At 37.0% G+C, this 67994-nt stretch overlaps 1 protein-coding gene, 1 long non-coding RNA gene and 1 pseudogene across 2 annotated transcripts; 1 reads left to right on the top strand and 2 right to left on the bottom strand.

Annotated features, from left to right (window-relative positions):
• Nucleotides 1–9854: 9854 nt before the first annotated feature.
• Nucleotides 9855–10502, top strand: LOC144315211 (U1 small nuclear ribonucleoprotein C pseudogene; annotated as a pseudogene).
• A 9475-nt stretch (nt 10503–19977) lies between these two features.
• On the bottom strand, nt 19978–24214 carry LOC144315213 (uncharacterized). Its single transcript, XR_013380967.1, has 2 exons — nt 24115–24214; nt 19978–20080 (listed from the first exon to the last, which is right to left on the bottom strand). It is a non-coding gene; the product is annotated as an uncharacterized LOC144315213 (long non-coding RNA).
• Nucleotides 24215–48672: 24458 nt separating this feature from the next.
• TNFSF18 (TNF superfamily member 18) lies at nt 48673–60294 on the bottom strand. Its single transcript, XM_077899719.1, has 3 exons — nt 60105–60294; nt 54080–54110; nt 48673–51175 (listed from the first exon to the last, which is right to left on the bottom strand). The coding sequence occupies exons 1-3, from the start codon at nt 60261–60263 to the stop codon at nt 50829–50831; spliced, it is 537 nt and encodes a 178-aa protein (XP_077755845.1). The 5' UTR covers nt 60264–60294; the 3' UTR covers nt 48673–50828.
• Nucleotides 60295–67994: the final 7700 nt, after the last annotated feature.

The following is a 67994-nucleotide window of genomic DNA, read 5'->3' on the forward strand; positions in this document are numbered from 1 at the left end:
ATCAAATAATATTGATTAACGAAAATTAGGCTTCTAGAACACATTTTCCCCTCCACCTTCAAAGAAGGCTGGAAAATAAGGGTAGCATGGCTTTAACCCAGTGATGGAGAATTAAAAGGCAGAACAGATCCAGGGGGCTTGGAAGTAACTTGATAAAAAAAGAAAAAGTAAAGGAAAGAGAAAGGAAAAAAGACATCAGTCTTGTGAAACTTATTAAATTCTTCTCTACTTCTTTTAAGGACATAGGGTGACATCAGACCTTGGGATTATATAGTTCTAACTTTCAGGTTATAGAAATACGGGAGTAGAGCATTACCACAAGGAAATACAGACAAATCCAAAAAGTAGGACATTATATAAATCAACTTACATCATTTCATCCGAAAGTCAATTTCATAAAAACAAAACCACACTAAAATGGCGTGAGACTTTTCTAAGAGATTAAATTCTAGTCAAAGGAAATTTAGAGACAACTGGAGCAGTTTGAATATTGATGAGATAGAAGAGGATACTAAGGAATTACAGTTAATGTTTTAGTTAGGTGTGCTTATGTTGTTTATGTAGGAGAATGTTCTTACTTTTAGGAAATACCAGCAGAGTACATTAGGATAAAATGTTAAGATGAATTTACTTCCAGATGTATTCAGGAGAGACAGAAAGAGACAGAGGAAAATGAAAACAGATAAACAAGTTTTCCAAATGTAAACTATTGTATCTAACAGTGACTGAACTAATTTATCATTTCATTGATATATATATGAAAATTTGTCATAATTAAAATATGAGGCAAAAAGAAAAAAATAATAAAGGGAATTTCTTAATAAAAAAAAGAAGAAAGAAAGAAAGTTAAAAAAAAAAAGAAAGAAAGAAAGAAAAGGAAAGGAAAGGAAACCAAATAGCCCACAGCCTCAGACTAATCCACTGAACTTTAGAGCATAGTAACTCTGGTAGCCAAAGTTCAAACCTCTGGGGCTCCTTCTGGCACTAAGTCAGAATGACAGTTTTGTGGTAGGGACTACATTGAGAAAGTTCTGTGGAATTTCAAGGATATAAACTGTGAAGCCTGAATTACAAATATATATCTCTGATTCTGTAGGCTAAGGCTAACAAGGGAGACTTCAAGTATGTATGTGCTTTTTATACAAATTGCATGTCAGATATATTTATTATACAATATTTTCTGTTAGTTAAACTTGCTAATACAACTTTGTGAAAGAGTGTTTATCCTAAAGTTAAAACATTCCTAGGAGTCCTGAAAAATTAGGGAGGCAAGATAAAGCAGCCAGCAGTATTCATGAAAACACAATTACCTTGAAAAAGTTATAGAAATATGTTTGAAAGTGATTTAATCTGTGCTCCCAGAACCTAAGCAAAATTAAGTACACTTAATGGGAATTAAGCGGTGGGCCCTAATATTCTTTTTCTATGTTCTTTCATTTGTTTGTTGTTTTCCCCTAAGAAGGCTAATTGCCTTCTAAGGCAATTGGTTAATCACCCTCGTGATTTCTTATCCTGGAAATGAAGAGTTATGGATATGAACTTCCCATTGCTCCCTGTTGCATGCTAGAGGATGCTCCACCCTGGAATACTCCATTTGACTCTAGGATAGCTTTGCTAAAATGAATTTGGAAACTTCACTCTCACAGGAAGCCATCCAGACTCACTGTTCACTAGACATATCCTCCAGAACTGAGGCTTATTTGGTCTGCCCAGTTTAGTCAATGTTCCAGCTAGTTAGAGAACATACATTCCATCTGGAAAAAATTACCACGAACGCTTTCCTCACACCAAAAATACATGTGGTCCCTTATTAGCATTCTGTGTTGAGAAAATGTAAGATCAATACATACTTTTGAAATTTGAATGTTCAGGCAAGAGATTAATGCCCACACAAGCTAATCCAGGAATTAAATCAGGAAGTAAATTCTCTCCCTTGCAAGTTAACCCTCCTTTCATTTCAAACTTATTATCAGGGTCAAAGTGTTTGGGGTTCTGTATCATAGAAAAGTCAAATACATGAGCTTCTGATATCCAGGGATGTTTGTCTCTTAAGACTCTTCTGGCCCCAAATTTTGTATTTAGTTGACAGTATTGTTGCTGCATATTTCAAACAGCTTATTTATCCTTAGTCCCTAGAATAGGAGACAGACCCTATGAAAAAAACGTGTGTCCAGCACACGTACACAGGTTGTTACATTGGTTTTCAGTCTGGCCTTGCCATTTGTCTCTGACAGCCAGCTCCCTAATTTGAAATCTGAGAGCTGGCCAGACTTCTAAGAACTTCCCTGGGGCTCAAGGCAGGGAAAATAATATTCCTAATTTGCAAATGGCTTCATTTGATTGCACAGTGGCTAAGAATTACTGGCACCATAGGGGCTCTTCAGCTTTGCTACGATCAGAAAGAAAAAGATAAATAACCACGTCAAAGTCCCTGAAGGTTGGTCCTCCACATAAAACTCAAAGATGTTTTCATTGAGCTTTACCCAATCCCAATCCACTACCCTTGAGCAGCTCATTTTCATGGCTTTCTTAAATTCCTTTATTCTCCTTTCCTGCTTCCAAGGGGATAGACTGAGTTTTCTTCTACTACTTTAAATGCTGTATATTCTACTTCTTTCTTATAAAATCCAAACTTATGTTTATAACCCCTTTTTGGTTGCCTAATGATATCAATACTTTTATCTTGCCTTAAAAAAACACTTTACTATGTGTTGTCTCCATAGTCATGCATACATGTTTAAATTTGAGTTCTGGGTTAGATACTTCCCTTTCTGTTTTTATTTGGTTCTAGCTTTTTAAAAAAGGGAATAAACTTCACTAAGATATTTGGCCATTCTTATATTCTTATCTCTTATAGCAGCTCCTGGGTGTGTTTCTCTTATTTAGAACTTTCTCCAAGAGTATAGTCAATATAATATCTCTATGAGGCATACCTGAGGCTGTGTATGCCTAAGACTATTTACTTAAGCCATTTTTTTTAATGAAAATGTAACTAGATGCAAAATTCTTAGTTCAGAGGCCTTTTCCCTCAATATGTCAAAAATAGAATTTTGTTATCTCTTTGCATCCACTACTCTTGTTGAGAATTCTGACCACATCCTTAGGAAGGAATTCATGCTCTTTTCTTGACCATGATACATCCAAGGGCTCCTTGTCTCCTCAAATGGATTGGGCTGCCAGTATGATCCATGTTATTAGTTACTTAGCCAAAGCTTTGCTCTCACGCAAACCCCTCCACATATGTTAAATGCCTATTTTGGCAGCTAAATACTCTGGTGAGCCCTTAGTGTATGAAAGTTTAAGCTTGTCAAAATAAGCTCAAGTGAGAGAAATTGATGGGCAGAGTTTGCTAATATAATGTCAGAAAGCAGCAAATGGTTCACATCCAAATCACAGAGTCATAACATCTAAAACACTTGACTTCTATTTCAATTTTCTCCCTGAAGCCAATCTCAAGAAGCAGGCTGTAGTGATACATAAGAGACACAACTAAAAAAAGTTTTGTTTTCTTTCCTGTAAAATTATATGGACTTTGAATAAGGAATGTGGATGCTGTGACGCAAGTCAATGACTGCTGTCAACAACTTCAATAGTAGGAAGCCCTAGCAATATAATCAAAATACTCTTCATTCATTCATTTACTTTTTTATTCATTCTATATGCTCATTAAAAGCATTCTTGAGTCCTTGCTACATGTCAAGCTCTGTGTTGACCATGTATCAGGCATATGAATGAGCGATTGCCCATGTGGAGCTAACCAAATGGTGGAAGAAATAGGTATCAGTTCAAGAGTGTCCCAGACAAATGCAAGATCACACGTAAGAGGAGAGACGATTGAAGGAGCAATTATTGTGCTCTTCAAATATATTAAAGGAATGTGATATGGTCAGGTTGCCTTGTGGAAATGAGGACTATCTGAGATTTGAAGGATGACCAGGAACTAAAAACACAAAGATGAAGAGGGAAGAGTGTTTCAGGCAGAGGGAACAGCATGTGAAAAGAATGTGGCTGGCAGGTTGGCTGAGAGTCCAATGGAAGCCAAGGTGGCCAAAGCACAGAATTCACCAGGCAACATCATGTGATACAAAGATGGGGAAATGGGTTGGATTCACAATGTATGTGACTTCCTTTTTTTTTTTTTTTTTTAAGATTTTACTTATTTATTCATGAGACACAGAGGGGGGGGCGGGGGGGCAGGGACATAGGCAAAGGGAAAAGCAGGCACCATGCAGGAAGCCCAATGTGGGACTTGATCCCAGGACTCCAGGATCACTCCCTGAGCCAAAGTCAGACGCTCAACCACTGAGCCAGCCAGGCAGGCGTCCCTGTGTGTGACGTCCTAAGCCTTGTTGGGGATTTCCATCTTCAGCCTGGGAGCAAGGGAAAGCTTAGAAGTTTCTAAGCCTGGGTATGGAGGTGGTATGATCATGTTGCATGTGGAAAATTTTCCTTTGGCCAGAACGTGAGGGTGTATTACTGTGGGAAAGGATCATGAACTGTAGCAGCTGAATAACACTTCCAGGAATTGGAAATGTGTAATTGTGTGTCTAAGTAGAAGCAAAGCTTTCTCACATGTGTCCATTTAGCCTGCTTTGGAATATTACCTCCAATGTGCAAGAGTACAGAGACAATTTCCTTTCCCTACTTCTGTTATACAATTTTGGAAATTTGTAATTATACTGACTTCTAGAATAGATCAATCAATCCACTATTATGTATACAGAGATATGAGCAGGTCTTTTTAAACAGGTTTCCTGCGGTTGATCATCTGAAAACTGATGGCATTGTTTCTCGCGATTCCCTGATGCAGTGTAAACAGTTGCACAGTGCATCAGAATTATCTGGAGGACTAGTGGAAACACACTACTGGGCCCTACTCTCAGTTTATGATTCAGTTTCTAGGATGAGGGACCAATAATTTGCCTTTTCAATGAGATCTCAGGTGATGCTGATGATTCTAATCCAGGAATCACGTTTTGAGAACCACTGCCCCAGTGCATCAGACCCACCTATGGCTGCACATTAAAATCACCTGGGAAGTTTTAACAATAACAGCTTAGGGGTCCCTCAGACCAAATAAGTCAGAATATCCAAAATGATGGTGACATCTACACATTAGACTGAGAAACACTGATCTGATGCCTTAGATATTTAATATTAAGCCTGAAGTTGCATTACTTTGTCTCTCTTTTCCCTTTATTTCCAAACAACTCATTAAGGCCCAACCATAAAGAAATTAGGATCTTTTCAAGAGAAATAATTTTGAGATACATACTATTTACAGAATATTTATCTTTCTTTTCTGTATGTGCAACTGTTTACACATTTATTTACAAAATAAGATCATACTATTCATAGTATTTTTTAATATATATTTTAAAATATTTTTTTCATTTATTTGAGAGAGAGAGGGAGAAAGCATGAGCTGGGCTCAGGGCAAAGGGAGAGGGAGAAACAGACTTCCCACTGAGCAGGAAGCCCAACATGGGTCTTGATACCAGGACCCTGAGATCATGACCTGAGCTAAAGACAAATGCTTAACTGACAGAGCCACCTCATTGCCCCTTTAATATGTTTTTAAATATGTTTTTCCTGCTCATTAATATACCTGAACGGATGCTCACATTTTCATATTAATGAATATATTTTTAAAAACTTTTAATGCTGATGTATTATCTCATTGTGTGAAAAGCAGTTCTAATGATATCTTTAAAAATTCCTAGAATAAGAATTACTGGATAAATGAAATTCGTGTTTTAAGATTTTCAGTACATATTACCAAATTGTATACAAAATGTATACAAACTTGTACTCTCATATATGAGTCTCCACTTCCTCATACTTTAACCAACCTTTAAAATTATTATTAAATCCATTTTCTAATTCAATACTTGAAAAATTATATTACTAAAAAAATTTTAAGTTTATCTGAGTTTACCTTTAAAGGCCTACTAGTCAACATCCACTTTTTTCTCAATCAGCGTGGTTAATGAAAACCTATATGCTACATGTGAACATCACTTGGATCTTTAAATTACCACTTTTGTGCACATCTTGTGACAGTGGGGGGTATTGAAGCCCAGATAATCTTTTAGTTGTCTATATAATTTTCCTATCTTCTACCATCAGAATGAAAGTCTTGAAATGCCTGGTCCCCAAAAGATATTATCATCTAGATGTGTGTGTGTGTGTGTGTGTGTGTTTTCGGTTATGACTCATGTCTTTGGAGATGAATAGCACTAGCTTCAGTAACCTAGGTGCTGATGAAACCTATTACATAATTTCCTATAGTGTGGATTGCGGTCAGCAGGGCAGGATTTCTCCTCTATTCCCTGCTTCAACTTCTTCCCACAAAATGCAGAGCTTTCTCCCTACCATTCTAGATGCTCCCATAACCAGATTCCACCTCCTTTGAATTTGTACCTGCTATGGGGGGAAGGCGGAAAACACTTCCCTTCCTACATGGCCTTGGTATGCCCAAGAGAGAATACCTCTGTTGCTACATCACACCGTTAAGGACCATGTAAACAAGCTTCACGTAGCCCAGAGAGTGTTCTTTGGCAGATGTAGCTCTGGAAGTTGGCTTGGCTTCAAAAGAAAGAGGGCTTGGTCTATGCTGCATAATTAGTAATTTCTAAATCAATACAAAGGGAAAGCCTCTCACAGGGGCAAGCTGCATTGCAGCCTCAGAACAAGCTGAATGACTCATTTGGGTGTATGACATTACCTTGAACATTCTTGCGTGTGTTAACTTTATACCAGCTCAATTAAAAGCATTTAAATGATGGCATTTAAGCCAAAAACCATATATATAATATATATAAATATATAATATGTATATAATATATAATATATATAATATATATAAATATATAATATGTATATAATATATAATATATATAATATATATAAATATATAATATGTATATAATATATAATATATATAATATATATAAATATATAATATGTATATAATATATAATATATATAATATATATAAATATATAATATGTATATAATATATAATATATATAATATATATATATAATATTTTCATACATGAAGAAACTATCAGGTTGGAATAATCCAGAATTTGCATTGGCACAGCCCTTGTCTTCTATCTGAAATATGCCCTCTCAACTCAAATGGTGCTTCTTTTCATAAAATATAAGGGAGGAGATGGTCACAATTTCCCATTTCCATATGGAACCCATGTTTCAGCATCTTTGATTCTTAAGAAAATCACTCTATAATTACCACAAATCTATTTTGCTGTAGTTTATCTCCTGGCTGTCACACCACCATGATTAAAGAGTCAATCAAAATTACATGCAGACATCTAGAAAAGTGATCAACATCATAGGCACATACCCATACTCTAATCTACAGGAAAGCATCATGACTCATCGGCTCCTGTGGAAGAAATTTGGACTGGATAATCTTTCAATCCTTCCTACTTTTAAGGTCTTGTGTCTTTAGACCTTCATGTTAATGTTGTGGGAAGAAATGAAAAAGTTGTCCCTACTCCATTTTCCCAAATCTTCTAAAAACCCTTCTGTATTGATGTCTGTCTTACATACAATGAAGTGCACAGATCTTAACCATTCAGTGTTTAAGCATGACCCTGACCAAAATTAGAATATTACTAGTCCTCAAGAGATGCTCCTTTTTTTTTTTTTTAATTTTTTTTTATTTATGATAGTCACAGAGAGAGAGAGAGAGAGGCACAGAGACACAGGCAGAGGGAGAAGCAGGCTCCATGCACCGGGAGCCCGATGTGGGATTCGATCCCGGGTCTCCAGGATCGTGCCCTGGGCCAAAGGCAGGTGCCAAACCGCTGCGCCACCCAGGGATCCCGAGATGCTCCTTTATATTCCTTTTTAGTCTCTATCTTCTCAAGGGCAATATCGATTTCGTACTCAAACACCATAGACTAATTTTGCTCATTTTCTAAGTGTTATATAATAATGGAATGATGAAGTATACATTCTTGTGTGTCTAGCTTTTTTCATGCAATATTATCTCTGTGAGATTAATCTATATTGTTAAGAGTAGCAGTAGTTAGTTGTTCTTCATTTCTAATATTCCATTGTACAAACATACAACAGCTTATTTGTCCATTCTATGGATGGATATTTGGGTGGTTTCCAATTTTTTTACTGTCATGAATAAAACAACTATGAATATTCTTATATATGTTTTATTGCACATAAGCATGCATTTCTATTGGGTATATACAGCCAGGAGGGGAATTGTTATGTCATAGGGTCATATAGCTCAGAAGATACATATTTTCCAAAGTAGATTTACTAATTTACATAGCCACCAAAAATGTAAATCTCTATACTCTCACCAACAGTGGGTGGTGTTGTCCTTTCAATTTAATCCAATCTGATGTGATATATCTCATTATGGGGTATATCTGCATTTTCTTGAAAACTAGTAGCTAAGGCTTTTACCTTTCTTTCTTTTTCTTTCTTTCTTTCTTTCTTTCTTTCTTTCTTTCTTTCTTTCTTTCTTTCTTTCTTTCTTTATCATAACGGCCTTTATCATATATTAAATTTCCTTATACATTTATTCTTTTTTTTGAAATTTGTATCCCATTAATCTCAGCCTATTCATGAATGAATGTAACACTATTTTAGTTTCTACTTTGTTCTATATGCCCCATGCTGTACTTTTCATCTCTATGACTTATTAGTTTCTATGTCTTAATCCTCTTCACCTATTTTGCCCATGCCCCCCCACCTCCTCTTAGGCAACCACCAGTTCTCTGTATTTAAGAATCTGTTTGTTTTTGTTTATTTTGTTTTTTAGATTCCACATATCATATGGTATTTGTCTTTCTCTATCTGACTTCGCATAATATGTTTTAGTCCATCCATGTTGTCACAAATGGAAAGATTTCATTCCTTTTTATGGATGAGTAATATTCCATTGTGTGTGTGTGTGTGTGTGTGTATATATATATATAACATGTATATATTTATATATATATAACATATATATATTTATATATATAAAACATATTTATATATATAAAACACATATTCATTCATTTATCAATGGACACTTGGATTATATCCTATATATGCACAAGATACATTCACTCCTGTGTTTACTGCAGCATTACAACAGCCAAGATATGGAAGAAGCCTAAGTGTCCCATTACTGCTTACATAACTCTAATCAGGCTTTTATATACATCAGTCCAGTGGAACTGCTGTTGTCAAGTAACAAATGGCCTCCATGTTGGCAAATCACTTCTTAGTTCTTATCTCATCCTCTTGATCTCAAAACCACATATCCCTTGTTTTCTTCCTACATTCTTTCTCTGTCTTTTATGTCAGAACAAGTGCCCTGTTGAATTCAACTGCTCCCCTGACTCCAACCTCCTTATTTCCTTCTCCTACTTTGTTTCTCTATATTGATTATAACCATTTATAGTAGTATATGATACGCCAATATTTATTGTTTCACTCCCACTACAGTAAGAGATGAAAACTCCATGAAGCCAGGATTTTTGTCTCTTTTGTTTCCTGATATATTTCCTACACCTAGAACAGTCCCTGTCGTATAGCAAGAACTCAATAAATGATGAATAATTGAGTGATTGAATGAATGCAACAATAGGAGAAAAATGGCCAGAGTAGTGGGAAAATATATTCTGCCAAGAAATATTTAATGAATGACTACTACAGACATAGCCCTACTTGGACCTAGCACTCTAAACTTTATATGACTTGCAAACACCAGAGTTCACATTTTAAAGGCAGGTGCCCTTTATTTTATGAGTACCACATATGTAGGTAGAGAGGAAATCAAATCTTTGAAAACATTTGGCTTTGGGGATGGAGTTGCCAACGGCCTACAGAGCAACATGCCTAAGTTTTATTGTGACTACTGCGACACATACCTCACCCATGACTCTCCATCTGTGAGAAAGACACACTGCAGTGGTAGGAAACACAAAGAGAATGTGAAAGACTACTATCAGAAATGGATGGAAGAGCAAGCTCAGAGCCTGATCGACAAAACAACCACTGCATTTCAATAAGGAAAGATACCTCCTACTCCATTCTCTGCTCCTCCTCCTGCAGGGACAATGATCCCACCTCCCCCCAGTCTCCCGGGTCCTCCTCGCCCTGGTATAATGCCAGCCCCCCATATGGGGGGCCCTCCCATGATGCCAATGATGGGCCCTCCTCCTCCTGGAATGATGCCAGTGGGACCTGCTCCTGGAATGAAGCCACCTATGGGAGGCCATATGCCAATGATGCCTGGGCCCCCACTGATGAGACCTCCTGCTTGTCCCATGATGCTGCCCACTTGGCCAGGAATGACTCGACCAGACAGATAAGGAGAGACAGGAACCTCTTTATATTCATTTTATATTACTTGTTCTACTTCACCAGGAGATCATGGTGCTGTGACTCTGGGTGTTTTCTAACAGCATGACAAGGAAGACTTGCTTCCCCTTCCTATCAAAGAGAGAATAGTTTTTGCAGGGGAGTAGTGGGACAAAAAAAAAAAAAGGCAATTTTCATTTGTATTGTGAAATGTGAAAATAAAATTGTCAACTATTTTAGTTATATATATTAAAAAAAAAACATTTGGCTTTGCTTTTTGTGGCAAGTGTCAAGATTTCTTAAAAGAAAGCATCCAAAATAATTTTGTCATCAGCTTACACTGTAATCTAAACAGAGGAAGGATGTGGTTTGGCATAAATCACTTCATCCACTTCTACCAGGAGCTTCCTCAGAACTCTACAACTGTTGAAATAGTAGCTAAGGTGTATCAGCTACCAATCTGGACTAAACTCTAGGTTACATAACAAAGGTAGTTAGTAAGCTTAGACTAAAATCTCTGTGTCCAGAGAAGACATTCAAACTGAAACTTAGCACAAGAAAAGGGCAAAGTCAACAAGCTTGGTAGTTTCTGTCACAAAACAAAAATCTCTGGGCTTTGGCCCAGGGAAGAGCAAGGGAGTAGACAATAGGTGAGAGATGTGGGTTCATGGGAGGTCAAAAACAAGGTGGAAGGCACACAGAATTTGTAAGCTCGGTAGTACTTAGTATGCATTTTACATTCTGGGATCTACAGCCTGGATCTCTTAAAGGTATTTGTGGTATCAGGTGCCATGTCAGCTGGATGCTACTCACAGAAGTGTATTTCTAAATTTTCAAGTTTTAGCAGCCCAAATTTGAAGACCAAGAACAGAGTAAGTAATATGGAAGGCTTTGCTATAAGAATTGGAGACTATATCCAAAATATGCTGAGTTTCTTCCTCAGATTCCTGGCCACTGGACAAATTTTACAAAGGTGGTAGATAGCTGGTAGCCCAAGTCCTCTTCCTCTAAAAGTACAAGAAGACATTTTGGGTAATAAACCACTACATGACTATTTCCATTCTTGGGTTACTGACTACATTTTCCCCTATATGATGGATGGATGTATGTCCTGTTTTAATTCTTCCTTCTAGGTTATAATTATAAGGAGTATAGTGGCTATAGGTTACTTATCTCTAAATCTTTTCTTCTACCAGAATAAAGGCTATAGTTTGCTCATCTCTAAATCATTTCCCTACCACTACCTCTACCTACTCCAGTGTCTTGAACATGGCAGGAACTCAATAAATACAGTTGAATTGAATGGAGTTTCCCTCAAATGTGTGAGAAGTCAAATTACCTTTATGGCATACTGAAACTCTCCTATAGTGTGATTTTCTCCCTTCTACACAACCGGACCAAACTGGTTTGCCCACACTTCCTGCCTGGGTAACTAGAGGTAAACTTTTTGCTGACTTTAAGTATTTGTCATAACCTCATAAGAGATAAGATCCTTGCATTTGCAATCCCCACAAGATTAATGAAAATAAATTAATAATAATAAACATGGGTTTATTGATGATTGATAAATGAATTTGGAAATACTTGGGTAGTAAACATGGCCAGAGTATGTTCTGCGAACTTCAAACATCTCTCTACAAACATGAACAGTATTCTGCTTTGAAAACAACCATGAGGATACATTGTGGTATTTGGTAATGGTTCACTACATTTGGCTGAGATTAGTCAATTCCTTCCAAAGTCACCGAGGAGAGAACAATGGTAGGTCATCATGCAATGTAGCTGAACCAGAGCTATTAATTCCTCAGTCATTTCTCAGCTGTGAGTCAGTAGTACTGAGTTCATGGCCTGTTCAAGGAGAGAGCATTGGGTAAAACCCTGGAGTGTGACTTTACTGTTGTCATTTTCAGCTCCCAGCAATACTTACCAACATATGTGATGTCAGATACTGTCCCGTGGAATATGATTTCCTATCTACTTATAATCTCTCTTCTTCCTTAAAGACAATTCCATTTCTTTTTTAAATGCCTACACACCTGTATTTTATCAAGGGCATTTGGTAAGAAGAGAGTGGTGAAGAAGGAGGAATGGACAGAAAGGAAGCTTAGATATTAAGAAGACTCTATAAAATAATGGAGTCTCACCTGGTCAGGAAATGATTGAAAACAATTATGTGGAATGATTTTGCCTTTCTTTGGAATTTCAACAACTGCGGCTTTTTCTTACATAGATTGCTGGGAATTTTTTTCCTGTCATATAGAATAAGCAAAACCATCTTTATTAAACTCTAAGGATGAACACAGAGATGGTTAACTTTATGTGTCAACATGAATATGTCACAGTATCTAGATATTTGGTCAGACACCATTCTAGGTGTCCTTGTGAGCCTGTTTTAGATGATATTAGTATTTAAATCAGTAGACTTTAAGTAAAGCAGAGTATGGATTACCTTCCATAAGGTGGATAGGCCTTATCAAATCAGTTGAAGTCCTTGAGAGAAAAAGACTGACCTCTCCCAAAACAGGACTGCCTTTTGACATGAGCTGCAACATCAACTCTTCCCTGGGTCTCCAGCCTACTGGCCTACCCTGCTAGCCTCTATAATCAAACTTGCTAGCCTCTGAAATTACATGTACCAATTTCATAAAATAAATTTTTCAGATAGATAAAGATTATAGACGTATATAGATACACACACGTATTTTATTAGTTCTGTTTCTTTAGAGAATAATGACCAATACAAATACATACCCAAATGTTAGCATTGGGCTTCTTAGGGCCAACAATACAGGTATTCAATCTGAATCAAAGACTGAATAAACTTCAGGTTGCTCAGAAGCCATTACCTTGATTCTAAAAGGAAATGCTAGTCTGTTGAGGATTATTTCCTAAAATGACACTTTCCCTGGGGAAACTTCTCCTGAGCACTCACTGCTCCAGTTGATAGTGGGAAGTCACTTATAGCGATCTCTGATCCTAGACCCCTTTCTGTATATGGCTCTCCTCTCTCATCTGATTTTTGAGATACTTTTGCATTCAGCTTCTTCAATGTGGACATTCTGTTCCACATGACCTATGTTTTCAATCAAGATATTAAACAAACACCAAAGAAAAATTTTAAAAAGTTATGTAGGAAGGGTGTTTGTTTTTCCTGTTTACATTTCCCCAAAGAAATCAATCCATCTGCTTGATAATGAGTATCTGTCTACTTGTGTCAGAAGCAGTTGCTATTTTCTTGTAAAATCTGTTAGGTGAACAATTTATTTCCCTTTTCTAGAATTTTAAACTACTGAAAAGTCACTTTTCTTTGCTTGGCTACCAAAATGAGAAAACAGATGCAATTTACATGAAACAAAGCATTAAGTTACATTCTACTAGGAGTTTTCAAACCTTCAAATGAACTGTGAACCAGGAACATGCAGCATTTTTGAGGCTGTTTCTGCCTGATAATAAAATATTCTATTAACTCGATTTAAATTCTATTAACTTGATTTAAATTTAGGCTGTATTGCTATGTTTAGTCTACCTTGTTATGTTTAGTCTTGGCAATGATCAGCAAAAAGTATGATTGTGTTTACGCTGAACTAACTGATTTGCCTGGAAATTGTGTTGTTTTGTGTATGTGGCAAATTTATGAACTAATTTTGCACTTCGTTTCATGTTTTACTTTCATAATTGAGGTTCTATTGATCAATAATTTTAATGATATCAATAATACTTAAATAGTGGTTCTTTGAGCCTGTTTGTATTCCTTCCTTCTTTTTTGTTTTTTCTTTTCTTTTGGAATGGACATATACTCTCAGTTAAGGAACTAGAATTTGAAGAAGAGTCTCGTAGCAGGCCAGAATATATAAAATTCAATCTTGAACAGCCTCTTCCAAAAAGAACATTTTGTGTTCCATTCTGTGTTCCTACCTAGTTCCACGTCTCTAGATAGATAGATAGATAGATAGATAGATAGATAGATAGATACAGATACATAGATTGAGTTTATCATACTCCTCAGAATGTGCACTATTGTTATAGTTCCATACTAGTCTCTTGCTTAATTTCTTTCATTCTTTCATTCTTTTTTCTTTACCACTCCTTGTCTCCATCTCCACACACCACATCAAGTATTCTAATGTGTTTAACTGTATTCTTTTGTGTTTGTTCTTACAAAACATGCATTTTATGTGCATTAATTTTAAATTCCTGCAAATGCGATCATTTATAGATTTCACTCCTGTTTCTATCTTTTGTTGTTAAAAATTCATCCATAAATATTTAGCATTCATTTATGGAGCTGTGGACATATGTGGTCTATTATTTCTCTCACTACATAGTCCTTTATGTAGGACTTCACTTTTAAACTATCTTTTTTGGTAGGACTGGACACTAGGATTGCCTCTAATTTTCAGCACTGAAAACAAGACTATGATGAGTTTCCTTGAAAAATGTTCTATTATGGAACTGTATAAGAATGTCTTTGGATAGGTTATTAGAAATATATGATTACTGGGTCATAAAGTATGGGGATATTTATTTGAACTAAGTTGCTAAAGAGTTCTCTATCAGTTTCTACTCTCCAGGAAAGATATCCACTTATCTCCATCAACATCTGGCAATGAACAGCTTTCTCTAATTTTTTTTTTCAGTTAAACAAGTGTAAAATAATGTATTATTGTTGATTAATTTGCATTTTCTCTGATTACTAGTGTATTTGAATAGCTTTTTTTTTTCTTTTTTAGAGAGGGCATGGGAAGACAGGCAGAAGAAGAGAGAGAGACAGGGAATCTCAAGTAGGCTCTACTCCCAGCACAGAGATCAACGCAGGGCAAGGTTCCATCTCACAACCCTGAGATCGCAATTTGAGCCAAAATCAAGAGTTGGACACTTAACTGACTGAGTCACCCAGGCACCCCTTGAGCAGCTTTTCATGTGCTTGTTAGCCTTTGGGTTTCCTCTTTGTAAATTACCCAATCATGTGCTTTTGATTGAAGATTCCTGTCTTGTTGATTTTCATATGTTGCTTATATATATTATTAGTCTTTTGTGGTTTTAGATATTTAAACGTCTCCAGGTATGTAACCTGTCAACTTTATATATGCTAATTTCTGATAACTTGTCTTGTTATTAGAAACAGAGAGAAAACATGAGCATTTTTCATTTGGTTATTAGTGATGAAGAAATGTGCAAAGTAATCTTAAATACAGCAAACACATTGAACTCTTAATAGCTCAAAGAATTGGTCTGAACCTCTGTTGGTTTCTCTAGATAAATAATTATATCTGGTGATTTTTATCTCTTTTCTTCCAATCCTTGAATTTACTTCTTTTTCTTTCCAAGTAACATTCATCAGCATATCTAGTACTATGTGAAATAGTAAGTGTATCCTTATATTATTCCCTGTCTTTAAAAGAATGCATCTTAGTTTTCTTCATTAACCACAATATATGTTCTAGGTTTTTTGTGTGTAACTTTTATGTAAGGAATTTCCTGGCTATTCCTAGTTTTCTCGTGGTTTTTTGTTTTGTTTTGTTTTGTTTTATTTTTTTCTCTCAGTGTAAATAAGTGCTGAATCATCCTCATGTGCTTTTGGAGTCTAACTACCCGAAGTTCATAAGATGTGTTGGGCAATACTGCTCTTATCCTGTTATCTGGGACAGCATAAGTAAGTTAGAAATTAAATGGGGAATCAGGGTTCTTTTTTAAGATAGACATTCTGCACTCCCAGGAAAGACATAGACTACTACATTTCCAGTTAGAAAATATTTGTCTTGTTCAAACTCAGCAATGGTTCTGTTTGGTGTCTTCTACCTTGGTAGGAGGATGCCTGGTCTTTTTAGCTATGGCTTTGAACCAAGAGGACTCTTAACTAAAGGAGGAATTTGCTTCTACTTTTCAAACTCAGTTTCAGTTCTCAATGAGCAGAAGCAATAGAGAGGGATTCTAAAGCTACCTCTTATGACGTAATTATTTTTGCTTCTTTGTTGTCCATGAACTTAATTACCCTGAGGACCAAAAGTAAGAGGAAGAGATGAGCATGTAAGGAAAAACATTGTGTTAAATTGCACCTGGCAAAATGCCATCACAAGGAAGACAGCTTTAATGTTTCCCTCAGCTTGACTAAGTTTTAGACAGGCTTCCCTCTAACTCTGTGCTCTAATCTTTTTCTTAGAGATTCTACTTTAGAAAACTTGTAATCGTAAATTCTTTCTATGGCTTTCTATAAGATGTAATTCTTTTTGAATGCTTCTTACTAGTTTTGTAACCTAAAACTGTCTTTCTCAAGAACGCAGGAGCAGTCCCTTTGAAATATAATCATCAAGGGACATAGCACTGTATTTAGTCTCTGTGGGAAAGTAGGAGCCTAACGTTGTTAGTGGGTGACTTGCTCCAAGTTGCAAAATTATCTCGTCATGACATAAGAGAAATTTACTTTTCCTTTGGATAAAGTCAATTAGCATGTGTGGCTCACCTATGACTTCCCCCTAACATCCTCTAGTACTTCACTGACAACCATAAAAATATCTTGGAAAAGAGGTTTTGTATAGAGAAGCATGTGCATGAAAAAGAAAAATAGAGGCATCTTCAACCTTCCATGCATCTGGAATATTCTCATCTGACCCCCATTACTCCACTTCCCACCCACTACAGAAATCCCTACCCATCTTTCCAAAATTAGTTCACACATCTTGTCTTCTGTAAAGCCTTCCTAGAAACCCTACATCTGATGTTAATCTACCCTGTTAATACCTCTATCACATCATTGCCTACCATATTGTAATTATTTCTTTGTATGTCTGTCTCCATGAAGTCGGGGACTGTATCTCATTTAGCTCTTCAGCCTGAACACTTGTCATAGTACTTGACACATAACAGATACTCAATAAATATTGTTGAGTGATAGGTTTATTTTATATCCTGCTTTTCAACCTAAAGAGCAATTAGGTTTGAGGTATGTGCTTAGGATTTTATAATTAGGCTTGTATTACAGAGTTACTTGCCTATTACTATTTCTCTGTCCAGGAGAAAGTACCTAACACAATTTAAAATTCTATGTGGAACTCCACCACTATACCTACATCCAATATGACACCATAGAAAATCATTCCTGCTCAGCAGTTAGTGGGAGACTGAGAATTATGAATTCCAAATGGCCTTCCAGTCACTTAAAATAAAAAAATCAAAATATGACCAATTTTTATTCAGGAGACTAACATGTTTTGGGTTGTTTCATCATTAATGAGATTGGTTTGCCTTAATGGAGGTTATTTATTGAGCAATTGTCTGGGAAAAGGCAACAGTCAGAAGGCAGAAACATTTCACTTGTTGTATGTCATTCTCTTTTCCCCATTTTTTTCTCACAGGAAACACCAAGAATATATAGCTCAGATGGATTTTACCACAGCACTCACAAGGGCCAAATCAAGAGTTAAGGCTTTTTAGAAGTGTTGTTTTGTTTTTGTCTCCTGTTTGCTGTCAGTCCACTGCTACAACAGGAATTATAATCAAGTACTTGCTAAATTAGTACCTATGAACCCAGGCATTAGTAATTCAAAGAGCACAATATGATCTCTGTCCTATCAGAGCTGAGAAATCCATAGGAAAGACCAATGAAGAGAGAAACTATGCTGTTCTCTGCTTCCAGAGATTCTGATCTTCCAGGTTTCTTCTTTGCATGATATTCAGGATCCTATTTGCAAGAATTTTCAGATTCCTCATTGTGATATTGAGGTTGCAAAAAGAAATCCCAAAAGGAGTTAGGATTTCAGCAGTTCTGAAGATGAAGCTCAACCTGTAGATTCTAGTTTAAAAGGTCATGTTAAATCCCTGTGCTCACCTACACCTGCACCCTACGCTTGATGAACTGAGGTAAAACCTTTCTTACACGTGCACTTATGAATTGGGGCTCATTCTCCCATTCGGCAATCTGAAGCTAAATAAAAGCTGTAAACTGATTGACAGTAATGTTGAGGTTAATTTGGGAGTGCCTAGGTTTAGCTCAAGGCTGCCATGTAATCTGATACTTTCTGGATTTGAGTTTACCTCCACCCCTTTCCTCTCCTACAACTACCCTCCAGGTAACTTCATTTACATCACAACGGAAGTGTGAAAGGGAGGGGTAAGGCTGAAGAAAGAGTTTCTTTAGGTCATTGCCAGCCCTACTGAGGCAGTAAATCAGGGTAGGTTTCTTAATATCCAAAGAATCTATCCTGCCAGTTGCCCAGCTTGTCTCAGGTGGCTAGACCAGTGGATGGAAACTGGTGGTGTTTCTTGAAATGGTTCAGGATTCCCTGAGTACGAGAGAGACAAAAAATGGGGTAGAAGAGACCAGTCCCATTGGCAAGAGGGAAAACAATCAAGTATGCTGTTTAAATATTGTGCCTGTAAAATTCCCATAGTCTATTGTTTTTTTGGGTTTCAATGAGAAACAAAAGAACATAAAAGTGTACATAAAAGAACTTGGAAAAATATTATGCCTATAGCTGGAAGGTAATGTTACTTTTATCTTGTGTTTATTTGGCAATCCCCCATTGTCATTAGTTCTCAATATAGAAATTATTTTTGCTCCACATCATATATGAGAACAGTAAAAGTTAAACTTAATAACATGCTGAAGGTCAAGTATGTGATGATTTTCTCCTTGTTCCTCATCTCTGACTCCCACACTCAACAAATATTCAGTAAGCCCTATTTCTGTACAAAGCACTGATACCTTTAAAAGTGTTTATCAATTGAATTTGATCTTGTGATTACATGGTAATTTTTTTTTCTTTTTCCTTGGACAATCCTTTCAGCCACTTCTAAACAGAAGGCTAAGAAATGTTATCCTACAGTCACATAGCATGTCAGGAAAGACTTGGAACGTGAACCCAGTCAGTCCCCTTGACTCCCCTCTGGACCAGGTCATGCTGCTGCTTATTGTGACCTTAAATCATCAAAATCCTTTTGCTCTTCTAACAAATGCATCCACCTTAACAAATTTGGCTATCATTTGTTTTTTTACTCTTTCTTTCAGGTAAAGCAGATTTGGATATCATCAGCCAAATTAAGAAAAATCCTCTTTTATCTAATTCATAAGCTCAAGAGAGAAATCAAATAAATGTACTTACAGTCTTATTACTGCCCTTTTAAAATCCAATTGTTGAAAATTAATATAAAGTAAAAACTTGAAAGAAAACTTTAAAAAAATGGTAGCTTGCGTTTTCTTGAACATCATTTTGTGGAGGAGTTGTAACCATTCTCTAAAATTAATGACTCACTGTTATACATATTACACTTAACACATTACAAAATACTTTTAGAAACATCCTATTTGAAAACTTTATATAACCTTTGAAAAATGAAAGCCAAAGGATTAATGCTCTCCGTTTTGCAGGTGATATAACAGATGCAGTGAGTTTAGCAATGATCTAAGATCACACAAGTTCTGTTTGGCAAATCCAAGTTTTCTTATACTACTAATGCATTTTCCGAGAATGCTTCTTTAAGAGAAATTTAGTTGTATTAAGCAAAATTAAACTTGTTTATAAATCACACAAAGCTGAGCTATGTGATACAGACACAAGTACTTTCATGTACCACTTTCTCATCATTGATACAGACTAGGCCAACCACAAGCAAAAATGAAATGTCTAGTAAGTTTTTCATTTGGGATTGTATTATTCTCCTTCATCCTTTCCCCTTCATCCAGCCTTGTCCCTTTAGACATTCTTTGGCCTTCTGCTTGCTTCATACTTCTCCACCTATCCAAAAAGAAAACAAAAACAAAACCACATTTTAAAGATCAACATGTTATCCTTCTGCTTGTATAAGGGACATAAATATATGCCCAGTCAGGAAGGATAACCCCCATGTGATCCTAAAGAGGTAGCTCTCTTTTTCCCTTTGGATGAATTTTTTTTTTTAAAGATTTTATTTATTTATTCATGAAAGACACACTGAGAGAGAGAGAGGCAGAGACACAGGCAGAGGGAGAAGCAGGCTCTATGCAGGGAGCCTGACGTGGGACTCGATCCCAGGTCTCCAGGATCACACCCTGGGCTGCAGGCAGCACTAAACTGCTGCGCCACCGGGGTTGCCCCCTTTGGATGAATTGTTACACATATGTATCTATGTGTGCACATGTCAAGAGGTAGGTTGAGGCAGCAGAAGGGTGAGTTGAAGGATGTTCCTGATATCCAGGAGAAATGATAAGTTACATTTCTACCACTGAAAAACACAGCCATTCGTGTATTCATTCACTCAACATTTATTAATTCAATAATTTATTGAATAACTAGTCTGCATCTGTTCTATGCTTTAGAGATCTGGTAGTGAATACTATTGGTCTAGTGCTATTGGTAAGTACTATGTATAATAGAGGCACAAAGGAGGGAGAAATCAACTCATAAGACAGAGGTCAGCAAAGCCCTCTCAGAGAAGAAGATATTTCAGCTGCAGCTATAAAGAGAAATAAAGCTTAGCCCTCCAGGCCTTCCAGGCAGAGAAAATAGTACTTGCAAAGGCATGAAGTCCTAGAATGGACTAGTACATTCAAGACACCTTAAGTAGTCCAAGGATGGAAAGGAGTAAAGATGGGGGAGACTGATAGTAAGCAGGATCATGGAAAGATATGCATGACATAGGGAGTTCACTTGTGTAGTTTTTGTAGGACCAGCATCTCTTTACCCTTCAAGTGATAGCAGCATCCTAAATTTCTTTGGAGAGCCACATTTCCTTGTGATCTTGGTTGGACCATCTTTCACTGCAACCTCCTAGAGACAATGGCTCAAGTTATCCAGTCAGTCTTCCTTCGCTACAGTGATTACTTCAAGCTTATGACCTAGGCTAGGCCAATAAGAACCTTTCTAAGACTAAGACTTAATGTGTGGAAATTAGGATAAAGCATCTTGTCTTTCTTCCTTTGGAATCTTGAACTGTATAGATCATGCAAGCCTGCAGTTGTACGTAGCTTTCTCCTCTAGCTGCCTACAAGTTTCTGACAAATGAGTCAAACACACAGGAGAAGATAGAATCCAGGGACACAGAGAAGGCAGGGAAAAGGGAGGAATGGAGCCCTGGTGATATCACTTGAATCGTGTACTTGAAGCTTTTGATCAATTCCTGGGCATTCTCATTACAGAGGTTCCACTTGAACCACTTTAAATTGAATTTTGGTAACTTATGACCCAAAAAAGCCCTGAATGTTAAACCATGTTAAGGACTTTATGGGCACTTGGATGGCTCAGTCAGTTGAGCAACAACTCTTAGTTTTGGCTCAGATCCTTCGTTTTGGCTTAGGTCCTCATGGGTTGTGAGATGGAGCCCTGTGTTGAGCTCTACACTCAGTGAGGAGTCTACTTGAGAATTCTCTCCCTCTGCCCCTCCGCCTACTTGTGTGTTCTCTCATTCTCTCTCTCAAATAAACAAATCTTTAAACTATTTGGAATTTATTATCTGAGCAGTGAGGTGATCTTTGAAAAGTTTGGGGGCACTGAATAGATTTGTGTTAAATGATCATATACTGGGAACAGTTTAGAGAATGGATGGGTGTAAGGGAGGGATTGTCAGAGAACCCAGCTATGAAGCTAGTATGACAATCTAGGTAAGAGATCAGAAAGGTCTAAACTAAGATGGTGGCAGTAGATGTGAAAAGAAAAAAATCTATTGAGAAAGATTTAAAAGGTAATCAACTGGGGATGGGCTATGAGGGGAGGAAGAATTCACAGATAAGTCTTGGTTTTCTTGCATGGATTTTTAGGTTGAATGGTTTTTTGGTTAACCAAAAGAAGAAATCCAAGAGAAGAGATATATTGGTAGTGGGAGGAGTTACGTTTATTCAGGGAACTTCTAAATTAAAGATTTCTGTGGTGCATCCTCCTGGAGATACCTATACGGCAGTTAGTTGTATAGTTCTGATGCTAGAACTAAGACCGGGGCGGGAGACTCAGGTTTTAATGTCACCATTATACTGATAATACCAGAAGCTTTTTAATATGAAAGAGATTACATAAGGAAACCATAAGGAGTGAGAAAAGAACAAGACCAAGGACTGAATTTGGGGGAATAGCAGCATTTAGGAGGCAGGTCTGCAACAGGAAAAGGAAGCAGAGATATTGGAGAGGTAAGAGAGGAATTGAGAGAGTGATGTCCTAGAAGCCAAGCTATCGAGAAGGAGGAAGTAGTTAATGGCGTAAAGTATCTCAGACAGGTCAGGTAAGGTAAAGACTATGAAGTGTACTTTATTTGACTATTTGGAGGTCTTCAGTGACAGGAGCCTGAGCACTTTCAAGAGAGTGTGGGAATCAGGAAGACAAAATTTATAAGCAGAGGAAATAGGAGGAAGTGTGCCCATCCAATTGTATTTTTAAAAATATTTTCAGATACAATATTGATTATATGTACAATTTTGCTTCATGTCATACCATATGGAAGGCATACCAAGCAGGATTTTACAGAAAATACTTAGTCTTTTATTGTGAGTCTATACTTCTAATATTCATGACTGACAGCCTTAGAGATCTGCTGTGAAGATTAAGTGAACTTTATGTGTGTAAATGTCAAAGCATCTGTGTAAAGCATCAAGATGAGAGTGGCATATAGTAATTATTCAACTAATTGCTATTGCTTTTATTATCATCACTATTAATGCTGTCATCAAAAAGAAAGTGACTTCTCTTGTAATTTTTTGCTTAGGACTATTATTTTGTCTTGTCCAACTCAATGAAACTGCTTGCACATACTGTGATAGAAAGCCCTACACTAAGCCACGGATTCTTGAGAAATTCTCAGCCTGGTCAGGCTCTGGTGAGTATAACTTCCTTTATACTCCCTGTGGCTGCTCAGAAAAATGAGAGAGGATTTATCCCTACTCTATCCAATTATGGTTTTATTTCTTTTCAAAGAATAAAATGTCTTTCCTCATGCTCATATCCGCAACTTTGAGACATTACCCAAGACAAGTCATAGCAGCAGCTCTTCTCCAGATGTGACTTCCAGATAGCTTTTCCTATTTGAATAGCTGTCTGCATTTTTTTGATTTTTGAGGCTAGAAAAATCTTTCCAGAAACAATGTTCTGATGCACTAACAACTGTAAACTTATTGCCTCTCTCAGGGGGGTCCAGAGCATCCAGTAAGTTCACAAGTGTGTTATGGAATGTGAAAAAGTAAAAAAACCAAACCAAACCAAAATAAAATCATGTTCCATTCTTTTGCATCTAACCAAGATCCATGTGAATAAAGTACACTGACATCATGATTTCCTGAGATATTATAGATATCGTAGCTGATAGAGTCAAAGGGTGGAATGGGCCACTCAAATGCTGAGTTGGGAAGTGCTGACAGCATGTTTTAATATCTGTTTAGTCTGTCTTTGGCTGAGAACCCTGAAGATCATCCATGCATATCCTTCTGAACATTGACTTTTTTTCCTTAGCTATCTCCTGAAATGGAAACTTCAACAGGACATCCATAAGCAAGCTGTGATATATATTCATAGCTAGCCAGTGGCTCTGACTGTTCTACCCATCACAGCCATGGTCCTGGTTATGTTTGCATCTTCTCTCAGTCCTGAGTCTCCACTCCTTCACCCATTCTAGTTATCTATTGCTATAGGCTACCACAGAGTCAAACAAGTACCTATCTATAGGGCCCACTTAAAGGCCAAGGGCTACGTAACTTCTGTTGTGCATGTAAAGAAATCCTGTGATGTAACCCCTTTCTGTGCAGTTTGAAAGACAAAGTGAACACATCTGAAGCGATTAAAAAGCTATACAGTATCTAAGTCATAATACATACCTCCCAGATGGACATCCTGAAGTAAGGGAGCTCCAGGTTTGCTTTAGGTGTGATGTAGAGGACTCAAGGAAGAGGAGTTCAGCCAAGTATTGGAGGACTAGCAGCCTAGAGAAGGAAGGCAGAGAAGTCTGTTCCAAACAGTGGGAATTAAAAGCACAAAAGCCAAAGTGTACAGAGCAGGTGTGTGGGACTATGGTTAAGGAGTGAGGGACAGGGAGAGACAAAATGACAGAGTAGAAAGTTTTAGGAAATTTAATTGCCCTTTTGGAATCTACCCATTCTTCTTATGCATTGAAGTCTGTGAATCCTAGGACCTCATTTGAAAGAGGAAACCAAGAAAACTGAAAATATTGTTCAGGGAGTTACATAAAGTCAGAAGGGAACCAGAGTGAGCTCGACACTGTGTTTTCCTTTTCCTTGTTAGGGATTCAGTGAGAACCTGGCACAGAAAACTCTCATTTCCCCATACTCTTCTCTCACTCCTACCCCACATCAGCATTACCATTACCCCCATGAAGAGCTATTCACACCAAGAAAAGCATTGCACAAATCCAGCATAATGCCAACCAGGAACAAAGGCTGACACTTGAGTGTTAAGTTCATGGCCTTTGTCACATTGGCCTGGAGCCCCAACAAGGCCCCAACTGCTTTCTAGGGGAGTTTTTACCAATTGATTTTCTGCTTCAAGATTGTAAAACTAGCACTTTTAGCATTATTTTAGTTCTCTTCTAACACCTGCCCAGTGAAAGAAAGCAAAGGAGAGAATTATCTTTCTCAATACTCCCTCTTCCTAGGAAAAAACACACAGGACTTTTTCTCCCCTCACCAACCCAGAATACAAGTTCTTACTGGCTTCTGGGTCCTAATACAATCTGGTAGTAGAGTTTATATGTATGTTTCTTTGGCTGGACTGTGAGTTATATGAGGACAGGACACTTGCTCTACATACCACTTTCATCTTTTCACAATGCATAACACAGTGGCTGAGGCCTAGGGAATGTTCAATAAATGGAAAAAGAGAAAAGACCACAAAAGAGATTCATCCTGGAATTATTTCTAGGACAAAGCAGATCATGAATGAATGAACATTTACTCCATCCAACACAATGTCTTTAGAATCTTTGAGTTTAGGCTAATCCTTCCTTTAAATTGAAAAAGACTAGATGTCCCCATTAAATCATCAGATCCTTTCCAAAGTGGCAGCTAACTATAAGCAAGGTCTTATGATGACACAGAGTAATTTTACTAGAGAGGAGAGTAGACATTAGAATATAGGGTTTCTTTCTTTCTTTTCTTTTCTTTTTCTTTTTTTTTTTGTATATTTTTTTATTGGAGTTCTATTTGCCAACATATAGTATAATACCCAGTGCTCATCCCGTCAAGTGCCCCCCTCAGTGCCCATCACCCAGTCACCCCATCCCCCCGCCCACCTCCCCTTCTACTGCCCTTTGTTCATTTCCCAGAGTTAGGAGTCTCTTATGTTCTGTCTGATATTTCCCACTCAGTTTCTCTCCTTTCCCCTTTAATTCCTTTCACTATTTTTTATATTCCCCAAATGAATGAAACCATATAATGTTTGTCCTTCTCTGATTGACTTACTTCACTCAGCATAATACCCTACAATTCTATCCATGTTAAAGCAAATGGTGGGTATTCATCATTTCTAATGGCTGAGTAATATTCCATTGTATACATAGACCACATCTTCTTTATCCACTCATCTTTTGATGGACACCAAGGCTCCTTCCACAGTTTGGCTATTGTGGACATGGCTGCTATAAACATCGGGGTGCAGGTGTCCCAGCGTTTCATTGCATCTGTATCTTTGGGGTAAATCCCCAGCAGTGCAATTGCTGGGTCATAGGGCAGTTCTATTTTTGACTCTATGAGGAACCTCCACACAGTTTTCCAGAGTGGCTGCACCAGTTCACATTCCCACCAACAGTGCAAGAGGGTTCCCTTTCTACACATCCTCTCCATCCTTCCCCATTCTCACTAGGGTGAGGTGGTAACTCATTGTGGTTTTGATTTGTATTTCCCTGATGGCAAGTGATGCGAAGCATTTTCTCATGTGCTTGTTGGCCATGTCTATGTCTTCCTCTGTGAAATTTCTGTTCCTGTCTTTTGACCATTTCATGATTGGATTGTTTGTTTCTTTGCTGTTGAGTTTAATAAGTTCTTTTTTTTTAATTTTTTTAATTTTTATTTATTTATGATAGTCACACAGAGAGAGAGAGAGGCGCAGAGACACAGGCAGAGGGAGAAGCAGGCTCCATGCACCGGGAGCCCGATGTGGGATTCGATCCCGGGTCTCCAGGATCGCGCCCTGGGCCAAAGGCAGGCGCCAAACCGCTGCGCCACCCAGAGATCCCTAATAAGTTCTTTATAGATCTTCAATACTAGCTCTTTGTCTGATATGTCATTTGCAAATATCTTCTCCCATTCTGTAGGTTGTCTTTTAGTTTTGTTGACTGTTTCTTTTGCTGTGCAGAGGCTTTTTATCTTAAGTTCCAATACTTCATTTTTGCTTTTGTTTCCCTTGCCTTCAAAGATGTATCTTGCAAGAAGTTGCTGTGGCCAAGTTCAAAAAGGGTGTTGCCTGTGTTCTCCTCTAGGATTTTGATGGATTCTTGTCTCACATTTAGATGTTTCATCCATTTTTAGTTTATCTTTGTGTATAGTGTAAAAGAATGGTCTAGTTTCATTGGATATAGGGTTTCATGTATTTATTTGGAAAAGTAGAAGAATATGATGATGCCTCACAATGAAAGTTTTATATATCTTGTATAATGGGGACAGAGCCCAGGTTATAAAGAAAGGTGCTAAGGAGGGAGATGAAAGGGTACAAAAGACTACATTACTTCTTCATGTGATCCATAATTAATCAAGTTGCACAATTTTGCCACATTCAAGGAAGATATACTGTTATTATTCTTAGAAAACCATTCTTTCCCTCTAAATACAGAGCTTAGCAATTTTTCCAGAAGTTTTCATGCACAGCAAGCTGAAGTCTTTTTTGTCTCCCCAAAAAATGTTCTATAGAGAAGAGAGAATAATGAGCATTTTAAAACTGGAGGAGGAAAAGAACAAGACACTTCATGGGCTTATTAAGAAAATATGTGTCATAAATAAGTTGTCAATAAATAGTTACACTGCCTTTGAAGAAATGCCTTCAAGGTCCCTGAAATGTAACCAAAATAAAGCTGACAAACTGGTGGCCTTTTCTAGAGGTCAACTGTGTAAAAACTGAGAAAATATCCCCAGGGTTCTTGCATGGCTTTCTCAAACAGGATCATTACTTTTCTTTGGGCCTTATTATTTTTAATCACCAACTCAGGAGGTAATTGAAAATAATTTATCTTGTTCAAACTTGCCTTAGTGTTTAAAAAGACACATCATATCTCATATTTAGGTCAACTGGCAATTCTGCCAAGAAAAGAGCAGAGAGGTGGAATACTATAGTCACAGTGGTAAAAGAATATCCCCCAAAGCTAGAGACCACAGATGTGCCCTTTGGCTATCATACCACAGCAGGGCCTTGAGTCCCATGCTTTTTAATACTGATTTACCCCACTCTGCCACACATGCACAGTGCATTCATACACCCTCATCTCTACTTCCTTCTGGGAGCTTTCCCTGGCTACCCATGTCTCACTCATCTTTCCTTTCTGTAAACCACCTATCTATGATAATACTGACTTCACATTTAATTATCTGGATCTTCTAGTGTTTTATATAAGTACTTTCTGTCTCCAACCAAAAAGCAAAGTCCTTGAGGATCAAGGACTGTACTTATGTAGTACTTCTCTTGAGGCCCTCACATGGTCCTTGAACTGTGTTGAACTTGCTCTAAGCACCGAAAAAGTAATGGTTGATGAATTGTTCTATAAGGTGACTCTCATCCTGCAGCATCTGTTATAAGTGAAAAATGTTCAAACATGATGACTTCTGGATTTACTAAGAGAAGAGAGATAGTAGAACTTAGTATCATTTTTTCTAATGCAGCCAAAGAAAAAAGTGACAAAACAAGTTATACACAGGGGAAACCATGGGGATATTTCTCATCTGGTTTTATCTCCGTCACTGGATTATACTGCCTATGTTGTGGAATGACTGTGTCAATGAGATTCAAAAGGCCAAGAAGTTATCCCAAAACTTTAGAAACAAAAGAAAACAGGAAACAGATATACTTCCTCAAAAACTCTGATGTTAACCCTCTAGGGGAAGACTTGATGTCAGAAATCATGTGAAAACTCCATTTCCTTGTGACATGTTCCATCAATGACAGATTTCCAAAGGACATATCTACTCCTTTATATCCTTTGTCTTGCCTTCCAATCATAAGCTCTTTGGGCCAACACTCATTTCCCATTCTTTTGCAGTTCCCTCAGTTTCTCTCAAGGGTTGGTTATATGATACTCAATAAATAGTTGAATAATTGACACCTTCCGTTGTGATTTTTATTTCAATTACCAGTGTGTATCATAACAGTTACTCACACTGTAGGCAATAACACTTCTCCTACCAACATGGTATCTTGAAAGGATTTCATGCCTTAATGGAGGGTTTATAATCTGGACTGATGAGTAAGCTAATATAGCAGAATGGTGAAGTGTTTGGTGTCAAAGTCAAGCCACCTGAGTTTGTAGCTTGGCTTTGTTACTTATTTCTTGTGTGAACTTGAACTGAGTTGTTGTTGTTGTTTTTAATCTTCTCTGTATATCAGTTTCCTTACTTGGCATGGATTTGTTATGAGGAATAGGTGAGATGATCCACATAAAATACTTGAAATTTATTAAATATTCAGTAGATATTAGTTATTATTAGTTATTCTTCTCTAGCTCCAGAGGGTATATCAGCTACCCTGTCTGTAGTCTGAATTTGGGGCTTCCTCTGAAACCAGACTCTAACTCACCTTATAAGCTTAAGGAAGGTAAATACCACTCCCTCCCACATTGCCATATGTGGAAAGACAGTGAACACATTGCTGCACTGTGGAGCTGGAGCAGGAAGCAGTGTGTGGGGGCCAGAGCTACCAATTTGCCAGAGTTCAAATGAACATTGATGAGCCAAAACATTCCATGACATGACAGCAGATTATATTTGTTTCTTCTTTCCTTGTTGTTTCCTTTTCAGTGAAACATTTGTACAAACCAGACCACTGAACAACAAAGAAATTTCCAGGTCCTCAGACAAATGATTTGTTTCTTAAATGTTACCTGATCAGACCAAAGTTCAGTACAAACATTTGGAATTTTATAGTACTTTGGAATTATGATCAACATAACTGATGAGAGCAGCCTAGTAATTAACTTCTTCAAGTGGATTTCAAAAAATTCTCTTATTTCTAATTCTGAGATGGCTATCTGGAGAACTTCCTTCTTAGATTACTTGCTCCCTGGATTTGGATTTCCCCCCATGATAATCTCTGAAAAATAATATTCATCCCTACTCTACTGTCAGAGGCTGCCTAAAACTACTTCAAGAGTTCCCCCTCAAACAGTACACAAAGGCAAAGAAATTAAAACTTTTCCTGGTTTGATAGCTATTCAAACCTATGCTTCCTTAATAAACTAATTAACAAAAAAAAATGGATGATTTTCTTGCATCAAAAATAAAGAAAACTCAGAAAGAGAATCTTATTATATGAGGAAAGATATTTAATATGGATGAACTTTCAGGGTAGGATAACTTTAGGCAGGAATTATGTTGTTAAATAATTTCTGTGACCTGAGTTAAGATTGCAAAATGAAAATCTTAAATTATCCTGAGAACCCTTCACATGGTGTAAGTGACTGTACAACTCTCATCCAAGTCCTCTTGACTCTTTGATTAATCAGAAAAATCCAAATTTGTTCAATTTCAGAAGTCCCCAAGAACTCCAATACAAACATTTATTTTTTAATTGAATATATTCGACATATAATACTGTGTGAGTTTAAGATGTACAATGTTAATCTTATATATTTATATATTATAATATGATTGCCATTGTACTGACAACTAGCCTGTATCATGTTATATAATTATGCTTTCATTTAAGTGGTTGGAATAATTAGATTCTAGTCTTTTAGCAAGTTTGGTGATTATAATACAATATTGTTGTCTATATTCACTATACCATGCATTATATCTCTAGGGTTTACTTACTACTCATTGTAAGTTTGTACCCTTAAGCAACATCCATCTTAATACTTCTCAAATCATTCTTCACCACAGATGAGAGACTAAGTATTGTTAATGAAGACACAATAATAATAGCAAATTGCATCCTTGCATACCACTTTATAATTTATAGATAAGTCATTTCATATACATTGCCTCATTTAATCCTCACAAACCTGTGAAATAGTTAGGAGAGATATAGTTATCCCAATTTTTATACATGAGAGGATAGAAGGAAAGAGGAATCAATAGTGATGATAGAGAATGGATGGCAAGTCATCGTTTATTCATTTATTCTTTCAACAACCACTAACAAATTACATGTTTCAAGCTATGAGAGGATATAGCAATAAACCAGATATTTACAAAACCTTTAGCTTAATTAAAGTGACTGACAGTTAAAGAGATAATAAAATAAGATTTGTGATATGGATCTCTGAGATCAAAGAGCAGAGAACCTTACTTTAAAGACTGCAGAAAGCCTTCTTAAGGGACTTATATTTCAGGCAAAATATAGAGATGAGTCAGGAGTTAGCCAGATGAAGTGGAAGTGGGGATGAGTAGTCCTAGAAAAAGGATCATCATATCCCAAGGACCTGAGATGAGTGATGACAAATAATGCTTACCATGAAACCAAAAGAATTTTATCATGATGGAGAAAGCAAGATGGAAAAGGAACAAGATGAAACTGAAGAGTTAGAAAAGGACCAAAGTCTTATAGGTAGGACTTACTTATTTTAAGAGCAATGACAAAACAAAAACTAGGAGAGCTTAAAAAACTAGGAGAGTAAAATATTTTGGAGGTCAAGGACCAAGGAAAGTTTCAGGAATGTAGTCAATTATATCCTACAAAGAAGTCAAAGAAAGAGAACTGAGAAGAGGCTACTTGAGACGTCATGGATGACCTTAACATTTTCAGTTCAGTCGTAGAGCAGGAAAACAGCCCCATGTGTGATTAAAAGACAAGGAAGTAGAAACAAAGGGTGTACAGACTATGGTTTGAATAGTTCAATTTCCCTATTCTAGAGTTGGTAGCAGAGTCAAAGAAAGTTTTTAAAGACAGAAAAATTTAAACAGGGGATCCCTGGCTGGCTCAGCGGTTTAGTGTCACCTTTGGCCCAGGGGGTGATCCTGGGGACCTGGGATCAAGTCCCACATCAGCTCCCGGCATGGGGCCTGCTTCTCCCTCTGCCTGTGTCTCTGCCTCTCTCTCTCTCTTTCATGAATAAATAAATAAAATCTTTTTTAAAAAAAGAAAAATTTAAACATGTTTGAAGGCACATGGAAAAGATTGAGGATAGAGGTAGAAATTTAAGATGCCATTAAGTCATTGAAGATTATGGAAGTGTTAATATACAGCATGCTGACTATAGGTAATAATATTGTATTGCATATTTGGAAGTTGCTAAAAGAGTGGATATAAAAGCTTTCATTACAAGGACAAAAAGTGTTATAACTCTGTATGAAGACAGATGCTAACTACACTTATTGTGGTGACCATTTTGCAATATATACAAATATCAAATCATTATGTCATATGCCAGAATCTAGTATGTTATATGTCTGTTATGTCAATTTTAAAACTTAAGGAAGTGGGATACATGGGAAGAGTTAAAATGAAATGCTCAGGTAAGAAAGAAGGCTCAAAAAAGATCTGTGTGCATATTTTTAAAGCCCAAGTCCCAAAGAAAATCCTACCTATTTCCCTCTCCCTGACCACTTAAATTATATCATTTCTGAAAAGCTATGTTTTTTATCACTTAGTCTATCTATAGTGGGACACTTTCATGTTGGACCCAACTTACTTAACTTCATCTTTGAGATGAAGATGATATCCTTGGGATATACAAAGACAACCTAGAAAATAAATTCTGGAAAATGAGGATATTATTCTCCATTCCCATGAAAAGGGGAAGTGCTCATATGCAATAAATGGGTGTGGAGAGGTCTTCAGAATTTGAAGTGAGATGAGTCAGGTTGTTGTCTTTCATCATTGCAGTAACCAGAATGGAAAGTTCTCAGATTATCAAAGCACTGTCAATCTTTCATCAACAAGTAAAGACCTCTCAAGCAAAGGAAGCCACCTAGTAATTCTTCTCCATGCTGTCAACCCCCACAACACACACACACACACACACCCCAAAATAACAGCAAGAGGTTTTTCGAGAGATTATGGAGCCAGATACCCTGGAAGATCCCAGTTCAAAGTATTTCAAGACTTCCTACATCTATGTGTGCACATCTTTCTAGTTCTACAATGGAAAGGTAGAGGACAAATCTATCCCTTATGAAGGCTATAGGCAAAGAATATTGAAAAGAAAATTGATCTATTTGCAGATGCTGCAGAGCTGGATAACAGAACTCATCCAGAGGAATCACCCAATATTCTAAATATCTTCACATATTCAAACATTGGGCCAAGACCAACAGTGTGAAATTTAACTGGCACAAAGTTTAATTCCTGCATATAAGGTAAATACCATAATTGCATGTAAGCAAATTAGAGCCAAGCTGCACAAAAGATCTGGGTATCACAGGCTTAAGATGACCCAGTATAGCTACTAGAGACATCTGATATCAATTTAGACATACTAAAGAACAGTGTTCTCACTGACAGAACAAGTTATCTCCCTATAACCTTTATAGATCAGCCTCATTCTGAAGTGCTTTATTCCAGTTTAACAACCAGGTTGTACATATTAAATACCAATTCACAGTATGCACATCTTTAACATATTCTCTAATATTGATTTTGATCCCGATAATTATTCTATGAGATAAATGTTACTACACCCATTTTTATAGATATAGTGCTGAAGTTGAAAAGTATTAAGTGCCTTGACCAAAGTAGCATGGTTAATAAGTGGCAGAGCCAGGTAATTAACTCTTAGATCTCCAGTCTTTCATCTGTACCATCCTATAACAACTGTGATGTTTAATCTAAGGAGAAAAGATTTAGTGATTCGTGTTAACACTCTTCAAACATTGGAAATGCCATTATATGAGATAACGGATAGATGTTAAGAGAACTGGGTAAAGTTTTAGCCTTTACTAGACATTCATCTAGTAAAGGCTAGATGAATGTCACTGAAGGAATAGAAAGATAAAGAAAGATAATGTAAGACTAAGCCACTATAACTAAAAGGAGTCAGTAGACTAAACTGTATTCCCTAATAAAACTTGCTTTTTAAAAAAAGCTTCATAGAAAATTCTTGAACAAGAGTTTGTGCAAAATTTTCCTTAACTCTCATTTTATCTATAGATTTCTCTCTATTTTTATTATAAAAGCAGAAGTGGAAAAATGGGAGGGAGGATGCATTGAAAGTGACTCCGGAAAAGGAACCACTGATAGTGCCACCTGCCTAAAACTTTAGGATTACATCAGCAAAGACTTTTATGAAACATACCAATTATTCCCGCTCCATGTGAAGGAAGACGGGGAAGACAGGGAGTAAAGAATTAGAGGCTAATCTTTTCCCAAGACAGTGTTTGGATCTAGCAGAAGTATATACTTTCACACTCAAAATTCATCCTAATCCTTCAAAATATCAAGTCAATTTCCACTCTATCTAATCCTAGTAATGGAGGATTGTCAAGACATAGTAGAAAGAGCACTGAACCAGTAATCAGAAACTTCGCTTCTAATACCAGTTCTGCTAGGTACCACCTGACTGGCCTTGGGCAAGCTTGTGTGCAGGTTTACATTAGCCAATGAGGCTGTCAAGGTCTGTGGCACCTCACATACAATTTATGAGCATACAGTGTGTAACAAGGGTTCAGAGTGTATACTTTAGAGTGTATACATTCCCTCTCTGCCTGAAGAGCTACCTCCTACTCTATCATCACACATAAATTCAAATACTCCACCTTCTCTCATTGGGCTAGTACGTGTTATTTCTTTATTATATCCCTATTCTTACCATAGCACTTGCTTCATTCTTTATTGTATTGGATGAAATAGTGGAAAAAGAACTGGCCTAGGATTTGGACTATCCAGATTCCAAATCCTGCATTACTTCCTATCTTCACTGCATCTCAGTTTTCTCATTTATAAATTAGAAATGTGAGATTAATTGCAGACAGTCCCTAACACATGATGGTTTGAATTATGATTCTTCAACTTAACAATGTGTAAAGTGATACACATTCAATAGAAACTGTACTTCAATTTTTTTTTAAGATCTTATTTATTTATTCATGAGAGACACAGGCAGAGGGAGAAGCAGGCTCCATGCAGGGAGCCCAACGTGGGACTCGATCCTGGGACTCCAGGATCATGCCCTGAGCCAAAGGCAGACACCCAACCACTAAGCCACCCAAGTGTCCCTTAAATTTTGATCATCTTCTTTGATCCTGGGTTAGTGATTTGTGGCAGGTAGGAACAGTGAGCTGCAGCTCCCAGGCACCTGGGCAATTAGGAGGGTATAGAACTGATACTCTTAACAGCCATCCTGTACCCATACAACTAGTTTCTCACTTTCAGTATAGTATTCAGCAAATTACATGAGAAACTTAACACTTTATTGTAAAATAGGCTTTGTGTTAGATAATCTTGCCCAACTGTAGGCTAATATAAATGTTCTTCTAGCAGGACTTAACTAATCAGATTCCTCCATGTCAAACTAAGCACATGGTAAGTTTTTAGCAATCAATTCTGTTTAAAGTGTCTTAGGAAACTTGAAGAGCCTGACCTACATTAACTAAAGGCACCTGAATGATTGTTCAAGCCTGGGTGGCAGCTGTCGCTAATTTCTCCCTATCTCTCCACGCAACCTCCCCCAACTTTTTTCCCTTTTCCCCACTTCTCTCCCCCTTTAAAAACTCTTGCCTACTTGAGCAGGGAAGGTGGGTTTTTTTGGACATTAGTTTGCTATCTTCTTAGTTAGCTGGCTTTCTCAAGTAAAGTTCCTTTCCCTGCCCCAACACTATATCTCTTGACTCAGCCTGTTGTGTGGTGAGTAGATGGGGTGTGGGTTTGGTAACAATTTTGGTTAGCCTACCAGGAGAGGCCTTGCTCATGGTTAGCTAACCCAGGACTAGGAAGACTTTGGGAATGGGCCCTAGCAACTTTCACAACTGCTTTCATTCAGGGACTCTCCCTTCATTTCTGAGGTCAGTGCAGGTCACCCCAACTTTCTGTAGGAGCAAGGAGCCAACCTCTGGATGAGTTCATGAACTCAAGTACTGGGTGGGTTGCTGCTTCAATGTGTACAATCAGAACTCCTTTTCTTTGTTGTTTCTGTTGTTTGAGATACCTGGCCAATAAAAATAGTTGTTGGACTTTCTACCCAATTTGGTTTTGGTTTGTCAGGTGAGCAGCTTTTTTGTGATTGTGTGTGATAGTCATGGGAAATTCAATGTCTATTCTACCTTGACAGGCTATTTGGGTTCATTTTAAAGAAATTGTCCAATATCAGTTATTTGTCCATATCCAAGCAAATTATCTTTTATTGTGACACAACATGGACACAAAATATACACTGGAATCTGTGAATGATGGATTTTAAACAGCTCCTTGAATTACCATACTGCTTTGCAATTGGAGTTGTATTGCCAGAGAGCTGGCGAAGATGAGATTTCCCTGTGTGGAAGCTTTTATGCTCCTCTATCAGGAGAAGAATAAAAAGGAGTGGTCTAAGCTGATGGCATAGAGACCAGAAAAGAAGATGGGGTAATTTCAGGAAGGAAGAAGACAGGATGATGCTACAAGCTCTAAATTCTTTACCTATCCTTCCACTTCTACCTCTTCCAGCCAATCTTCTATCTCCTTTGGCTAAAACACTTTAGCCTCTGGAAACTTCTGGGGCTTCAGGTCCTCCTCAATAAGATTACAGGGAAGCACCAGGGCCTAGAGTAGTCTCTCCTAATAAGATGCCATGGGACTCAATTTGGCTAGAAGAAATTCCAGCCAGAGCAGAGCAGTTCCCTGCTTGTGGTATAAACCAGCATGGACAACTGGTCAGATACTGATGGACTTACAGTCCCTTTTCTACTTTGGATCTGTTGAATTGGAGGAATAATAACTCCTCATACCAGCATGATCCCTTCGAAATTACTGAGCTATTTACCTCAATATCTGAGAAATGATTAGTAATAGAGAAGGCTTGGGAAGAGGCATGTGGGCTCCCTTATAGAGGAGCCAATGGAACTCCTAGGCTGATGTAGTTCCCTTGGTGGAACCGAATTAGAATCCCAATGACAGGTGAATGCCTGGATTTGATTACTACAAGACATGCATTTTCGTTGGTCTTAGAAAGAGGGTTTCTAAACAAAAGAAGCCTTAATAAAATACATGAATTGTAACAAAAATCTGATGAGGATCCCTTGGAGTTCTTGGAGCATATTTACCAAAAATACTAAAAGTATACAGATGCTAATCCTGAAGTACCCAAAAATATTCAGACAGAATGCTCCTGACTTTAAAAGAAAACCGCAAAATTTGGATGAAGCATTAGGGATGAATCCATCACAGCTGGTGGGTATAGCATCCAAAGTATACAATGGCCAGGAATAGACACCAAAATGAGAAGCTGTAAAGAGATAGATTATCATCTTTATGGAAACCCTGGGTGGCTTTCACAAATTTGGGGCTCTTTGGAAAAATAAGGAAGGTCCTTTAGTTACAAAACGATGTGCTTACTGTAAGAAAGAAGGACACTGAAGAGCTGCCCTAAATGAGGAAAGAATAGAAATGCTAAGGAGGGGAAGGAAAGGAAGTATCAAATGATCAAACAACATGCAGGCCCTGATGAAGAATGAAGGGGCCCAGGGACTCCCATTGATTTAGTTAAGTCAATAGTAATTTCTCCATTTGGAGCTGGAAAAAATTAACAGTGGGCTGTCAATTAATGGACTTTTAGTAGGCCCTGGAGCCACGTATTCAGTTATCAATACTAAAATAGCAAAAAGTTCCAGTAGAAAAGTCTCCATACTGTGAATTACTGAGGAATTACAACAAAAGGCCTTTATGCAAGCTATGACAGATTTGTATACATGCCTGAGTGTCCCATCACCTTAGTTGATTGAAACTTGCTCTGTAAATTGAATGCTCAAGTCGCTTTTTTCTCCAGAAAAAAAAGCAGTGAAGATTCCAAGTGCCTTCTGGACAAGCTTTAAGACTGCTGGGAGATGAATCTTTCAGATAATCTTGAGGGGAGATGAGGCTTTGACTGCTGACCTTCCCACCTGAGATCTATAAATAAGTGAGTAAGGCTGTATGGGCAATGGGAAACCAGTAAAGCTAAGAGTGTGGAACCTATTTCCATTATGTTGAAAGAAAATGCCAAATGAAAAGCAATGTCCTTTGAAAGGGTAGGCTCTTGAAAGTGTATATCCAATCCTCCAAAAAAATTTTTAAAGTATTGGCTCGTCAGTTCTTGTAGGTCTCCCTATAATGCTCCTTTTAAAAAATTCACATTCTTCTGAGTACTGTTTTGTCCAAGACCTCTGGGCTATTAATGATATTGTGCAAGAAATACATCCAATTGTGCCAAATCCAAATATTCTCCTGACTGCTATACCTGAGAGTTATGACTGGTACTTGATCTTGATTTGAAAGATGCCTTCTTCTGTATTATGAAAGATGAGAAGTCCCAATTGTTATTTGCTTTTGAATGGTAGGAACCATATACTGAAACCATCCACCAGTAATGTTGGACAGTTTTATCTCAGAGGTTTAAGAACTCCCCTACCATTTTGGGAGAATTACTTTTCAGAGACTTGGGGAACTTTCAGTAGATAAAGGAAATCCTCTTGCAGAATGTGGATGATCTACTTGTGGTTAGTACTACTTATGAAAGATATTTAGAGAATATCATCCTCTTATTAAATCATTTGACTGTGGATACAAAGTTTCCCCTCATCCTCAGGTGCAAATTTGGAAACAAGAAGTAACTTACCTGGGCTTCAGCCTAACACAAGGGCAAAGAAGCCTATTACCCAACAGGAAAAAGATGAATAGTGACCTCAAGGAACCCACCACCAGGCACCAATTGAGGGGTGCCTAGGCATAGCTGGATTTGCCACATTGGGATTCAAAATTACAGACTAATAGTTCAACCTTTATGAAGTATTAAAAGGATTGGATCCATATAATTTGGACAAAAGAATGCCAGAGACTCTTTGATACTATAAAAGAAAGTCTACCATCAGCCCCTGTTTGGGGTTGCCTATGCATATGCATGAAAGACAAGGCATTGGATTAGGAGTAATAATCTAACTGCTGGGGGATCTTCCATAACCTGTAGCCTATTTTTCTAAAACAGTTGGAACAGACAGTCAAAGGACGGCCACCCTGTCTCCAAGCAGTCGCTATAGCTTGTGATGTTTTACAGGATGCTGAAATAGTCACACCTGGCCAATCTATAACTATCTATGTACCTCATTAAGTGCTACTCTGTTGGAATGGGAGGGTGGATTTTGTCCTACTGCTGGCAGAATGGGGAAATGCCGAGTGATTCTACTTGATAAAATTAATGTGAAATTGCAAGTTACTTCTGCTTTAAATCCAGCAGCTCTTCTTCCTAATCCCAAGGTTCATCTTGAGTATGATTGTTGAGACATTGTGCATTTAGAATATTCTAGCAGGCCAGACCTTATAGACCAGGCTTCGGAGCACCTGGATTGGGAACCCTTTATGGATGAAAGTAGCTTTACAGAATCAGGCTGTATATGCAGCCTGAAGCAGAAGGCTGAATATGCTGTGGTGACTGTTGTAGATAATTGAAGCCAAGCAACTGCCCCTGGGAAGTTCTGCTCAGAAGACTAAAATCATTGCCCTAATGAGGACTCTTCCTTTTGTCTGCTGGTGAAAAGATAAGTATATACACTGATTCTCACCTTTTTGATAGTAAATGCTTATGGTTCCATTTGGAGGGAGCAGGGACTGCTGACATCTACCAATAAGGGTATGAAGCACTCTATGGAAATTTTTGCTTTACTGGAGGCTATACAACAGACATCTAAGGTGGCAATCATCCAGAACACCAAAGAGGGGAAACCCATGTAATTAAAGAAAATCAACTAGCAGACATTGTGGCAAAACAGGCTGCTAAAGAAATTATTTTGGGGGGTATCCTGATTCTTCACATAGATCTCTCCAGTTATCCCGGTATACTGCAAGAGATGAAAAACAAGCTAAAGAATGGGAATTTACTAATACAGAAACTATACTCCTCCTAGAGGCCTCAATCTATAGAAAACACTGGAAAAAGTTATAGCTAAAATTTGTCAAGAGACTAGCTTAATTAACTTGGGATAAAACATTGCCGTTGCACTACTCAGGATAAGGGTAGCTCCCCAAAGCAGGCTGAAATTAAGCCCATTTGAAATTGTGTGTGGGAAACCTTTCCAAGCTACAGTTTTGACTTCCTTGTCCTCTGAAATTAATCGTGAGTTAAATGTTATAAGGTATGTTCAAAATTTAAGTTAAATATCAAATAGGATGCACGAATTTGTTTCCACCAGATCCAGTTATGTGATCCAGATCTGCATCCTTTCATTTCTGGTGGTCAGGTGCTACTCATGACTTGGAGGGAACAGGGTCCTGATCACCAACTTGCTGCAAAGTGGATGGGATCACATGATATATTAGTAACCACATAATCATCTCAAGTTGGCTGGGATGAAAACCTTGGATACATCACAGATGGGTGAAGCAAGCCCCACTTGAGGAATCAGAAACACAATCTGAAGCTTCCTCATAGACATGTGAGTCAGCAAAACATTTATTCCATGAACTTACTTCAGCTTTTTATGCTATTTTACTACTAAAATGGGCTTAATAATACTTATAATAGGAGTTGGCGTGGATATGTTCGTCAAGTTGATTATGATTCACATAGCTAAAGGATGCTCTAAATGGGAGGAAACTGCTAAGAGACAGTTCCCAGTTTTTTAAGCCCTTACTTAAGGAGGGTACTAAGAATTATTTTCTAAAACAAGTCCAGTTGTTTCACTCCATGACCTTGCTCCGATGTCCCAATTCAGCAGGAACTAGTTAGGACTCTAATCCTTTTCCCTTTAGTTCTGTAAGGTTATGGGAGGAAATAATTGACAGGGGATTTATAGCAGGACTACGTCAGTCCCTAAGCACAATGGTAAGCTTATAGCAATTCATTCTGTTTAAAGTTTCTCGGGGAACTTGAAGAACTTGGTGTATACTCACTAAAGACAGCTGGCTGACTGCTCAAGTCCAAGTGGCAGCTGTAGCTGGTTTTTCCCCTGACCCCCAATCCAACTCTCTCCTCCTTTTAAAATCCCCTGCCTGCACTGAGATGGGAAAATGACTTTTTGAGACATTGGTGGGACATCTTGTTGGTTAGCTGGCTTTCTTGAATGAAGTTACTTTCTCTGCCCCAACACCTTATCTCTCAACTTACTGGCCTGTCGTGTGATGAACAGATTGGACACGAGTCCAATAACATTCTGAGCATATTTAAGGTAGGCTACGTGAAGCTGTGATGTTTAGTAAGTTAGTGATATGAAATGAATTCTCAACTTATATTTTCAACTTATGATGGGTTTATTGGGTTGTAATCCCATTGTAAGTCGAGGAAGATCTGTATTTTTGCATAAGATACCTTTTAGCTCTATAATTCTGTGATTTGAATTCATCTGTCTCTCTTACTAGATGTAGCCTCTTAAATCTCAATGCCTTCTAAATTTCCATATTGTCTATAGCATCTAACCGCACTTTGTACCTAGGAGAACCAGGATAAATATTTGTAGAGTAAATGAATGACCGAGTGAATGAATAATTAAGATATTTTCTTTGTATAAAATTAGTCACCATTATGTATGTAATTTAAATACTGTATTTAAATAAAATATACCCTCCATTTAACTGTGTTTCTAGAAAAGATCTAGAAAAGGCAACTAATAAGAATACACTATAGAGATTTAAGCTTTTTAATATTCATAATTCTAAGCACAATGCAAATATCAGTATGGTATACAAATCAATAAAACAAGAAGAGGCTGAATATGTACTTGGTTGCTCATTAAAGCTAAAAAAGAAGACAAATTTAAGATAGAGAAAAGGCATCCACCTAATATAGCTAGTTGTAAGATGATAATAACACAAAAATCATTGGCATGTATTGAACTTTCTGTTGCCAGAAATTGAAACTATACTGTGTAGTATAAATAATTTTCCTTACTTTATAGGTGAAAACACTTCCCTCCAGAGAAGCTACACACATTGCTCAAGCTGACATAGAGTGTTACTGTCAGAGTCAGGATTTGAATTGAAGCCTGTCTAAATCTAAATGCATCTCCTGGGGATCCCTGGGTGGCGCAGCGGTTTGGCACCTGCCTTTGGCCCAGGGCACGATCCTGGAGACCCGGGATCGAATCCCACGTCGGGCTCCCGGTGCATGGAGCCTGCTTCTCCCTCTGCCTGTGTCTCTGCCTCTCTCTCTCTCTCTCTGTGACTATCATAAAATAAATTAAAAAAAAAAATAAAATAAAATAAATGCATCTCCTAACCACACTACTCAATTGCCTCTCCTGAGATGATATAGCCTAGAAAATAACAGATATTTTCAAATATTTTGAAAGAACATCTTAGAGGTGATGGGCCTCATTTTGTTGAAGGGAAACAAAGGACAAAGGACAAAGGGTATTTACTCAAGGACAAAGGGTATTTACTGAGGTGATTTATAAACACCTGAATATTTATAAGGCACTGAATATTGTGTCAGAACTGCAGCATTCCTGGGCATTGACTGCAGCTTTTTCTTTGTGACAAGTTGCGTGGTTTCTCCTTTTTCTCCCATTCATATGGCAGCAACTTCTTCTTTTACAACAATTCTATACTTCCTGCCTGTCAAACAGCTCCATGGGATCATTTAACTTTTCTACTGCTAAATGAGAGATTTTCCTTCTGTGTTCTAGGTCAAATTCTTAAGAAAGGAAATTAGATTTTCCCAGTTTAGTGTTTTGTTTTTTTGTAGGTTTTTTTTTTGGGGGGGGGGGTTGTTTGAGAGGGCTATGGTTTGGTTTTTGTTTTTTTTTTGTTTTTGTGCAAGCCTGACTCATATTGTGCATCTCCAGCAATCTCCTGAGAAGAGAGTATTCTGACCAGCCAACATTAATACCTGGTCTGCTTGCCAAGTAGATGCCTCTTCCTTAGCCTTAAGATTATATACTCTCTACCATTCCACAACTCTCTTCACAATCAAGGTTTTACAAAGACTAGTATAGCTTATTGTCTCACCTTCCATGTACTCCACATCTAGCAACTGTATTCCTCATTTGTTTCTCACTCCTGGAAATCTGGATTTTTCCCCCATTATGCCACTGAAAATGATCTTGCTGCTGTCACCAACAATGGTCTTTCAGCAAAATCCAATGGGCAATTTTCAATCTTCATAGTGTTTGACTTCTTGGAGCTTCTGTTGTTGACTACTCCCTTATTCTTAATCACTCATGGTCTGTTTCTGTGGACGCACTCCACCAGTTGACCTCATTTGTCCCTGGATGATATTCTATAGGATTCCTTTCGTATGCCCATCCTCAAATACTGATGCTCCCAGATCTCATTCACTGGTTCCCTTTTTATTTTAAACTCTCTCTGTTGTGATATCATTCATGACAGTGACCTTACCCTAAAGGCTGTTGACTTTCACATATTCATCCCATCCCATGAGACACCTCCTGAGTTCTAGTTGCATAATAGTCATGCCCACTTGGATATTCTACAAACATCTCTCAAACCCTACACTTATAAAGCTGAACTCATTATCTCATCCCAAACTTTCTCTAGATTCTCCTTTCTATCCCCTACTGTGAAAACATCACCATCTCCTCAGTATCATCAAGAGGTTCCTTCCCTCTTCATTCCTCACCCTGAATCAATCACTTTATTAGTTAAGACTCTGATTTCAATTAATAGAAACCAACTTAATCCAGCTAACTAGGGTGGGGGCAGGGAGAGGAATTTGTTACGAAGGTACATAGGCTGCCCAATTGCTCCACATTTTTATCTTGTCTGGTCAATCCTGGGTAGTTAATCCTGGGCAAGTAAAAAAAAAAAAAAAAAAAAAAAAATTCCTTGGCAAGTCAAACTCAAGAGAATAGGCTTACATGTTAAAAACGAGGCTGCTTAAATCTACCCCAGTGGATAAGAAAGTCTGATAAGGAAACCACTATGACCTTGTCAGAAACCCCAGTGGTACCTTTCACAGTAACTAAAGTCTGATGATTCTATGACACAAAATTTTCTCTCAGTCTCCCTATTCCCATGACTAATGCCACTGTCCTTATTTAGATTCTCCTTCATCTCTATTGTCTACTCATTTAATGCCATTAGAGTAATTACATATAGATTCTCTGATCATTTGTGTACATATCTTTTTCTGCTAAATTCTAAACTGCTTCAGGACAGGCAATATATCTTTTGATTTTTGCATCCTCTCTGGTACCTATGTGGGATATAATTGGCTTTAGGAAATCATTATTCAATGAATAAAAGATGTATTCGGTATCTTAGGCCATTATTCACTGGAGTCCCCTTTACCTCATCACCTTGGCCTGCAAATTATGCCTGCCAATAACCTTCTGGTTATAATGAGAATTCCCATTCAGTGCTCTCTCTCCTGGAGGGGATGTATTGACTAATAAACTTCCATCTTAGTTTATACCTCATTCTCTTATGAGTTTGGTTACATGGTCCCTGCGATATTTATAAACTGTAACCCTTGGATAAAATTCCATGTGTGTACCTATAAATGTGAAGACTGGACTTTAGACATGATAACTTCACCGTTCTGAAATAACCACTCTGAAAACCCTTGTTGAAAAACTAACTCATTAACCAAGGCAGCATCTGTCAATATCTGTGCTCAGAAAGCACAGTTTGTGTTTATGAAAATATTCATTTGGAGTAAGTAGTAATAAATCTAAAGACTGTCAGTGCTTTTGCAGAGGCAATCTGTACACATTCCAAAATCTCACATGTTGCTGTGCCCTTTAATTGCTCTATAAAAATACCTAAGGAACAAAAATGCCTCTAGAGATACGGTTTCAAGTTCATGAGAGATCGATTTTCCTGAATGTGTTTGCCATAAAGAATGATCAGTAACATAATAAATATTGTTTTAAGAACCATTTTTGGAGAAGATACCCATGGATGTTTCTAATATAAATTTTTTATAAAAGCCAAAGGCACAAGCTTAACTTAAAATTTGGTGAAGACATTACTGTGGTAAAGCAAGCTAATGTGTTCCCTCATACTGTTTCCTAGAGAAACAAGGATAATTAAATGATGACTATCATAATGATAGCCATGGTATAGGTAATGGTGATAGCAGCCAACTTTCATTGAGCACTTGTTACGTGTATACTTAGAAATTTCAATGCATTACTTAGAGATTTAAAACACCTAGAGGAATGGAAGTGAGCATACCATTCTGAGAGGTTGTTTGCAACATATGTATCTTATATCTTGCTGGTCATTCTAACCAAGAATGAGAGTCTCATCTTTTTTTTTTTTTTTTTTTTGCCTATTCATTTATATGCCTTGAGTTCCTTTAATGTTAAGCACTATTTTAGGTGCTACTGATACCACATTAAACAAATAAAATGCTTTTATCTTAGGACTTCTATTGGGGAGGAAAAAGAATAAGAGAGATGTTAAATATCTCAATTTGAGAAATGGCAAAGGTCAGAAATTTAGGGATAAATCCAAAACTGTACTAAAAATCTATGGCAGCCATGATTTTAGTGTCTACTATGTATCAAGAATTTTACATAAATTAGTGGGTATTTGAAACCTATTTTAAATTTATTATTTGACTCAACAAAAATTTTTATTAAGCTCCAACTATGTGTCAGGCATTAGATAAGTAACAGGAAGCAAAATAAATAAGAAAGGTCTCCAAGAGGGCAAGTAATTTGTCCAAGATCCAAATAAGTAGTAAATGGCAAAATTGAGATTTGAAAAAAAAGTTTGTCTGGCTATAAAGGTAGAAGTTATGAAGCTATTGAAATAATTTTAGTGGCACAGACAAGAGACATAATAGAAAAGAGGTCAGATTCTCTTTGAAGGTAAAGACAACATGATTTCCTAACAGATTAAATGTACGAAAGACAGGAGTTCAAGAATGAATTCATGACTCAGAGGTTTTTGCCCTATGCAATACAACTGAAATGGCGGGGGGAAGGCTTCACGAAAAGCTGGTTTGGGGAAACATTTTGGACATGTTGGGTTTGAGATGTCTGTTATACCTCCAATGTGAAACTGTTGGGTAAAGAGCTGGATTTACAAGTTTGAAGTAAAGGAGAGCAACTTGGGCAAAAGCTGAATAGGTGAGAAATGACAGCATACAGGCAGATAATGTAGTATTGATTGTAGAAAGGCTCAGATGCCTTAGATTACCAACGTTCAAATGTGAGAGATGCCATTAGGTTATGAAAAGTGAAGAGCCTGACTTTTTTAAACTTAGAGGAAAGAAGGCCATTTGCTTTTGTGATGAGAGATGAATTATGTTAAATCTCATGGGCTGCACCAGCATTGGTTTTGTTGTTCACTTTGTTTTGCTTTCTTATTTGTTTGTTTAGAAGATTCGACTCTTTTTATATACTTGAGAAATATTTAGCTGAGATTCATTACATGCCATAAAACAGCAATTCTTAAACTGTAGTGTGCATAAGAATAAGCAACTGTCCAGAGGTTATTAAAAGATCCATTTGATCCCTAGTCTTCATTCCTAGAAACACTTATTCAATAGACTTAAATGAAGCCTAGAAGTCACTTTGTTTCTTCCAAGCATCCTTGGTGGATCTGATGTAGAGTCCATAGACTTCACTTTGAAAACCTCTACTATTGATCATTGAATAAATTGTTTGGCCTTAGGATATTATAAAGACAGTTGCTTCTTGGTACATCTGCCCAGCAAAGCTTAAAACAAATGGAATTTTGTCCTGTTTTAGTGCTACAAGATGAGGTAGCTTACTGGCTATCTTCCCTTAGTGCAAGTGAATTTTTAAGGTTCTTTGCCTTATTTACATAAATAATGTTCCTCAGAATGTTTTGATGGGGAAGGAGGAGAGTACTTGAGAACAGTAGACAATGGGATGGGAGATGGCTTTCCCCACTGAACTCCATTATCCAGTGTACATACAATAATGCTAAGTTCTCACCAATGCTCAAGTAAATTTATGATTTACTTATTCACCCAATAGACAAAAAGGACCCTAAGTCAGGCACGGTGTCAGACCCTGGACTCTTAGACATCAGATTCCTCTCAGAGACTAGCCCACTGGATAAGAGATACAACCCATAAGCAAGGAGGAAATGTAAGATGCTCTCCGGGTCTTTCATTCTGCAAAACTTAAACACACCAGTTCATCCCAGTCCAGCTTGGACTCTGCATACTTGAGGCCCAGGAACATGCTACTCCATAGTGTCCCTGGATAACACCAAAGCTGGGTGGAAACAATCACTCTGGACACTAAAATCAGAGATTCACATTCTGATTATGCAGTTGAAGCAAAGAAGAAGTTGGTTTAATCTAATGATTCTGTTCATTGAATTTTCATTTTCCTATTCCCAAACACTTCCCGAGTTCTTTGAAGCAGATCCTATATATACCCTCCAGTCTACTTTCCCAGGTAGTATAATGGGATTCATCAATATCGCTGTGTTCTTGGAGTGAGAGCTCAACTAAGCTGCTTTGAACTCCTTAAACTAGTTAACTGCTAACAGAATCCAGTACAGAATCCAGTACATTCAAATAAAACAAATGGGGAAGTATGCATTTTACTATCTAGAGCATTCATTGTGGATCTAGAATCTACTTAGAGCTCAGTATCAGGGGAAAGTTGCTTTTTCTTGATAAAACAATGTGTGTTAAAACATTTTTTTAATGGAAGAAACAACTCTATTTCCTTCCTTCATGCTTCTCTAATTTTCCTTGATTTTCAAGAAATTAAAAGCAATGTTTTAGGTTCATTTGTAATTATGTTCTTAAGTCAAACTTTCTGAACAATACTTTTCCTTTCCCTCTGCCTTTGTATTAAGACTTCATTTTATTGCTCCTTATGATGAGAGTTTGGGGCTTTTTGTATTTCTGTTACCATAGTTCTCTCTGATCCCTTTTTGACATTTAAGAGTATAACTAGGTGTTAAAGTGGGACCCAATGTGATTTTGTTTCAACTCAGTCATAATATGAACAAATTAAGATACCAACCAAAGTGAGAGTAAGACAATTGCCCCCATCAATATGCAGAATTTACAAAAGGAAATGAAGGTAAGCCTTTTCCCCTAATACTCTTTGACACATTAGCTTAATCAAAGACATAAAATGAGGCCAGAGTGGTAAGAAGGAGAGTTTGTATAACATTTATAAAGAAACAGCTGCGGCCATGCTGTGAGTCCTCAACCACTCAGTTTGCAGGAGGAATGGGGAACCATAAAACTTTTCAACCTTAAGCCTGGTAGAGGACTTCAAGGAAACCCCTAAAAGAGCTTTGAAGTATATTTCTTGTAATTGGGAGATAGAACTAGTACCTGACTCCCACCAGAGAAAGCAAAAGTTGACAGTAAGCTAGAGTTTGACCCCACCCAGCAGATCTGTTGGGAAGAGGAAGGCCAACTCCTTGGTAGTAGATATGGGAGAGTCTTGCTACAATCATACTTTCTGAGTTTGTAGGTGCAAGGCATGTGTAAACGTTTGTTGAGGATAGATGTGGGACTCAGAGGAGTCATGACCCCTAAGGTGACTTTGCCAGTGTCACTAGTGATTCCCAAAATAGAGATGCATCCTATCAGATCAAGAAAAGTGTATGTATCAAGGTATCCTTTATAAATTCTACTTGAAAGTAATCCTCAGACTCCTCACCCATAAATTGATCAAGTTTTTGCTTCTCCTTCTCACATAAAAAATTAAAAAAAAAAATCCTCTCACACCCACCAATGAAATTGCTTCTTTGAGATCAAACACAAAAAGACAGCAATTTCGTCTCCAAGATGAAACAGATACATTTCATTTAAGGAGTTAGTTTGCCCCCATCAAATGCTCAAATGCTTCATTACTTTTTAATTAACTGCCATCTTCAGAGACTTAACCTACAACGATAAGTTTTGATGGGCAAAATGAAATGTAAAAAACAATTAGTATAAGAGGTGTTGGTGATGGCTTTGTTGGTGAGGATGACTGAGGTGGAGTTGAGGAGGTAAGTACAGGTCAGAATGTGAAACTCTCTGACTAACTCATCAGAGATTGGGACAGCTATAATCAAAAAGCTAATTGCATCCAGCTCTCACTTTTGCCTAACACTAGCCTCGTAAGTGTTTCATATGGTCAAGGATCTCTCTGATGCACCTTGAAGTTCTCAACATCACTGACTAAACTGATAACCCACAGATAAGCCAGCTACAGTCCACTTACCAATATACATTTATTATAGGTTTCAATTATTCAAAGAAAAAAGAAAACAGAGTATACATGAAACCAAAGGCTGAAATTACAGCATCAGGAAAATTTAAAGGTCATCTTGTTGTTAGCCATCGCTCTGGCTGCAGCTGCTGAGGATCACTCTTGCTCTGAGAAATCATGATGACGTTGGACTTTTGCTGGGAGTATACAATCTCCCTTTCTCCCTTGCCTGCCTTGACTGTCCCAGGAATGAGGTGGGAGCAGAGAGGAGTCATTACGAAGGAGAGTTTTATAAACAGTGGTGTGATGGTGAACAGGCTTTCCGAAAGGAAAATCCCTAATTTGCTGTGTTGTCAATTCCTATGACATAAATTGTCCTCTCATGGCCAACTTCAAGGATGACTATAAATAATAACCAGATTGCAAAATTTTGAAAATTTAACAATCAGCTGTCATGAGCTAACTGCTTGCTCACTCCAGCACTTAAGCACACTCTTGTTTATAACTCAACAACAATCAGTAACAAGTTTCTATAAATACATGTTATATAACTTTAATTTCCTGAGAAGATATGCAAATGCAAGACAAAGAAGATATCCAGGTCTTTGGCCAGTACAGTTACTCAGCAGATTTTTTTTTTTAACAAAGCCTAATAAATATCTTGGCCTCAGGCTTAGTCTGCTCCCCAACAATTTTTATTGCATATAATACAAATAGTTTTAAATTAGCTTTATATGTAATACTATTAGTTAACATAATGCAGCTTTTTACAAATATCCATAAATATTTTGAATTGGGTTATCATGTAATCATATTACATACCTTTCAACAAGAAAGCTAATTAATTTAACAGAATCTAAAGCTTTAGCAGACTATCATTGAATTGAAGGCTATTCATTATTTTTAGAAGTTAACACATTTGACCAAGACAAGTTCTTTAAAGTAAGGAAGTGGATTTGGTTGGAGTAAGCCCTAAGCAATACCCTTGTGCTCCCTGTTTCAAGCAGGGAAAGGAAAAGTAGTTTGCTAAGAAAGGAGAGATCAGTTGTAGTTTTATTCTACCCACCTTGGGCTGAAAGAGAATGTATCTCCTAATAATTAAATCTACTAAACTTTAATAAGTTTTAAAGTCGATACTAACCCTAAAGCTGAGATAGTATGATACACTGGGGAAACCAACCGGCCCCATGAATCATTAGTTCTATGGATTGAAGCAAATTACCTATGTTCTAGATGCCTTCTTATTTTCATTGTTTAAATTGTGCCAAAAACACCTGCCCCATTCACTTTATAGAGTTGCCCTATGATATATGAAAGCACTTTGCAAACTGTGGAGAGCCAGCTAAAAATATGAAATTATTACATGACAATATATTTTTTGATGATGCCAATTTCTGCGGTTTAATTTTTATGATTACTAATGATTACTCTTTATTTACTACTGACAACATTTAGACATACATAAACAACAACTTCTCATGGGCCCTACATGAAGGAGGGCCCTTTGACTAACTGGTTTTATTAAGCATTCTGTATCCTGAATGTGATGAAATCAAGGGAAATTCCTAAGTAAAGTGCATTCCGTTCTATGCTGTCCCAATAGTTCTCTAACTTTAGAGAACATGTCTGTCTTCTTAATATTACCACATCTAAAGTGGGGTGTTGTTGGCATATCTGTGGCCACCCTCCAAGTCTGGCCACTTTTAATAGGTGGGCCTCAAAAAACATGAGTACAGGAAGAATAAAGTGATACAGACCAAGAATATAAGAACAAACCCAGGCTACTCCCCTGAATCTTTTTTTTTTTTTTTTTTTTTTTTTTTGCATACCAGGTAAGTCTCCCAGGGCAATAAGACAATTTTTCCACCCAAGCATTCAAGAAGTAGACAAAGACTCTTCGAGAAGCTTCTGTCCCTGAGCTACCCACAGTCATTTATCATGGGTTAGTAAAGCATCTTTGCTGACCCAATGTCAGGGGTAAGCGAATATCTCTGGGCTGCCTTTTGAGTCTTTTTCAGATAAGCTTGAGAGATGCAAAGTCACATGCAAAGGGATTCCATTTGTGTTGATTTGTGTACTCAAACTGTGGGTGTTGAAAATCTGCCTCCTCCAACACACTCACCAGCATCTCTGCATGTGCTAAAGATGATGCAAAGGCCAAATCAAGTCTAGGAGATAAATTGGGGATTTGCCAGCAATAAAATCCCCCAGTATGTAGTATTTTTTAGAACCTGATGTTCAGCATTGAATATCAAGTCTAGTATATCTCCAGCATGTAATTCATAAGTCCCTCCTACATTTTGAATTTTAGAGTTGTTTGTTAGAGCTTGTATGATGTCTTCATTTTTATATAGCCGCACCTCAAAAGGAGCTGGTTCCTTGTAGGCTGTATTGGGAGCCACTTGGCCATAAATTAGATATAAACCATTCTGAAGTATCTCCAGTTTCTCATCAGCTGTCTTATTCACACAAGGAAGCTTAGGATATGTTATTTGCCATTTTGAAGGTAATGGTCCTGTAAAAAATTTATAAAGGAGGGGGAAAAAAAAGGAAAGCATAGTTATTTATTTCCTTCCTTTCCTGATTATAGTTCTTTCTTACTTCCAAGTTGTTTCTTAGTCTATATAGTTCTCTCCAACCAAAATTTTAGTATTTTGTTTTAGAGAAACTTGTTGTAGAGAAATCTCTTGATTGGGGAATTCTAAAGAAATGGACTTAGGATAGAAAAATGGGTTGTTAAGTTTTAGGTGGCATTTCATCTCTTGTCAATTAACATTTGTGAAGGGAAATAAAGAAGGAGGAAGGGAAAGAGGAATCACAAGCCAGGATTGTGATAACCAAACGTGGCAGTCCATGCATATTCATCCTTTTCTATGTAAGTACTATTTACTGTGTATCATTTTATTAGTGAGACCTTTCTCATCAATCTACATAAAATAGTGGTCTCCTGCCACTCTCTCCCTTTATCCCGCTTTAGTTTTCCTTATAGAAAGTGTGTCGCCATCTAGCATATTATAAATTATATATTATAAATCATATATAAATTATAAACAAAAAATTGTTTATTTTTTATATTATACCCACTTGAATATAACATCTTTGAGGACAAGTGCTTCACTATTTTGTTCATTGCTATATCTTTAGCACCTAAAAGAGTTCCCGGAACCTAGTGTGTCCTCAATAAATATTTCTTGATTGAATGATACATCCATGTTCCTGAATTTGGTGCATTGTGTCTAAATTATGGCTCTTCTTTTTAGTTTATGGGTATATACCCGAGATCTAATTGGGATATCATTATCCAACTCTTCAAAAGTAACTACTAGTAAATTCATGAGTTTATAAATGGAAATTATTTGAATTTGACTGTTTAAAGTATTCCTAGTTTAATACTGTCACAGAGGATGGGAAAAGAATCAAGACTCGATCATTTATTTCATAGGTATATGTGGAATGTACATATCTTCCTAATGTTAATTGTTTTTGCATAGTAGTGTGATTTCAGAGCCCAAGGCGGTGTATTGATCCTTCAAAATACTTATTTGGCCTGTTCTCTAATTCTCTGTAATTTTTTCTTAGGAAGGCAAAGTCTGATAACTACAAAGAAACCTTGATAAGAAAGCAACCCAGAAGGGATCACATGTTGATGTAAATTCTTATTTATATATAAATGATTGATTATAAAGCTCTGAGGGTAGATTCTAAAGGAGAATGAAGGAGAGATCATTAGAGCAAGAAGCAAAGTCTCTCTGTATCTCCAATGAACCCAAAGCCCAGTGAATTTCTTCCTGCTTTACATATAATATGCAGTAGATAATTGGCAAGTCACCAGGAAAAAGTGTCACTGGTTCTCTTATTCTGTAATAAGGACCACTTAAAGACTTGAAGCCACTCAGCAACACTTGAGGTTCTCAACATTTTATCACCTCAAGAAGGAATTTCAAACATATCATGATTTCCACTCCATTCACTAGGAAAACAAAAACAAATTACAAAGGCAGAGACAAGATTCCTCAAAAAGAGATTCCTTAATCCCAAAGCCAGGGAAGTGTGGCAATTCGAACTATATAGGAAAACAGGAGTTGCAGTTAACTTTAGAAATGTTCTGCTCCCCACTGAAAATGTGTGTGTGTGTGTGTGTGTGTGTGTGTGTGTGTGTGTGGCCTGAAACACATAAACAATCCAAATGTATTTATTTTCAATTTTGTATGTATTCTAAGAAATACCCTAAGGCCCGGTGTGACTGGAAACTTTAATGGTTTTCTTAGCAAGTACCGGGTCACTTTAAGGGAAAGTGGCTAGAAACTGAGAGGACAGGAGAGCACAAAGGAAATAGCCATTTCCTTGGCTTTCATTCCTTTTCTATACATTTGTAAACAAAAATGCACAGAGCCAGCACGGGGTTAGGACAGGTGTTACTTCTTGAGGCTGGTGTTTTGCAATCTGTGTGTGTTCTGGGAATGAGTCCCTATTGCATGGTTTTCACTTTTCTTCCGTATACACAAAGATATGTGGGAAAAAAAACAAAGCCTTGGATTCTTTCACCCTTGGTGGGACTCTTCCTTTCCACTCTCCCCAGTTCCTTGGCCTCCTGCTTCTGAGACTCCATCACACCCTCCACTCCACCAAGTAAGCTGAACAATCTGTGTATTTAGCAAACATAAATGCCCCACAACTTTATCCTAATCTCTATTTGGCTTTCTTAACCTCGAGACAGAGGGACTTTTTACCCTTTTAGTTTAATTTTTCTGCCTATGTGGAAAAACAAAAACAAAAACAAAAACACACACACACAAAAAACACCACGTGCTGTACTGAGCATCAGCAATATGTGAAATGTGAGAACTTTGAGTTGTAGAAATTTGTAACTTGTGCTTATTAAAAAGCAAAATTAAAGGTGGATTCCTGGATTTCAGGTCCTGGCCCTGTAAGAGTGATGTGTATTCCGGCCCAGAGAAATGACCTTGAATGTAAGCTTTATCATTTATGAGAGAGACACAGGCTGAGGGAGAAGCAGGCCCCATGCAGGGAGCCCGACGTGGGACTCGATCCCGGGACTCCAGGATCCAAGGGAAGTTTTCTAGAGCCCGGAGGAGCCCGGTGAGGGGGGCGCGGGATGCTGAGGATTCCCCGGGGCCCACACCCAGTCGTCTCCATCTGCTCATCCGCCTCCTGAGGGTGATCCCCGGGTACCTGGAGGCGTCCAATAAAAGAAATCGTTGGGAAAAAAAAAAAAAAACAACAACTTGGACTTGTCTGTTTGGCTTACCTCTGATGTCTCAGCTGCTAGAAAACTGCTTGACACAAGATAAACAGTTATAAATAGTGGTTTAAAAATGACTAAAGTAGGATATGGGCTTCCTTCTTGTATCAAATGCTAAGAAAAGTAAAAAGGAGGTATGAAAGATAGGTTACTCACCAAACTTAGCTACACAGGGCTCACTGGCAGTCTGTAGAGGAAGAAAAAGAGGAATTGGTCAGGAGAATGACAGTGTCACAGACTTCTTGGTTGATTTATTTAGAGCTTCAGATCCTGAAGCAAACTTCTTTTCCCTAGTCATATTAAAAAATTCTTCCCTCCACCTTGTCTCACCTGTCTCAGCTTTCCATTGCAGACGGCTGGTTCTGTCCTTTCCCTTTTATTACCTAACTGCCCTTTTGAGTCTTCTAGACAAAAGTTAAGTTCTCCTCCCATCCACCTAACCTCTACCCACAGGGCAACTATTTTATCTTGAATTCTCTTCCTCTTGGGCTATAGAAATTATCTATATGTAGTAGTCTCTATGCCCCATCAGTACACAAGGTGATCCACTGGCATGTGAAAAGAAAATAATATAATGTCTAGTTAAGTTTATTTTTATTTTTAATAATATTAAATCAAACTATAGAAATACTCACCATGAAGACTGGTAAAGCTGCCCTCATTTAATATGCAGACAATCACACCACTTACATTAAGTGAGATACTGTGAGGAGACTAGTTTCAAAGTATCGTAACATACCACAGTTTACTTGCTACAAGAAGCCATCAGTGCGGCTAATTCTATAAATACTGGTATTTAAACGCCAAAGGCTTTAAAATACTTAGTAGTAAAATAAGATATTATCACAAAATATTTTTTGTACCATGTATAGTTCTTTGGTTTCCCTGCAGCAAAGTGCTTAGGAGACTTTTTGAACTTAAAGATATTGCACATTTTTTTATGGAATTTCTTTGGCTGCTATGGTAGGAATAAAGCAAACAGAGCCCATGGCAAAAGCAGTGAGACCAGCCAAAAATTCACTATAATCATCTAGCCAAGAAAGCATGATGCCTCTGACCAAGGTGCTGGCTATCCTGACATGGATATGTGATGAGAAAATGAGAAGAAAAAGATGACTTAAAGATGTTGGGCATCAGTAATTGAAAAGATGAAGTTGTTAATCACTGCAATGAACAAGATTCAAGAGGAGTAAATTGAGAGGAAAGAGTGATGAATTCACTTTTGGACTATCAAGTTTGTGATGCTTATTACATATCTAGGTAGGAGTGTCAGCTAGGCAGTCAGACCTATGAGGATGGAATGTAAGGAATTCTGATGGTATAAAATTTGGAGTCTTAAGCTGTTGTGTGACATTGTAAGACATGAGATCATGTGAGATTGTTCTGGCAGTGAGTATAGATAGAGAGGAGCATTGGAACACTGCAATGTTTGGAGGTCAGGGAATGAGGAAGAAACACCAAAGGAGATTAAGAATGAAAGGCCAGTGAGTCAGAAGGGAAACCTGGGGAGTGTGATGTTGGAAACCCAGAGAAGAAAGTATTGCAAGAAGTGGTCAGCTGTATCAAATGCTGCTGAGTCAAGCGAGAAGAGGACAGGGAATTAACTGATGGATTTAACAATACAGTCGTCACTGGGGTTCTTGGCGAAAGCAATTTCTGGGATGTGATGAGGACAGAAGCTTAATAATTAGAATGTCTATAAAGTTAAATGAGAAAAGGGAAATTGGGGGAATTTTGCTGTAAAGTAAAATAGAAAAATTAATTGGAGTCTCGACGGGGATAGGCGGTCAAAGAAATTTTTGTTGTGGTGGTTTCGTTTTAACATGAGAGAACTGACAACATGGTTATCTGTTGCCATTTGATGACAATGTTCCAGTAAAGGGGGCAGGGGAGGATAGAATTTAAGAGCTGGGGATAATTGTTGGAGCAATGTCCTTGAGTAGGTAAGAGGGGATAGAATCTGGTTCACAGGTGGCCTTACATAGGTACGTGAATAATTCACGCACAGTGACAAAAGGGAAACATAGTCTATGTGAACAAACTTGCAGTTAAGTGGTAGATATGCTAGGGAGTTTTGGAACTTCTTTCTTGCCTACTTCTATTTTCTCATAGAAATTGAAGGCAAGGCTTTCAGGTAAGAAAAAGAATGGGGAAAAGTTATTGCATGTTTAAATAGAAGTTAAAGGAATAAAATAGTCAAGTAGAGGAGAATGGAGACATATAGGTTATGACAGTCAAAACCATGAATCAAAGTAAATTAACTTCGAATATAGCCTTCAAATTATTGTATCACAAAGTGTTAAACTAAGATTAAGAATATAAAAGAAACACTTTTGTCAAATTACTGAAATTTTATTTTGATTAGCTTAGAAATGTTTATATCATATTAACATATAGAATATAATATTCTGGTAAAAGAAAAACAGTCTTGCACTGTGAATAAACTAGAGCAAGCATGTTATTTAGTTTATCCTTATAAGTTTCCATTTTGTGTATCTTTTTATTATATATAGTATTAGTACTTCTATGTAACATAATAAATTACCATACATGTTGTTATTGTACTAAAAATATTTTATTGATAAAGAGGTGCAATAAAAAAGCTTGGATTCCTACAGTTGTTTTTGCTCTTGCGATTATTTCATCCTCCTTTTGGGATTTCTTAAAAGAAATGCTGAAATTCAATTTAGTTTGATCCATGATAGTCATGTGGTAGGGATTTCCTTATCTTCAATTTTCTCGTTTATAAAATGGAGGACAAAATAGCATCTAGCTCACTGAAGGTATTTATGGGTTTAAATGTAATAATTGTTAAGGAGGACTTTTCTCAGACAGATCTGGTCCTGCTAATTAAATATTACCTGTTTCAATAATGATGCTGATTTTGATGAAGAACTGAAAAAAAACATGAATCACCTGTATTCCCAACTAGCATTGTCAGCAAGAAAAAATACAATTTATAGTCCTTACCTCTTAAGCAGTTTATAGTCTTTCTAGAAAGATGATTACACACATGAGGCAATTGGGTAACAATCTAAATATAAATGAGTGCCAAAATATGTGGCACTGATAGGATCTGTGGTGTCTACTATCATTCATAAAGAGTGTAGGGAAAAACCTAAGGCCACAGACAAATTAGTTGCCAGAGACAGAAATCCCGAATGCTGTACTTGGACTGCTTTAATGTCTATTTCTGAGCTATGTCAGAAACCACCACTAACATTTTCTATTGCCACAAATCAAAATCTATCTAATCACAAAAATCATCTATTTGGCAACAAGGGATTCTCTTTAGCTGAGGAAATGAAATAGATGAGCAAGGAATATCCATTTTGTTAAAAATCTTTTTAAATTGATCTGCACTATGATGTCAATAATAATGATGTAAATATTAATCACTACAATTTATTCAGAGCCTACTATGGGTCAGGTACTATACTGTCTCATTAATCCTTATTGCAGGTCTATGGGATAAGAACTAGCATGCTCATTTGCAGATGAGGAAGTGTGTCTGAGAGGGATTAAGTAATTAGTCCAAGGTCATATAGCTGATAAGAGGCCATGCTGAAATCCAAACAGTCTGTCTGATTCAAAAGTCTCACCCCCACTACTCTGTGGGGGCAGTTTCTATTTATAATTCTGTTGATGTTTGGAAGGGGTAAATATCCATTTATAAAGAAGCATATGGGACTTCCCATTTAATTTAATTCATTTTTGCTTTTGAAGGAGCAATTGCTCTTGTAACCCCATTATGATTTAAGCCCAGATTTAAATGTCTGGGTTCAAATGGCCAAAACAATCATTCTTTCTCCAAACTAATCCTAATATAGATCATCATTTGGAAATAGACTCTCTTCTGCTTTTAAGAACAAGCACAACTTCCCCTTTAGGAAGCATCTTTCATTTCATTGAAGCAGGAGTCTCTTCTGAACATTTGGTTTTCGGGTTTGGCATTTTTTTAAAGATAACTTCTATGAGGTTATTTTCACTGAGGGGTAGACCAAACTTCTTGGGTTCATAGTCAATACTTTCAGTTGTTCAACTGAAACAATCCAACATCAAAACAATCCCTTTGAAAGATGGGGTGAGAGGGGAGAAAAAAATGTTCTCCCAAGGAAATTTCTGTTGGTCTAGAAGGACTAATCTTCCTATCTAACACTTTTTGAATTAGTGCCTAGAGAAGTTGGAAAGTGGGATTTTGTATATAAAAACTAAAGTGGAGACCAAATAAAATCTCCAAGGTTTATGCATATTGTAAGAAGGTGGAAGTGGCCACCTCATAATGACTCAACATCCGCTAGCCACTCAGTCCTCCTTTCCTAAGATACTTTTTTTGTGACCATTAAGGAAAAGGAAGTTTAGGCAAGTGGAAAGTGAGTTAATATTGTATCATCAGCTAGGCCATTGGCTTGTGCTATAGGAAATAAGCCTTTATGTCATCCAATCAGGACAATATCCTGAAAACCTTTTAAATTTCCCCAAACTTGAAATAAACTTGGCTATTTCTGTAGAGGCGGAAGTTTTCATTGAGAAGATGCATGTTGTCTAGGAGAGAGAATCAGAGTTCAAACACATGGGATTGGTCAAGTTCAATTCTTGAAAGAGGTGTCCTAGATGCCTCTGGCATTATTAGACATCCCAATAACTACTGTATTCCTTTGAGAAGAACATTTCCTGTCTGTTTTATGCATTGATACCCCAGTTTATGCAGAAATGGATAACAGGTATAACATATCCTACATTCTTCAGGGAAATCTGGCTAAACCTTGAAGGGGCTTTTAGAGGGATTAAGTATTTCCAAAGTAAGCTATTGCTATTCTCAACCTTCCTCTTCAGAAATCAAAACACTCAGAATTCCTGACAATTCTTTTCTTTCTTCTCAAAGGTTCACTGTTCCAGAAAGTTCAGACTTCTGTTTGATAGATACATTCCTGGAGAGAATGGGGGTATGATTAGAAATGCTTCTGTTGCATATCCTAGTGTACAGTTAGGGAATACAGATTAATAGGTGACTGTATAAAAATTTGGCCAAAGCTGCACTTGCCCTAAGTTGACATCAGCAAGTACAAGGTACTTCTTTTTGCATCTTTTCTCATTTACTTTTAAATATCTTAATTAGTAGAGACATGTCATTGAAACCCTCACTGGCCAATCACCTTAGAAAAGTGTTTCCCCAGGTGCTAATTTCATATCATAGCCCTTTCTTAGACAGGCATATACTACCTTATTCTCTCTAAGGCTCAGAATCTCCAAATGTACCCAGAAATAGACTAAAATCTTAAATTAAATAAGGCATTTCTTCTTTTATTTTTGATCAATATTATGTAGTCAACCATCAGAAAAACTTCAGCAAAAACCTAAATATCTCCATTTCCTTTACTAGATCCACAACTTGGATTGGAGCTCAATGGGAAATTCCTGATAAGCATCAGGGGCTTCCCAAATAGTAATGTGCTCCTCCTTCCTCCATGAAGCCTTCCCTGATCACCCTAGTCCAAAGTGATTGTCCCCTATTTTGAATTCCTAAAGTATCTATGTTCTATACTATCCTTAGATAAATTATTAATCACTGTATTTTATACCTAGAAGGGGCACTGTAATAAACAAATCCATTCTCCTACCACCATTTTTCAGATGAAGAAATTGAGAACTAGAAAGATTAAATGTCTTTCTTAAATTCATACAGCTAGGGTAACCTAGAACCAGAATCCAGATCTTACTCCTAGTTCAGTGCCAATTCCTTCCACAAAAATGCACTAACCACCTGTTGCCTACCTTATTCTTTCTTCCATTATCTTCTTAAATCTTTCCCCTCAATAAGATGATAGCTTGCATCCCATTCGTTGAAGGCAAACATATGTTTTATACCTTTATTCCACCAAGAGGGTTTAGCAGAGTTCCAGAAAGGGAGAAAATATTCCAAGGCATCTGTCAATTGATTTAATTAAGTGATTCTATCTAGCCCAGTTATGCATCTAACACTTGGCATTTTCTAATACCTTTTATTTCAAAATATTTAGATAAGCCTAAAAAGCCATATGCCACAACAAAATTGAAATTCTTTTTGCATTATCTGTACCCACACATCTCTTCCAATTAGCTCTAACAGTACTGAGTGACAATGATAATAACTAGACTTACAAAAGAAAAACAGCAATTATAGGTACTGTTGTCTCCTTACCTTGAATGGAAGAAAAGTAAGAATTAATGTGCTGAAGGAGCAAATCAACAGCAAAGTAACTGTTGTTGAGTAGAGCAACCATTGCTTCCAGGATGGTCTGTGTGTCCCTTGAGGACTTGAATGGCTTAAAGACATATCTTCCATGTGGCTCAAACTCATTCTCTGTAGGAATACAAGCTCTGGAAGGCAGAAATTCACAAGTGATGGGCCAATGATGCAACTAGTCAGTTTTGTGGTATGGTAATTGGCAGTGGGTGTAATAGGCGGGGTTTTCCTTCTGATTCTGTGTGTTGGAAAACGATACTTTTGGGCTAAGTGATGACTCTTATTTGGCACAAGACCAAATGCACTGAAAGGAACAGAAGGCTAGAAGCCAACACAAGGAACATTCAGAGGAAAAACGTTCTTTTCTGAAGCACAAGGAAGTATAGTACTGTGCAGCATTACAAATTATTTTCGGATAAGAAAATTATTTTTATAAGGAGAAATAAAGCTCAAGACTAAGCTCTATCATGCTCTAGGTATCATGTATGTGTAAGGAAGGGGTTGAGGAGCTTGGGAGTCTCGGGCGCATGGTTTGAAAAAAGAAAGCTTCATCAAATTTCTAGGATACAAAATGTTCATTCTGAAACAGTCTATAGAAAACAGTTGTATTACTAGAATTTCATTTGAAAAAAATATAAATACAATAAGATATTCTCTCATATCTCATTATTTTAAAACCTTGAAAATTCAATGGTGGCATCAAATAAAATTATCATACAAAAGGATATTTTCCTACACCCTGTGATGAGCTTATACTCTACTCCAAAATACCTGAGTTTCTTTCTGGCACTCAAACTGCTGATTTACTACAAAATTGAGGAAGTCTCTGCTTCTCTGTACCTCAGTCTTGCCATCTGTTAAGTAGGAATACCTACTTTTTTTACAGAATGCCAGCATCATGTACTAGAAAGAACATGGATTCTTAAATCAATCAGACCTGAAAGGAGAGTTTGGCACTGCCTAGCCCTTGCCTGGCCTTCAGAATGCTACTTGACTTCTCTGTTTCCTTAATTTTAAAATGGAGAAAATTTCCACTTCATAAGGCATGAGAATGAAATAAATATGAAAAATTTGGCTTATATGAGATGTCCCATAAATGTTTATCTCTTTTCTACCCTTCTTAGAGATGCTACAAAGATGTAATCAATCATAAAACCCTAGAAAAAAATGATTTAAAAGAAATATTTAGAGAAAGGTCTTAGACAACTGAAGTTCATTTAAATAAAAATAGTTTAAATGGAAGTATTTTGAAGAAATTTTTTTTAATCTGAGAGAATCAAAGATTTTTTTTTTTAATTAGGAGGGGAAAAGGCTTAGAGATTTAAGGTCCTCATTTATGGAAGAGAAAGCTAAAATAATAGAGGTTGAATGATGGGTCATATCATGAATGGCTGAATACAGTGGAGTGGGAACCTGAGCTCAAGGATACCAACCATCTTCTAAATTAACCATCTTCTCTTAGTATCACACTACTTGTAGTAATATTTCTTACTGTGTTGTCACATTTTAACTTGGCCTTATTTTACCTTGATCAATAATTTGTCTCTGAGGAAGAATCCAGAGTCAGACAGGAATAATTTTTCAGTACAACAGTGTTTCTGTGACTCCATACTAGATGTTACGATGCAGAGATGAATAACAAACTGACTCTAGAAAAACCAGACCTTGTACCTAGAATTCTTGTACTCATATCATGTCTGTAATGAACATGCACAAGCACAAAATTTAAAATTGACTCCTGAAAATTTAGACTCCTGCTTCTTTGAACTGCTCCTTCTCCTGTCTCTTCTCCAAATTTTAGATGGAAATGCCTCTGCTTACTCACTTCAGTGAACATTTATTCAAATGAGGAACTATTCCAAATAAAATCCAGTTCCTCCTTCTGCCCTTAACCAAGATTGGGATCTGCTATATCCTCATTATTTTAACCTTATGAAAGTATCTTAGGAAAGATAGCATTCTTATCTTAAGAAGAATACATTCCAGGGCTTCTTTTCATGAAACGGTGTTCAGAAAGGAAGGAATTTCAAGTTAGGACAAGTGATAGTAGGGAAGACTTTTTGAAATTTTGGAGTAATGAGTCACCATTGATACCTTCTTGGTATAAGCTATACGAATTGACATCTGAGATGTGAAATCTTAAAATGTAACAAGAAGTAGAAGAGCACCAAACTCAAACTTTCGTATTTATGACCTGTCACTGGATCACATACTTAGAATGAGATTTTTTCCCAATTAGGTACAACTAGCAAAAACGTTGAACATTTACTATCAGCTTGCTACTGTGCTAAGGGCTTTGGGGGATATAAAAAGTCACAGATGTCAAGAAAGTGCCTCACAACTAAATTAAAACTCTAAATATAGGGAAACAGATGCCTGAATGTATATTGGAGGATAGAGCTTCAGAGAATGGAAAGATCTAGATAAACTAAAAATACCTGAGAAGACAGGTTAGAAATGTAGGAGAAGAGAAAGGAAGGAATTCTTTCTTGAGGCAGCAGTAAAATCTGAGGAATGACTATTTGGAGGTACAAACATCCACAAATGTTAGAAAACTTATTAAAAGCTTAATATGAACAAAGGCAAAATACTAATTTTTTAAATGGATATAGTAGTTCTCATTCAAGAGCTGCAAACTGAGGAATTCAGAAAAACTAGTAAAAGATAATCTTTTTTATTTTTTGGATTTTAAAAAAAGCATGCAAGATGTGCTTGATTAAGTTATTTTAACTGTATTCATTGTTGTTTTGAATTTGGAATGAATTAAATATATAGAAACCTGGCTCTAGTTCAGTTATTGACCACATTAACTACAATAAATTTGGTACCTATTATGTGTCTTGTCTGTGCACAAATGATTATATTTGAACATCAAGCAGCCCTGTATTGACATCTCCATATTTAAAAATGATGAGGCTGATATTTGAGAGGACAAATCACTTGCCTGTACTGATAGAATAGGGATTTAATCTCCAACTTTTGGATTCCAAAATTCTTATATTCCTACTTCTCTATGCTGAAGAGTGGGATGCATGTAAAAATATGTGAGAAAATATTACATGGACATCAGATTTCTCCAAAATCCTGTGTTACTCAGGTCTGTGCACCTTGTCACATTCCTTTTAAATGCTACCATGATTTTATCCTTGTGTTAGTGTATGATGTAGCATATTGAGTCAGAAGTATTCAGTATATCAGAACTCAAGAATACTGCACAACTGATTTTGCCTACCCTAGATACCAGAGAATATTTACTCTTGTGACAAATAAGGCCCATTTAGCTTGAAGTTACATAGATGATAGATAGATGATAGATAGATAGATAGATAGATAGATAATAGATATGATACAGAAATAGAGTCTTAAACTCAGAATTTTATAAAGGCAACAGCAGTATCTGTTAAGATTAATAAACACTTATTTTATAAAAAGAATTGCGTATAGCTCATTATACATAAATATATATACAACTATACATACGTATATGTATAATATACATATTTATACACATATTTATATATTATATGTACAATAAATTTTAAAAGATATACAGAGAGTTCTTGTATCAATCTCCACATCATTCTAAGAAACTAAAAACTCCTAATCAGGATGGTCTAAGAAATAGTTGAAATTCCTTTTTTTTTAAAGATTTTTGCTTATTTATTTATTCATGAGAGACAGAGAGAGAGAGGCAGAGACATAGGCAGAGGCAGGAGAAGCAGGCTCCATGCAGGGAGCCCGATGTGGGGCTCAATCCTGGGACTCCAGGATTACACCCTGAGCGGAAGGCAGATGCTCAACCACTGAGCCACCCAGGCATCCCAGAAATAGTTGAAATTCAAATTATGTTTTCCTTTTTCACTATTTGCAGATGACATGATACTATACAGAGAAAATCCCAAAGACTCCAAAAACTGCTGGAACTGATAAATGAATTCAGTAAAGTCGCAGGATACAAATTCAATGTACAGAAATCTATTGCATTCCTAAACACTAATAATGAAGCAGCAGAAAGTGAAATTAAGAAAACACAGCATATTTCAAAGATCTAAACAGTCCTAAAATTTGTATGGAATCACAAAAGACTCCAAAGAGCCAAATTTTGGAAAGGAAAACCAAAACAGGATATACCACAATTCCAGACTTCCAATTGTATTTTTACAAACTGTAATCAAACTGTATGGTACTGGCCCAAAAATAGACACATAGATCAATAGAACAGAATACAAAGCCTAGAAATAAACCCACAAACATATGGTCAACTAATCTTTGACAAAGAAGGAATGAATATACAATAGGAAAAAGTATCTTCAACACATGGTGTTAGGAAAACTGGACAGTATATGCAAAAGAGTAAAACTGGACTACTTTCTTACACCCTACACAAATTCAATATGGACTAAAGACCTAAATCTGAGACCTGAAATGATAAAAATCTAGAAGTAAGCACAGGCAGTAATTTCTCTGACACTGGCAGTAGCAGCATTTTTCTAGATATGTCTCCTGAGGTAAGGGACATAAAAGCAAAAATAAACTATTGGGATTACATCAAAATAAAAATCTTATGCACAGTGAAGAAAAGAATCAACAAAACTAAATGGCAACATACTAAATGGAAGAAGATATTTGCAAATGACATATCCAATAAAAGGTTAGTATCCAAAATATATAAAGAACTAATAAAACTCAACACCCAAAAAACAGATAATCCAATTTAAAAATGGGCAGAAGATACGAAAGATATTTCTCCAAAGAAAATGGACAGATAGCCTACAGACACATGAAAAGATATTCAACATCACTGATCATCAGGGAAAGCAAATCCAAACTACAATGAAATATCACCTCACACCTGTCAGAATGGTTAAAATAAAAAACACAAGAAACAACTGTTGGTGAGGATGTGGAGAAAGAGGAATCCTTGTGCACTGTTGATGAGAATGAAGACTGGTATGGCCACTGTGGAAATACTTGTTCATCAACGTTCAAGTCCTTAGCATTGTACTTAGTACGTAGAAGACATTCAATAATGTTTTCTAAATTAACAAGGGGAACAACGTGTACTTTTACTGTATTTTGAGATCATTTTACATAGGAAAGCCACAAACTTTCTTTATTTACTTAGGTTCCTAGTGTCAAAACCAAAAAATCTAGCCATGAGCCAGAATATTTAAATTTAATCATGTGAGATCAATGCTAAAAATGGAAAACCAAAAGATAAAATCTCATAGATTTCTGTATGAACACATGTCACAATTGTGTGTTGAATGGAGTAAATATGATGACCATTCTCCACTGGTGGAGCTGGTATGTAATAGTTTGTCAAATGGGGAGACCAAATAGAAAGGGAGAATGTCATATATGTCATCTTTGAAAGGACTGCCTAAGGAAATCTGGGAAATTTGGGTAATACTTAGTCCCAGGAATATTAAGACCCTCTTAGTTCAGTTATATTGATAGGTAGGTGAAATTCCTACCTCTTTGGTGACTTATGTGATACTGGGCAAGGTATAATTTAACAGCAATGCTCATTTATTATGGCTTCTAGATGACATTTGATGGTTTTAAATAGGAGGTGGTGTGCCATTATGCATAATAGAATATTTATGTTCAGTGCAGATTCCAAACAGGAATTTGTACTGTTTTTTTGTTTGTTTGATTGGATTTGTTTTTTATAGATGGCTTGGGAAAGAGACAAATATACAAGGCCATTCCAGAAAAAAGTGTGGGAACAGGATGAGAACTAAATACCTGACCTCATTCAGGGGAAGGGGAAGTTTTATAAAGGAGGCGATATTTAGGCTGAGGTACACATCTAAAGAGAGATTAGTCATATGAAAAAGCCTCAAAATGTACCATTTCCCTAACCTAATCAATTGCAATTCAGTAAATGTATTATATAATATGTATGTTATATATTCATATTTTTGAAAGAGCATATTATATATATATAAATATGCATTACTTACGGTACAATGTATAAATACGTACTTAATATGTGTCCAAGCATGTCTATGTGGATTGTAGTCTTACAGCTTCTTGGGTACTTTACTTAATAATGGAGAAATCAGAAGAAATAAGGCAGGGTCTCTGATCTTAAGCAATGCCTTGGCTGGTAATTGCTGATTTTTTTTTTTTTTTTTACATTTGATCATTCCAAACTTACACTGAAAATGTTTTAATTTCAAGATAAGTTTCACTTATCTTTTTTATATGATTTTATGTAACTTTCCCAGAGTTACTAGCTAATTCAATTCAGATGAGAATTGGCAAAGTATTTAGAGTTGTTCAGGCCAAGGTACTCGTCTATCCAGTTTGATGACTCTAGCCATGAATATAGTAGGATGTTCCACCATAAAGAGGAAATCTCAGGGTGGTGTGCCAATGGAAAAAACACTGAATCACAAGCAACATTGTAAAATGTTGTTTTATGGAAAGGCGCCAATGAAAGGTAGCAGGCAGTTTCTATTTGCTAAATAAAGAACAAACAACTTTAAGGAGTTAGCTATGAATATTATACTAAGATAAGGCCCAAATTATTTCAGCGTTTTTATCACCCAACAAGCCTAAAGGAAATATTTTTGGCTGAAAATAAAAATATTCTCCTCCCCACACGTACACAGACTCATAGATCCTCTTCTGGTCCCTCATCCTGTGAATTCATAGATCATGTCAAACACCAGCCTCACTGATGGCAATATCACTGAATGCTGATTTCAAATGTAAACCATACAACAAGAGGACAGAAAATTATAGAGTGAAAACAAGGAAACATATATATATTAAAAATCAGGCACTGTGCTTAAAGTTTAAATTCTCACATGCATTGTTAGGTTTTTTTAATCCTCATGAAAACATTAGATAGGAGCCCATGTTAGTCACATTCTACAGATGAGAACACTGAGTTGAGAAATGTTTAACAATTTAACCAAAGCCACAAAACTACAAATTCAAATCCAGATTTGCTTAACTCTAACATATATTCGTTGTGTCTTGATACATAAAAATAAGTACCTGAATTTGGCTTTTGTAAGAGAATGGCTTTAAAATGAGAAAACAATGTCCAATATTAAGGATCCTAAAGTGCTCCACTTCTTTTACACCTTTTTTTTTGGGGGGGGGGGGCGGGGAGGGTTGATTTTTGGTTTTTGTCTTTGAGGTAGGTTCATGCCCTGCATGAAAACACAAATTCTGAGATCAAGACCTGAGCTGAGATCAAGAGTTGAATAGGCCTAACTGACTGAGTGATATAGGCACCCCTGCTCCACTTCTGAATATAATATCTACTAATATATCTTTTGAAGGGAAAGCTCTTAGTAAATAATAGTATATTTTTAAAACAGACATAATTTTTGCTCTGTTTTCAAATTCATATTCATATATATATATAAATATTTTATTGGAGTTCAATTTGCCAACATATAGCATAACACCCAGTGCTCATCCTGTTAAGTGCCCCCTCAGTGCCCGTCACCCAGTCACCCCAACCCTCCACCCACCTCCCCTTCCACTGCCCCTTGTTCGTTTCCCAGAGTTAGGAATCTCTCATTTTTCCCACTCATTTTCTCTCCTTTCCCCTTTTGTCCTTTTCACTGTTTTTTATATTCCCCAAATGAATGAGACCATATGTTTGTCCTTCTCCGATTGACTTATTTCACTCAGCATAATACCCTCCTGATCCATCCACGTCGAAGCAAATGGTGGGTATTTGTAGTTTCTAATGGCTGAGTAATATTCCATTGTATACGTAAACCACATTTTCTTTATCCATTCATCTTTCGATGGACACCGAGGCTCCTTCCACAGTTTAGCTATTGTGGACATTGCTGCTAGAAACATCGGGGT

Source organism: Canis aureus, chromosome 6 (assembly GCF_053574225.1).
Source record: "Canis aureus isolate CA01 chromosome 6, VMU_Caureus_v.1.0, whole genome shotgun sequence".
NCBI classification, from domain to species: Eukaryota; Metazoa; Chordata; class Mammalia; order Carnivora; family Canidae; genus Canis; species Canis aureus.

What these genes read in the sequence shown, in the direction of transcription:
- TNFSF18 (XM_077899719.1), bottom strand. Translation starts at nt 60,263, where the DNA reads ATGAGTTTGAGCCACATGGAAGATATGTCTTTAAGCCATTCAAGTCCT. An exon ending in TTACTTTTCTTCCATTCAAG is followed by an intron (nt 54,111 to 60,104) that starts GTAAGGAGACAA and finishes CTTCCTCTACAG; the next exon opens with ACTGCCAGTGAGCCCTGTGT. An exon ending in GCCCTGTGTAGCTAAGTTTG is followed by an intron (nt 51,176 to 54,079) that starts GTGAGTAACCTA and finishes AATTTTTTACAG; the next exon opens with GACCATTACCTTCAAAATGG.